General features: G+C 36.2%; 6 protein-coding genes across 8 annotated transcripts; 3 read left to right on the forward strand and 3 right to left on the reverse strand.

The window, feature by feature from the left end:
* Positions 1-5,291: 5,291 nt before the first annotated feature.
* On the forward strand, positions 5,292-11,856 carry LOC104245020 (probable nucleoredoxin 2). The gene is made up of 4 exons (XM_009800565.2): positions 5,292-5,630; positions 9,956-10,453; positions 10,947-11,277; positions 11,369-11,856. Exons 1-4 carry the CDS (start codon positions 5,421-5,423, stop codon positions 11,656-11,658), a joined length of 1,329 nt encoding a protein of 442 aa, XP_009798867.1. The 5' UTR covers positions 5,292-5,420; the 3' UTR covers positions 11,659-11,856.
* A 1,187-nt stretch (positions 11,857-13,043) lies between these two features.
* LOC104245021 (calcium-dependent protein kinase 29) lies at positions 13,044-21,214 on the reverse strand. Its single transcript, XM_009800567.2, has 8 exons — positions 20,312-21,214; positions 17,730-17,873; positions 16,866-17,018; positions 16,657-16,772; positions 16,409-16,576; positions 15,636-15,763; positions 13,399-13,498; positions 13,044-13,300 (listed from the first exon to the last, which is right to left on the reverse strand). Exons 1-8 carry the CDS (start codon positions 21,063-21,065, stop codon positions 13,214-13,216), a joined length of 1,650 nt encoding a protein of 549 aa, XP_009798869.1. The 5' UTR covers positions 21,066-21,214; the 3' UTR covers positions 13,044-13,213.
* An 811-nt stretch (positions 21,215-22,025) lies between these two features.
* On the forward strand, positions 22,026-28,021 carry LOC104245022 (RNA pseudouridine synthase 2, chloroplastic). The gene is made up of 8 exons (XM_009800568.2): positions 22,026-22,410; positions 22,504-22,647; positions 23,469-23,729; positions 23,855-24,057; positions 26,680-26,758; positions 27,260-27,435; positions 27,523-27,625; positions 27,711-28,021. Exons 1-8 carry the CDS (start codon positions 22,090-22,092, stop codon positions 27,717-27,719), a joined length of 1,296 nt encoding a protein of 431 aa, XP_009798870.1. The 5' UTR covers positions 22,026-22,089; the 3' UTR covers positions 27,720-28,021.
* Positions 28,022-28,161: 140 nt separating this feature from the next.
* Positions 28,162-39,015, reverse strand: LOC104245023 (probable prolyl 4-hydroxylase 3). 2 transcript variants are annotated; one of them, XM_009800569.2, is made up of 8 exons: positions 38,608-39,015; positions 37,947-38,037; positions 36,457-36,554; positions 36,071-36,168; positions 35,152-35,281; positions 34,837-35,024; positions 34,145-34,233; positions 28,162-28,505 (listed from the first exon to the last, which is right to left on the reverse strand). In XM_009800569.2, the coding sequence occupies exons 1-7, from the start codon at positions 38,802-38,804 to the stop codon at positions 34,160-34,162; spliced, it is 876 nt and encodes a 291-aa protein (XP_009798871.1). In that variant the 5' UTR covers positions 38,805-39,015; the 3' UTR covers positions 28,162-28,505; positions 34,145-34,159. The 2 variants fall into 2 exon arrangements, with proteins under 2 accessions (XP_009798871.1, XP_009798872.1); XM_009800570.2 differs by lacking the exon at positions 28,162-28,505 and adding an exon at positions 33,174-33,297 and having other exon boundaries at positions 38,608-38,949.
* Positions 39,016-39,673: 658 nt separating this feature from the next.
* On the reverse strand, positions 39,674-43,157 carry LOC104245024 (uncharacterized). 2 transcript variants are annotated; one of them, XM_009800571.2, is made up of 3 exons: positions 43,018-43,157; positions 41,247-41,747; positions 39,674-39,892 (listed from the first exon to the last, which is right to left on the reverse strand). In XM_009800571.2, the coding sequence occupies exon 2, from the start codon at positions 41,725-41,727 to the stop codon at positions 41,254-41,256; it is 474 nt and encodes a 157-aa protein (XP_009798873.1). In that variant the 5' UTR covers positions 41,728-41,747; positions 43,018-43,157; the 3' UTR covers positions 39,674-39,892; positions 41,247-41,253. The 2 variants fall into 2 exon arrangements, with proteins under 2 accessions (XP_009798873.1, XP_070028521.1); XM_070172420.1 differs by lacking the exon at positions 39,674-39,892 and adding an exon at positions 40,451-40,549.
* Positions 43,158-45,818: 2,661 nt separating this feature from the next.
* Positions 45,819-48,009, forward strand: LOC104245025 (pentatricopeptide repeat-containing protein At1g20300, mitochondrial). The gene has a single exon (XM_009800572.2). It carries the CDS (start codon positions 45,926-45,928, stop codon positions 47,576-47,578), a length of 1,653 nt encoding a protein of 550 aa, XP_009798874.1. The 5' UTR covers positions 45,819-45,925; the 3' UTR covers positions 47,579-48,009.
* The last annotated feature ends 23,818 nt before the right edge of the window (positions 48,010-71,827 follow it).

A 71,827-nucleotide genomic window follows, 5' to 3' on the forward strand; every position in this document is an offset into this window, starting at 1 on the left:
CCTATCTATATTTCTATATGATAGGATAGCTCAAAAAACATGATCATTCTTCAGCCGTAAAACATTTTATTTTTTATTTTTAAAAAGACAAATAAATCATCAAAATGTACGGATTTTGATTGTTTAATAACTGAAAAATAAAAAATAAAAAGTAGAGAATTGGAAAGGCACTGTTATAAATATATTATATTATGGATGTTCATTTAGTACTCCGTTGTAAATAATCTTCATGAAGAAGCTTATCCATATGAGACTTCACCGTAAATATGTTTATCTATTTAGTACTCTATTGGAAATAAGCTTCCTGAAGAAGCTTATCACTTCGGTACCCGGTTATGGATAAATATTACCCTAAGTAGAAGATTATCCATACCGGGTATAATGAGCTTATCCATTCAGTACACCGTTATGGATAAACATTGCTCTCAGTAGAAGATTATCCCTATCTGGTATAGTAGAAAAATGCTGAAGCAAATTTTATTTCTGAAGATAATTTAGACTTCATGCATTTGGATGTAGCTGATTACTTTGCACTCCCAGAAGGAGAAATAAGTCATGTAATCGGTAGTGAATCTGTAGAAATGTAAATATTTTAATTTTTGTTGTTTGTAATAAATAGTATGGTTATGTAATTGTTGTACATAAATAAAAGTTATGCTTTGATAATGATGTTTACTATAATATATTTTATTTATGTTATTTTGAAGAATATGGATAACCCTCAAATTATGTTTGGATCAAAGACAAATCATGAAGATATTTGTGTTATTGATAGTGGAACAACTCATGCCATATTCAACGATCAGAAATACTTTTCTTATTTGCATAAGGAAAAAACAAATGTTTCAACAATTTCTGGTAATATAAGTTTGATTGAAGGCTCCGGAAGAGCCATAATATTTCTGTCTAAGGGAACAAAACTTATTATAGACAATGCATTGTTCTCCTCCAAGTCCCGAAGAAACTTGTTGAGTTTTATAGATATCCGCCGAAATGGGTATCATGTTGAGACAATAGATGAAATGAACAGGGAATATCTTTGTATTACAAAGAATATTTCTGGCCAGAAATGCATTGTAGAAAAGTTACCAACTTTATCTTCTGGCTTATACTATTCAAAAATTAGTACAATTGAAGCACACTCTATCGTAAACCAGAAGTTTACGGATTCAAATACTTTTGTGCTTTGGCATGGCCGTTTGGGCCATCCCGGATCAATAATGATGAGACGAATTACTGAAAATTCGAGTGGGCATCCATTAAAGAACTTGAAGATTCTTACAAATGACGAATTTTCTTGTGATGCTTGTTATCAAGGAAAAATGATCACTAGACCATCACCAATGAAGGTTGGTATTGAATCCCCTGCCTTTTTAGAGCGTATACATGGGGATATATGTGGACCTATTCACCCACCAAGTGGGTTGTTTAGATATTTTATGGTCCTAATAGATGCATCTTCAAGATGGTCTCATGTGTGCCTACTATCATCTCGCAACCTGGCGTTTGCAAAGCTATTAGCCCAAATAATTCGATTAAGGGCACAATTCCCAGATTATCCTATAAAGGCTATTCGCCTTGATAATGCTGGAGAATTCTCATCTCAAGCTTTTGATGATTATTGTTTATCCGTTGGGATAAAAGTTGAACATCCTGTAGCTTATGTTCATACTCAAAATGGCCTTGCAGAGTCATTTATTAAACGCTTGCAATTGATAGCAAGACCACTACTTATGAAAACAAAATTGCCCACTACTGTTTGGGGCCATGCTATCTTGCATGCAACATCACTTATCCGCCTCAGAACGACACATTATAATAAATATTCTCCGTCACAATTAGTTTTTGCTCATGAACCAAATATTGCCCATCTACGAATTTTCGGATGTGCTGTATATGTGCCAGTAGCACCACCACAACGTAGTAAGATGGGACCACAAAGAAGGATAGGAATATATGTTGGGTTTGAATCACCCTCTATTATTCGCTATCTTGAACCATTAACAGGAGATTTATTTACTGCTCGATTTGCAGATTGTCGGTTTGATGAAACAAATTTTCCACAATTAGGGGGAGAGAAAAAGGAAATCAAAAGAGAAATTGTGTGGAAAATTTCATCATTATCTCACTTTGATCCCCGTACCCCTATATGTAATCAGGAGGTCCAGAAGATCATCCATTTACAGAATATAGCAAATCAAATGCCAGACGCATTTACTGATTTGAAAAGGATAACTAAGTCACATATCCCAGCAGAGAATGTGCCTATCCGAATTGATGTCCCAGTAGGACCATCTACTAGCATGAGAGATAGTGAACCTAAAGCACGCCTGAAGCGTGGTAGGCCTTTGGGTTCTAAGGATCGAAATCCTCGAAAAAGAAAATCGACAAATGATCAAAACGATACTATGAAGGGATCTCCTGAAGAGACCCAAAATCTGATTAGTTCTGAGATTCCTGAAGAAATCAATGAACCCAAAGCTCATGTGAGTGAGGAACTTTTAATAAGTTCGATCGGTGATGGGATTAATTTAAATCGATCTGAAATAGTGGTGGATAATATTTTTGCATATAATGTTGCACTTAATATTATGCAAGATAGTGAGGATCTTGAACCTCGATCTGTCGAAGAATGTCGACAAAGATCTGATTGGCCAAAATGGCAAGAGGCAATTCAATCGGAATTGAAGTCACTTGCTAAAAGAGAGGTCTTTGGACCAGTAGTCCAAACACCTGCTGGTATAAAACCAGTTGGTCATAAATGGGTTTTTGTGCGAAAAAGGAATGATAAAAATGAAGTTGAAAGATACAAAGCTCGCCTTGTTGCACAAGGATTCTCACAACGACCTGGAGTCGATTTTGATGAAACATATTCACCTGTTATGGATGCCATAACATTTCGATATCTCATCAGTTTAGCACTACATGAAAAGCTTGAAATACATCTAATGGATGTAGTTACAGCTTATCTGTACGGTTCACTTGATAATGAAATTTATATGAAAATCCCTGAAGGATTTAAAATGCCTGAAGCAAAATCTCAGGAAATGTATTCAATCAGATTACAAAGATCTTTGTACGGTTTAAAGCAATCTGGGCGCATGTGGTATAATCGCCTTAGTGAATATTTGCTGAAAGAAGGTTACATAAATGATGTTATTTGTCCATGTATTTTTATAAAGAAAATGGCATCAGAATTTGTTATACTTGCTGTTTATGTTGATGACATAAATCTTGTTGGAACTCCAGAAGAGCTCCAAAAGGCAATTGAATATCTTAAGAAAGAATTTGAGATGAAAGATCTTGGAAAGACAAAACTTTGTCTTGGTCTGCAAATTGAACATTTAGCAGACGAGATCTTTATCCATCAATCTGCCTATACAGAAAGGGTCTTAAAACGCTTTTACATGGACAAAGCGCACCCATTGAGTACACCAATGGTTGTTCGATCACTTGAAGTGAATAAGGATTTGTTCTGACCTCTAGAAGAGGACGAGGAACTCCTTGGTCCCGAAGTAACCTATCTCAGTGCAATTGGTGCACTAATGTATCTTGCTAATGCTACAAGGCCTGACATAGCATTTTCTGTTAATTTACTAGCAAGATATAGTTCTTCTCCTACACGGAGACATTGGAACGGGATTAAGCATATATTGCGATATTTAAAGGGAACTCTTGATATGGGTTTGTTTTATGCTAACAAAGATAGTGCAGACCTTGTTGGTTATGCAGATGCAGGTTATTTATCTGATCCCCATAAAGCTCGATCTCAAACCGGCTACGTATTTACATATGGAGGTACTATCATATCATGGCGCTCCACAAAGCAATCTATTGTTGCTACTTCTTCAAATCACGCTGAGATAATAGCTATTCATGAAGCAAGTAGGGAATGCGTATGGTTGAGATCAATAATTCATTTTATTCGAGAAAAATGTGGTTTGAAATGTGAGAAAAGACCCACAATTTTATACGAAGACAATGCTGCATGCATAGCCCAATTGAAGGGAGGATTTATAAAAGGAGATAGAACGAAGCACATTTTACCAAAATTATTCTACACACACGATCTTCAGAAAAGTGGTGACATTGATGTGCAACAAATCCGTTCAAGTGATAATCCAGCAAATTTATTCACTAAATCTTTGCCAACTTCAACTTTTGAGAAGATGAAATACAAGATTGGAATGCGGAGACTCAAATATTTGAAACAAGGTTTTCATCGGGGGGAGTAAAATACGCGATGCACTCTTTTTCCCTTACTAAGGTTTTTTCCCATGGGGTTTTCCTTATAAGGTTTTTAATGAGGCACCTAGCAATAAATATTACTAAATATGTGTACTCTTTTTCCTTCACTAGGATTTTTCCCACGTGATTTTTCCTAGTAAGGTTTTAATGAGACACATTATCTTTTAATGAACATCCAAGGGGGAGTGTTATAAATATATTATATTATGGATGTTCATTTAGTACTCCGTTGTAAATAATCTTCCTGAAGAAGCTTATCCATATGGGACTCCACCGTAAATATGTTTATCTATTTAGTACTCTATTGGAAATAAGCTTCCTGAAGAAGCTTATCACTTCGGTACCCGGTTATGGATAAATATTACCCTAAGTAGAAGATTATCCATACCGGGTATAATGAGCTTATCCATTCAGTACTCCGTTATGGATAAACATTGCTCTCAGTAGAAGATTATCCCTATCTGGTATAGTAGCAGCTTGCGTAGCAGCTTACACAGCAGCTTGCAGTAGCAGCTTGCGTAGCAGCTTACACAGCAGCTTGCAGTAGCAGCTTACACAACAGCTTGCGTAGCAGCTTACACAACAGCTTCCTTTCTTCTATAAATAGAAGAGATTTCAGTTCATTATGTATATCAGTTTAAATTCGAATAATATATCAGTTTCTCTCAATACTTGTCTTTACTTTACAGTCTTTATTTTATAACAGACACAACATTTTTTTTGGTTTTTCCGATGTCCGGTACTTATATTGGAGCCCGATTATATTCGGATTCGCATTGCATAGGATCCCATTCGGGAGGAAACGCTCCCTATTAAGAATTTTTTCATACATAAGGCTCGAATTCGAGACCTCTAATTAAGAGAAAAACAGTCACATCCACGACACCACATTCTTCGGAGACGAAGGCGAGAAAAGTATGACGGAAAGTTAAAGAGGAGAGAGAAGAAAACGCTACGTGTTACAAAATAAACATAGGTATGCATGAATCGTACGTAGAACGATATAGATAGTAAATAAAAACACATGGCTTTCACGCTAGGTACAATAATAACTTTCCCAAAGAATACAAATTAAAGCACTAGTTTGAATTGATGGTTTTCATATTGGTGAAATATCACACTCAACTATAGCTTAAAAGGGGCAAGAGAGAAAGAGAATGAAGTAGAAGAATATGGATCAGATAATTATAGAAGAAAATAAGGACAAGATAATTAAAAATACAGAGGAAGATGAAGAAGCAGAAATTGATAACAGCTTCATCCCTGTTTATCACTCTTTTCCTGTAAAAGATGAAGATTCTCAGGTTGTTTCTGCTCAGGATTATCGCTCCATTTTAGCTTCCAAAGATGGTGATTTTCTTCTCTCTTCAACCGGAGCTCAGGTACATATTATTATATATTCCCTCCGTTTCATTTTATATGGCAAGTTTCGAATTACAAGTTAATTTCGGATTTAATATGAACATAATTTTTTTTCAACTTTTGATTTTTACATAGTGTTGGTTGGGTGAGTGATTTTATTACATAGGAGATTTGAGATAGATTCTACTCACCAGCAACCTTCTCAGTCAGAACTCGTTGCACTGGGCTTGTATAGTAGTTTGCGAGGTATTGCACAGTGAGCAGGTTATTAGACGAAGAATGAATTAGGATATTATTATTTCATACTGTTATACACTCCTTTCCAGCTTAAGTAGCGGGGTTTGAAGTAAACTATTTAATTTTCGACCGAAATCTGAATATATATTCTTCAAGTTTTATGAAATAAATCTGCATATTTGAGAATTACATATATACTAGCTAGCACAATATTTAATAATTCAAAATGTTTGAAAAGTACTCCACATGAAAGAATTGTGGTAGAAGGAATATATAGTGACTTTCCGAATAGTTATGGTGTCACATAAAATGAACAGATGGAATCAGAGGCGGACCCAGGATTTTGTGCAAGCGGGTTCAATCTTAGAAGTATATAATTTTAGTCGTAAAATAGTAATTGTCAAGTGGGTTCAAATAAATATTTATACAAAATTTACACAGCTTTAATCCTAATTTATACATATACATAGTATTATTTTTTTGTGAAGCGGGTTCAGTTGAACCCGCTAGCCACCACTTGGGTCCGCCACCTGATGGAATGCTACTCAGCATATTCCCAAGTTATAAACGAACACCTTTAGAAGTAGCACTTGAGAAAGCACACACAAACATAAGTCTTGAATTACTACAATTTATGTGTTGTATTTGCCCATTTTGTATCGTTGTCAAAGGCCCATTTCTCTCCGGCCTCCGGGCAAGGGCGGCTCAATAGTCAATACTATTGGGGCCTAAAGTCAAACTTCCATAAGAGGCCTTTAATTATTTTTTTATAATAAAAAAAACTCTCATATATATTATATTTATTTGAAATCTAATTTGTTACTTTTTTCAGATGCAAAATTATGAATATTTATTTTATAATCAACTTCTTCTAATAGTTATTTTTTAATTGATAATATAGTTAATCCATTCAATCTCTTGCGCCATGGTTGATTTTAAGTAAAATATTATCAATTTTAATTTAAAAAACTTCTTTCAAAATTTCTAGTTTGTGATCAAGGATGGCCCGAGATAATTATTACGGAACTGTTACCATTATTCTATATACAATATAAGCATTTGAAAAGGAATCAAGTCTTTTTATTGGATTGAGTATATCAATTAGAGTACCATCATTTCTTCTTTTTAAAATACAAATTTTATAACACTGACATAAAAAAGTGAGGCTCTTGGCGCATGTTAACGTGGACAAGCTAACGTGCGCTTGGAAGCCATGGGAGGGAGAGGCAGACCTAAGAAAATCAGCAGAGGAATGCGGCTGATGAACAACGATCATCAGAGACGAGGAAAGCAGTACTAGAGCTATTTGTGTCACCTAAAGGAGTTCGAATTGAAGACCAAGCTGGAAATCTCACTCCGAGGAACATGCAGAGTGAGATAAGCAAAGAGGAAGCAGATCCATCGCGAAGTAAGGACAAATTGAAAACAATTGTAGCTACACCTACAGTTACTCAAGCTTCTGGAAGTGGATCTGGGAATGGAAAAACTCAAGAGCAAGTCAGGAATAACACCAGTAATGGAACAGTACCATGCAAGTATGGTACTGTTGAGAGCGGCAAAATTGAGGAACCAAAGACTGTCAAACTGGATCAATCATGGGCAAATGTGGTAACGGGGAATAAACTAGCTGGGAAGGGTATGAATTTGCAGTTTATGGCTCCAATCGTTTAAAATGGTGAGAAAATTGCAAAATTAGAGGTTGAAGATGTTGAGCAGGAAAATGAAAAATGGAGATATGCGATTATTCTGTATGTGGTAGGGGATTCACCTACCATTGGAGCTATGGAGAGATTTCTAAGCTCAGTAGGTAAATTCTCGAGGAAGCCACAGACCTACTATCATAATGAGGACTATTTTGTGATTAGGTTTAGTAATTTGGAGGAAAGGGACCAAGTGCTATTCTCTGGCCCTCATACAGTGAATAATAAACCTATAATTATGAAAGCATGTACTGAAGATTTCAATGTACATGATGAGGTATTGAAGACTATCTCATTATGGGTGAGGTTTCCCAATTTGCCACTTAATTGCTGGAGCATGAAAGCTTTAAGTAAGATAGGAAGCACTTTGGGGAACCCAGTGTATGCCGATGAATGTACTATCGAAACAATGAGGATCTCATATGCACGAATGTTAATTGAAATGGACATAACTAGGCCACTGCCTAGAAGTGTGAAAGTGCAAGATCCTAAAGGAAGGCTAATTCAACAGGAGGTTGTCTATGATTGGGAACCAACATACTGCTCTAAATGTTTGAAAATAGGGCATGATTGTGCTGTGATCAAAAGGGAACCACCACAGAAAATGGTCCAACAAAGGAAAGTAGCCACAGGTAAACAGGTTTGGTTGAGAACTGACAGAAATGAAGCTAAGGAAAAGAAGGAAGCAGAACAAAAGAAAATGATAGACACTGTCCAGCTGGGAGAGTCAGAACCAACAGAGAAAGAAGTGCAAAGGAGGGATGAAGGGTGGATAACAGTTCTTGGAAAATCAGCAGCAAGGGCAGCTAAGGCCAGACAAAATGAAGAGCAGGAAGATGTAGGAAAGAAAGAGGCCCAAAGCTTGGAAAACAGCACCAATTATGATGAACCAGGTACAAGCAAAAGACAAATGAGTAGTCAAGGGGAGCAGGAGCTGTATTATAAACCTCTTTTTATACCAATATGAGTGTGATAACCTGGAATATTAGGGGGTTGAATAAAACATATAAGCAAAAGGAGGTGAGGGAGTTTATAAGAAGTAATAATAAAGCTCTAATTGCTTTGGTTGAACATAGAGTGAAGGAGCACAAAACCAATGATATAATCAAAAAGATAGCACCCGGATGGCAGTTGATATCTAATGCTAGTCAAAGTAATAAAAGTAGAATATGGGTAATATGGGATCCTAGAATTTATAAATTTGATCCAGAAGATGTTGATGAACTGTTGGTACATGGGCAGAATAGAATCATATCAAAGGCAGTCTCATTTGGCTTTTCAGCAATATATGGATTGCATACTATCAAAGATAGACTAAGCTTGTGGAGGAAGTTAAGACAGATACATAGTATACAACAGGGGCCATGGCTAGCAATGGGGGATTATAATGCTATTCTACGGGCACAGGATAGACAACATGGTACTGAGGTACAAGATATAGAAACAAGAGACTTTAAGGAATTTATGATTGATACAGGAATGCATGAATTACAATATGTGGGAAGGAGTTATACATGGACTAATAATCACACTTATAGTAGAATAGACAAGGGTATAGTAAATGCAGATCGGATGATGATAATGCCTAATATGAAAGTGCAGATCTTAGAGCCATTAGTGTCTGATCATTCACCATTAAGGCTAATGATAACACAAGTGTAGGGGAAGAAGAATACACCATTCAGATTCTTCAATTGTATAGCTGATCACCACCAATTCATACAGAAAGTGGAACAAGCCTGGGAAGGAGGGAGTACTGGTGGCATGATGCAAGTAGTATGGAATAAGCTAAAGAAGGTAAAGGAGGCTATGAAAGAGATCAACACAAAACATTACAAAGGAGTAGATGAGAGAATAAAAGGGATCAGGGAAGAGCTTCAGGCAGTTCAGGAAGAAATGAGTTCCAACTGTAGATCAGGGAAGTTTTGAATAATCGTATTCATACTTTATATTTGGCATATTTAAATTTTAATAAATACTAAAAGGATAATATATGCGTACGTATAAAACAAACGTAGATGAAAACTAGTACTAAAAAGTTAGAATAGAAGAACTTGATTCATTAATTTGATGTGAAAATAAATATTTGTTGCTTTCAATATATTTCTGGTAGGCTTAGCTTGATTGACGAAAAATACTGAACAATATGATCTCTTGGAGGCACGAAGAAAAAATATAATAGTAGCAACGTTTGGTGAGAACCGAGAAAGATTGAAAAAAGAAAATTCAATATTGTGCGAACCAAGAAAGGAAGTGGAAAAGGTTTACATAATATTTAATGAGAAAAAGACTAAAGAAAATTAAATGATTTATGTTGCTGCATTGGAATTTTCTTCTGTGTACTTCACATGGTTTTGACCTCTGATTAAACGTGGGACTTCAAGTAGATAGTTGTTATCTTGACGCAGGTGAAAGTTTCCGACCTTGAAAGCAAAATTGTCGGCCTATACTTTTCAGCTAACTGGTATCCACCATGTACAAAGTTTACAGACCTGTTGATCAATGTATACCAGCAACTTAAAGATCACAGCGATCCTGGTTTCGAAGTCGTGTTTGTTTCTTCTGATGAAGACTTGGATGCATTTAACACATATAAGTCATCAATGCCTTGGCTTGCAATTCCATTCTCTGATTTGGACGCGAGAAGAGCCCTGACCCAAAAATTTGATGTCGAAGGTATCCCTACCTTGATAATTCTACAACCTAACAGCAACAAAGATGCTGCAGTCATTAGCGATGGTGTTGAACTTGTGTACCGATATGGAGTGCAAGCTTTTCCATTTACCAAAGAACGATTGGAGGAGTTAAAGGAGAAGGAGAAGGAGAAACATGACAATCAGACACTGAGCAATTTGCTAACATACGATGGCAGAGATTATCTTTTGGCGCATCCTGGACCTAAACAGGCAAGTCTGTGTTTTGCATATATAAATAGATAGTCGAATATAGTGCCCTTTTGATTATTTGTCACATGTTAATTAAATGCTTATCCAAGATATGTAAAAGCTGGAAATAATGAAAATATCTACCAGGAGTACTGATCAATAATTACAAGTGTGTTATAATTAGGGGGATCAAATTTGACCAAAGAACACATAACCCGCCCAATCCACTCAGAGTTTAGCAGGTTGGGCATGATATATATTAGTAATGGACTACTTTGAGCATAGCCCAATTTAACCCGTTCTAAAATAGTAGTCCGAATTAGCTCGATATCACTGCCCAAAAGAGCCCGTCAGTTTCGCCAATTTCTTAATTTGCACTATGGATTAACTGATTCTTATTGAACTTGGTGTGTGCAATTATATTTCATAAGTTCTCCTACTAGAATTACATATGTTAGCATTAAGCATTCACCGGGTTTTTTTTTGTGCATGTCTCTGCAATTTAATCTTGTAGGTGCCTGTTACTTCTTTAATGGGGAAAACTATTGGACTTTACTTCTCAGCACAATGGTGCATTCCGGCATTCAAATTTACTCCGAGGTTAATGTCAGTCTACCAAAAGATTAAGCAGCAACTAGAAGGAAAGGAGGATGAAGATTTCGAAATAGTGTTTGTATCAAGTGACCGTGACCAGGTACAGTTCGTGACATATTTTGAGACTATGCCATGGCTAGCAGTCCCATATGATGATCCAACAATCAAGAACTTAGCTAAGTATTTTGATATCCGAGGGATTCCAAGCCTAGTGGTTTTGGGCCCTGACGGAAAAACAGTGACCAAACAAGGTAATGTTGTTGTCGTGTGTAACCATCTCATTTACAAAGCTTAAGCTTTTAGCCTGAGCACACGTTTCGTTGCTTAATTATGTTTCGACAGGTAGGAGTCTTATCAACTTGTATAAAGGGAATGCTTACCCATTCACAAAGACAAGAGTAGGAATACTAGAGAAGCAAATGGATGAAGTAGCAAAAGGCCTTCCTAAGACAGAACACCATTCGGGGCATCGACATGAACTTACGTTAGTACCCGAAGGCCATGGGGGTGGAGCTTTTATCTGTTGTGATTGTGATGAGCAGGGCTATGGATGGGCTTACCAATGCCTTGAGTGTGGCTATGAGGTACACCCCAAGTGTATCAAGCCCGTGGCGCGTAGCCCGGGCAGCTAATTAGTTATTGGGCTGATCTTAGCATTCTTACATGTTATGTAGGTACCAGATAAATAGGCAAAGAATACAATATGTTATAATTGGTATAAAGTTTGTCTTACTGATAGGTTATGGTGAATCTTTAATGGTTTCTATTTATGCTCTTTTCAACTTGTAATTCTTGGTTTTAGCAGAAATCAAATATGAGCCTTTGAAGAATGAGAAATGTACATTTTGTTAGACAAGCTCTTAAATACTTACAGATGAATCCTTGCGAGTAAATGGTATATTTATCTGAGGCTGTCATTTATTACTAGTTTAAAATGTTGAAAAGAATTTTAAACTCTTTTATTAATTAAAAGGAGGAAAAGAAAATTGAATCTGTAATAAATATATTATATTATGAATGTTCATTTAGTATTCCGTTGTAAATAATCTTTCTGAAGAAGCTTATCCATATGGGACTCCACCGTAAATATGTTTATCTATTTAGTACTCTATTGGAAATAAGCTTCCTGAAGAAGCTTATCACTTCGGTACCCGGTTATGGATAAACATTACCCTAGGTAGAAGATTATCCACAGCAGCTTGCGTAGCAGCTTACACAGCAGCTTGCGTAGCAGCTTACACAGCAGCTTCCTTTCTTTTATAAATAGAAGATATTTCAGTTCATTATGTACATCAATTTGAATTCGAATAATATATCAGTCTTTCTCTATATTTGTCTTTACTTTATAGTCTTTATGAAGTTTATTTCATAACAGAATCTTGTTTTAATGAGTTGTTGAGTAATTGGTTCTTGGACAGAAAGAAAAATGACTCATATCTCATCATTTTCCGGCGTAGGACTTTCAAATGCTAGGAAATAATATTCAGATTTAAGTTATATACACAGACGGAGGAGTGAAGAAATGCTAGGAAATAGTATTCAGATTTAAGTTATATACACCGAGGCTAAGGCTAGTCTGATAGTGTTTTGTCTTTCGTTTTTTCATAGTACCGGGCCATATTTACTAGTGATTGTTATTGTTTTTTCATCTATTTTCTAGCTTTTATGATACTGTTATTATTTTTCTGGTTTCTGTTGCTGATACTGATCTATTGTTTCTTTTCGTCTTTTTGAGTCGAGGGTCTTTCGGAAACAACCTCTCTACTCCTCGGGGTAGGAGTAAGGTATGCGTACACACTACCTCCCAGATCCCACTTGTGATATTTTACTGGGCTGTTGTTGTACACTGACGGTGTGAAGATTTTACTTTGTCAGCGTAGCTTAACAATTGCAGATGAGTAACCATTTTTATTAGGTTAACAAATTTACTTGTAACTACTTTGTGTATATATTTTTTAAGCCGTCAATACATAGAACTTAAACTCGTGAGGTAATTGGTATCTTAACAAGCATTCCATTGAAATGCAACAAGAACTGGAGATTCCCCTCCTTTGAAACTGCTGTTATTCCACTTACAAACTTTACATGGTGGGAAAATCTTATTCATAGAAAATGATTGCAGTTCTAGCAGAAAGTTGGAGAGAATTCACATTTCACACTAAAGAAAATCCACATTTGCAAAAATGGTCAATTTTCTCTTAGTTTCCCTCCATGATCATCAACAATTCCTCTTCTCATCATCGCTACAAATTCCTCGTAGTTAATTAGGCCATCCTACATTTATGAAAACATAACATAAATGAAAAACCTTGTATTTAAAAAGAGATATCAGAGAATGAAATATAGCTTATTATAAGAGAAAAATGGCTAACTTTATTTGTATCAACATCATCTAGGATTTCATCTATTGTAGCTTCATCCCCCATTCCATATTCTGACATAGCATGTCTTAGTTCATCTCTTGTAATAAATCTGCCAAAATAAAACAAGCAGTATTGGACCAGTTAAGTTAGCAAAGGTTAACACCTTATTTATTTTAAATAGATATTATTTAAAAAAATTATATTCTATAGATACCTTTTAAGGTTTATAGCAAAATATTTAATTTTGGTTACCTCCTAGCCCTAAGCCACTAAATAAGCTAATCAGTTACATTATTTTCTTTCTTTCTCTACTTTGATACATCACATTCTCTTCCCCCATCCCATTAAAATTTCTCGGTGTAAATAAAATCTCATACTTCCTCTCTCACGCTTTGTTCCCTAACTTGACCCACCTCCGCCGTCTACCACCACGGATTCCCTCTTGGACCTGCCACTTTTTCCCACTTCCACCACCAAGGTCCGCCTTTTATGCAGCTACGGTGGGCATATAGTTTCAGATCTTTCACATTCCAATTTGACTGATCTAACTATTGAGCACGAAGAAGAACACGGCCTTGAAAACAAGCAATTCTCAGTTGCATCAATTCCTTATGAACTCGTTAGTTCAGTGGACGATACCATACAATTCAAGCGATTGAATATCCCTTTGCTTGACGTGAGATCAAGAAAACAATAAGCACGGATTTCTCAATAGTAATCGATGACAAGGCCTCAATCGAAGTGGAAGGCGATATAGTAGACCGGATACTAGGTGGATTATTTCGTTGCTCGACGACAGATTCACCGGAAATTAGGGATTGTTCTTGAACAAAGACGACGGAGTTTGGGGCTGAGCAACTTGATTTTCTGTTAATATATTTAAATGTATTTTCATGTATTTCATTGTATTCATTGTCTTTTTTTTCATTGTAATTCAATGTATCTCGTTGTATTCCATGTATTTCATTGTATTCACTGTCTGTTTTTTCATTGTATTTCAATGTATCCCGATGTATTATATGTATTTCATTATATTCACTGTCTCGCTATATGTCATGAATGTATTCATATGTTTTTTAATTAATATAATTTACGTATTCAGTATTATATAATTTCTCTGAAGATTGTTATGTTTTTGGGGTATTTTTTGGTTGAGAATCTTCTTTATAACTGAAAATACAAAATTGTGTGTTATAATTGAGTTTGTTGAGTTATATTAGGAGCCTATTATGTTAATTGATTACTTTCCGTTTTAAAAACAGTGTAATCCCCTATTTCACGCCGTGAATACAGTCGAATACAGTTGAATACAATAATCTGTCCAGCTGTAATCCCATGTTTCACTCCATGAATATAGTCGAATACACTCGAATACAACAACTGATTAGCTGGACTTTCCAGATTCACGCCTATTTTTGCTATTGTATTCATGAATACAATAGCTTAAATACATCAAATACATCTTATAACCACATAAAAGGTATCTATAATCCGTAATATAGCAAATGGTATCTATAGATGGCTAATTACTACCAAAAGATAGTGCTTTATGAAACTCTTAAGGAAAAAAAGGACAGCCCAGTGCACTAAGCTCCCGCTATGCACAGGGTTTAGAAAAGGGCTGGACTATAAAGGTCTATTGTACGCAGTCTTACCCTATATTTCTGCAAGAGGCTGTTTCCACGGCTCAAAAGAAAGTTATTTGCAATAAGATTTAACTTATTCACGTCGACAAATCATTTGATTTTCACACTATTAGTGTAATCTAACCTGTTGTAGTAAGTTGTTAGCATTATTTTTTAGGTAACTAGTATTCGATATCAGTGGCGGAGCCACGAATAAGGGGTGCCAAAATATAAAAAAGTAAACACATGAAGAAAATAACGGGAGTCAAAACAGTGTAATTTTCCGGCGAAAGGTTGTCAACCAGGGGCGAAGCTATGTTGGCTCAAGGGTGGTCAACTAAACACCCTTCGGGGAAAAATTATACTACGTATAAGATAAAATATTAGTACTTGTTATTGATTCAAAAATAGACTTTGAACCCCCTTGCATAGCTCACTGGCAAAGGGTGTTTAAAATTTGAACACCCTTATTGAATTTCCTGGCTTCGCCACTGGTGTCAACTGACACATCTTAGCATAAGGAGGCTCCGCCACTGCCCGGAATGCATCTTTGATGTTGTTATATGTACATTGGGAACATGTTAAGTTCCAAATTAATTAGGAAAATGGAGAAATACATACCCACTATTATCCTTGTCAAAAAACTGGAAAGCCTTATACAAGTTTTCTTCTCTTTCAAGTTTGTGTCGATGCATAGTAGCAGTAATGAACTCAATGTAGTCTATAGTCCCACTATTATCAACATCTGCCTGTAATAAGAAAACACCAATACCAAAAAGTTAACATTTTAGTGCAGTTCAAGCCAAGTTAGTCAATATAGGGTTCTTGATTTTGATTGTAATAAACTAAAAAAGGCAGCCCGATACATAAGGCATCCGGCATTGACACAGGGTCCGGGAAAGGAGGGGTATGATATAGACAACCTACCCTATTGCAAGCATTAGTAGCTATTTTCACGGCTCGAACCCAGGGGCGGATTTAGGGGGGCGCAAGGGGGTTCACCCGAACCCCCTTCGCCGAAAAATTACAGTGTATATATAAGGCAAAATCTGTTTTTTCCCTCTATATATTAAGTTTTGACCCCCCTTAACACAATCCAAAAGTGTAGTTTAGTGGTCAAGGGGTTCAAATTCTACATAAGGTCATGAGTTCAATTCTCACTAGCTACAAAAAAGATTTTTTGAACCCCCTCGGGGAGATTCTGCCTCCGCCACTACTCGAACCCGTGACCTATAAGTCACACGGAGAAATAAACTAAAAGGGCAGTCCAGTACACCAACCTTAACCTGCATTTCTATAAGAGGCTGTTTCCACGGCTCGAACCCATAATCTCCCGGTCACATACACAGAGAAATAAACTAAAACAAATAAATCAAACATTGTAACATTCTTACTGCATCCATTAGCTGTTTTATTTCAGTTTCAGTGAGCTTGGAACCTAGCCTAGACAATCCTGTTTTAAGTTCTTCATATGTGATTGTACCACTTCCATCAGTATCCATGTTATTGAACATCTGCTTCAATCCCTTGATTTCTTCTTCTGATAAATTTTCTGCAATAACCTTCAAACAATATGCATATATATTTCAGCATCAGAAAATGTTACTACACTTTACTACTGAGAAAATGTTAATTTTGGTACCTTAAGAGCAAGCTTCTTCATCTTGTTACTTGCTCTGAATTGCTTTAGCCTAATCAAAACAGCACTATCAATAGGCTTGTCCGATGCTTCGCCGTCTTTCTTGAGCCATGGATGTTCTGTATCATATATTATCATCCAAATTTATTGTTGACACAAAATAGTTTTGCGACTTTACTGTTATAATGTGTAACATAAATATATGTACTTACCGAGGGCTGCATCTGCAGTGATCCTTTTTGTAGGATTTATTGTCAACATTTTTCTAACAAGATCCTTTGCAGAGGAAGAGATAGAAGGCCAAGGAGAGGATTCAAAATCAAGTTGGCCTTTAAGAATCTCTTCAAATATGCCTTTTTCAGTCTCTGATGTACAAACACAAACACATAAAATAGTAAAATCAACTGAGTTGTTAAAAAATACCAGAAGGGAATTCCAGTACAGGCAACAAAAATAAGTTCGTCGAACGCTTATGTCATAGGAGAACTCATGGCTGAAAACTATCCTTATGGTTTGTTTTGATATCCGGCATTTGCCTCTCTCGACCTTGAGGCCGTAGAAAATATGATGTTAGAGATCCGGAACCATATTTGTGGATAAGGGCTCACCTGTTGATTGTGTCGTTGCATGCTTTTTGGTAGAGCCCCCACCTCCCACGGCTTCGTCCGAATGTGTCCGAGATAGGACGCCTTATTTTCCAGGTTACTAATCTCACTCAGGGGTGAGGCTAGCCTTACGGTTGTGGTTCAGCCAAATCCAATAGCTTTAGTCCAAACATTATACGTCTTAAGACATCCATTGAATATGTACAAATTATTAATTTAGAACACAACAACTTTTAAAGACAAGAATTTCCACAAGCTTTTAATTCTAGCGTCGCCTCTGATCACACTTATAATAGGCAGTTACCTATAAGTATTTTTTAGACAATCTGATAATGGAATTATTTTTTACACTATCAGTGCATAGAAATTAAACTCGGTACGTAGATTTTCTTAAAAGAATACTGATAAGCTAAAAGCTGTACCATACACTACTATAAGAACACATTATGCCTGGAAAAAAAGTGTACTTACCAGCCCAGAAAGGAGGAAATCCACTTAATAGAATGTATAAAATAACTCCAGCACTCCACACATCTATTTCTTTCCCATATTTGCGCTTCAATACCTCAGGTGCCACATAATATGCACTTCCAACTATATCCTTGTAAATTTTTCCTGTACAATATATAATTCACTTAAATTTGTTAGCTTATTGCAAGTAGATAGTGTTGGCAGGGGCGGATCCACGCTTACCGAAATGGTGTCACGCGACACCGCATCGTCAGAAAATTTTACAAATATATGTATTAATACTGTCTAGAAATAAATAAGTAGAAAAAAATGACGCCACTTGACAAAAATTGTGTTGTGGTATATAAGTTATGTGCTTGATTTTGCTCTAAGAGGTCAAAGGTTCAAACCCCAACTAACACATTTTAATTCTAATATATGAACGTAATGAAATCCACCGACCATCATAAGTTGTCACCAGGGGCGGATGTAGAGCAAAGGGTACGGGTTCCCGTGAACCCAGTAATTTTTACATAAATTCTGTATTTATACTAAAAAATTCACTAAAAGTATAAGAATATTTAGTTTGGAACCCAGTACGTTGGTCCAGTCTTCATGTAAATTAACTTGAGATTGTTATAGAAACCCATAAACTTAAAATTCTGGATCCGCCTCTGATTATCACACATCATAGCTTTTACATCTCGTATTTGCCTTTAATGAACTCCAACATTGATGTGTCTAAATATTTCGAGAAGAAGGTCCAAATTTCATGATCTAATCGAAATATTTCTGAGTAGAAGGTCCAAATTTATCCATTTACTTTTGATTACGGTTTAAAATAAGTTATATTTCAAGTTGTAACTTTATTGAGATCCAAAGCATGCACGATAATTTAATACGAGACAAGATAGTCAATTTGTTTTTTTGACTCTTTACAAACTTATTTTTAGTTTTATGACTCTACATCTTTTTTCACACATGAAAAATTTACTTACACATAAGAAATCTGTCTTTTACACGTAAGAGATCTAAAAATGTCATTTTATAAATAACACGGAATTATTGACCCTTTCCTCTTTATTTATTTACCTCTATCATTGGATACCCTTATGTTCCTGGTTTTACACTGATACAAAGGAAAATATACATTGACCTGTCACTTTCTCACTTGACTGAGTCAACCTGGTTGACTGAAAGTGACATCCACATAGGTAAGTCTTTCATTGTTCACAAACTTAAGGACCAAAGTGTACTAAGTTTCTTTTCAACTGTCCCATCAGTTGAAAAGTTTGTTCCTTTCAGTCCCAAATCCCAACTATAACAACAATTCTCTACCTAAGCCTCTAAACCGCGTAAGGAGCAGTAAGTCATGAGTCAAAAATGAAGCAGTACTAATTCAAAGTGCCATGTACAAAGTATCCCGTGGGATCCGTAGAAAGGTCACACTTCGAAGATGTGATGTAGAGAATCTACTCTAATATTAGCGACTGTTTTTGTGACTCGAACTCGTGACCTATAGGTCACACGAAAACAACTTTATCGTTGCTCCGAGGAGAATTCAGAATTTTAAATATAAATGTATAAAGTACAATGAGACTCACTATTATTGTTATTAACTATGAGTGTGAACTTCATACAAATATATATATCTTTAAGAACTTCCAACCATACATTTAAAAGTTGAAAACAATTAAAGAGTATGATGAGTTAGAAATCACCTTATCTACTTTAACTTATTTTGTCACTACTAGTCTAGTTCACATTACCATCAATTGATAGAAAAAATAATACTCCAATAATAAATTTTATCCAACTCATTAATCAAAGCTTGTTCCAAGTAGTTATCACATGACATCAACACAGAATAATATGATTGTAGATGTGAGCAAATAAACTGTAGCAGAAGAGAATAACTTCAGCAAAAGATAAAGGCCCAACCCCAATGGAGAAGCAACATTGATAAGGATAGTTAATAAGGAAATAAAAGTTCAATCTTTCTAACAGTTTAAGCTTTTAAACAAAATTGTTACACAATCGCCGAACATATTATTAGAGAAGACAAAAGTTTTAGGTTTCAGTTTCACCGCTACCATTATAAATTTTTTTTTTTATGTAAATGAAAGTGTAGAGGAGGTAATCTTACTATTCAAATGTACAACAACAATAATAGCACACCCACTATTATCCTACACAGTGCAGTTTAAGGAGGATAGTGTGTACACAGACATTACCTCTACTTTGTGGAGGTAGAGAGGTTGTTTTCAATATATTCTCGGTTCATGAAAAGAATGAGCACAATAGTAATGGAAAAGAAAAACGGTAGTATAGAAACCATGAAAAAGAAGCCATAACAATGAAAAAGGGCAGTTCGGTGCACTAAACTCCCGTTATGCACGAGGTTCGGAGAAGAGCCCGACCACAAGGGTCTATTGTACGTGGTCCGGAGAAGGGCTCGACCATAAGGGTCTATTGTACGCAAAAACAACAACAAGATAGTAAGATGACGAAAACGAAAGAACCAATAGCTAGTAATAAGAACCTAAGAATAAGAAAATACGAGAATATATACATACTAATACTACGGAGAATTTGCAACTAACCTTCCTCAATGAAGACAGATAGACCAAAATCAGTGGCCTTTAATGGAGAATCATCATCTTTACTAACCATCAAAAAGTTTTCAGGTTTAAGGTCTCTATGCATAACTCCCATAAAATGACAAACATGAACCACATTCACAATTTGCCTTCCAATTCTAGCAGCTTCTTTCTCTGAATAATTTCCTTTAGCAGTAATACGATCAAAAAGTTCACCACCTGAGCATAATTCCATAACCAAATGCAGATTATGTCTATCCTCATATGCACCTTTAAACTCTACAATATTTGGTTGTCCACTTAAATATTGAAGTATAGTAATTTCCCTCCTAACATCTTCTATATCCTTTGAACTTACCAACTTCCTTCTTGAAATGGACTTACATGCATATTTCAATCCAGTTATTTTATCAGTACAGAGATATGTAATTCCAAATTGACCCCTGCCCAATTCTTTGTCAAGATCATATATTGTAGTAATGTCAATATATGGCTTGCCTAAAATTGGACCTATTTGAGAAGATGATGGTAGGGAAATACTAGTTCTTGGCTTAGGATTGAAAGCTGTAATCGGCTTTGGTGCTGGTGCTGGTGCTGGTGTTGGTGCTGGAGTTGGAGGTGATGGTGATTCGTCGCGATGTTTTTGAGATAATACAGGTATTGGATGATATTCAGGAGATTGATAAGGAGGAGATGATGATATTGGAACATCTCTAGACTTTGTAAAGCAAGAGTCTTTAGTGAAACAAAGTCCCATATTATGATATATTGAGAGAGAAAACTGGAGTTTTTTCTGAGAGTTTTATGTGTTTTGTTGGATGTTTTAAGGAGTGTTTGATTCAGAGAGAATGTTTAGTTGGTTTTTTGGATTTTGCAGCATACTAAGGTCTTTACTTTTAGTGATGCTTTGCTTTGCCTTTGAAGTTGTCTCTTCGGATATATTGTTGATCTGGCTTTGGAATATGCTCACTTTTTGCTGGCTTACGATTTCCACTTCTAAAATGTGAACATGACGTGGACCAACCCATATGATGGTTTATTTTGGGATGGGTCGAGCTTAAAGACTCGTGTACAAAGTATCCGTATTCACGCTTGATTTGAAGAAGAAATATACCTTTAGGTGTGTGACGTAGATAGCCTACCCTAATGCAAACATCAATGGTTAGTTGCACGGTTCGAATCCACAATACAGAAATAATTTTATCGTTGCTCCAGATGGGTCGAGCTTGAAATTTGTAATTATTCTAGTAAATGAGGAAGTGATTACAAGATGAAAAATCAAACCCTCACCGACAAGGTGAAAAGTGATGTAATTAACTAAAAAAGGTAATTCGGTGCAGAAAGTATCTCGGTTCATGCAGGATCCAACGAATGATCGCACCATAAGTGAGTATGATAAAAACAATCTATGTTGATGCAAGCATCGATGACTGATTCCATAACTCGAACCCGTAACTTATAGGTCGCGCAACTCGCATGTAACCAACCAATTAAACTACTAAAATTTACGAACAACTTATAATAATACTCCAATGTTTTGCAATATTGAAAGTCTTATATATAAGACATGTTCATCCCTATTGCTTAGCTAATATAGCACATACTAGTATAGCAATATACTTCAAGAATTCAAACTTATTTAACTTTTTGATTTAAAATTTAAATGTAACAATAATTACTACTTTAATATATTTCATTATCATTAAGACTTTAAATAAATCAATATCTTCGTCGTCATATCCCATTAATCTACCAAGAAGCAAAAATCGTGAACATCGGCGATGCTAGCACTGAACTCAACATCAATCTTTGTGCCCCCACAAAACCCAAAACCCTTTTCTTTTAGTAGGGTTTCAAGCTTCATTTTCAGAGCATTTTCCAAGTTCCCCGGAGACTCAGATTCCGACGACTCACCGAGTGAAATTACCGGCCGGAGGTCCAATTACTCCGGCGTTAAGCTCGAAGAAACAGTAGATGTTAAAACTGGAAAGCTGAGACTAGATTCTTGGGTCAGCTCCCGTATCAACGGTATTAGCAGAGCTCGTGTTCAGTCCAGCATTCGCTCTGGCCTTGTTTCTGTCAATGGTCGCGTCACTGATAAGGTACCAGTATATTTTTGTTTACAAGAATAGGGGGTTCAGTTTTTGTGCTCTATTTCTTGTTTTTTTTTTGGGTAAAGATTGGATCTTTTGTAGGTTTCACATACGGTAAAAGGTGGGGATAAGGTTAATTGTACAATAGCTGATTTGAAGCCTTTAAGAGCTGAACCAGAGGATATACCATTGGATATAGTGTATGAAGATGACCATGTGCTTGTTGTTAACAAGCCTGCTCACATGGTGAGTTCTAGTATCATCTAGTTGTTTTTGGCTATGCATTTTTCTTTGATAGAACACTCACTTGCCCATTTAGTATGCACAGACAAAAACAACTCCTCAATCTCCAAGCAAGTTGGAATCGGCAATACGAATGCTCATTGACCCTATTGCTCCATTGAGCTAAGGATCATTTTCATATTGCTCCAGTTTAGCTCATCTGGGATTAATGTTGCCCCCTCCGTTTCAATTTATGTGAACCTATTTCCTTTTTAGTCCGTGCCAAAAAGAATGATCTCTTTCCATATTTGGAAACAATTTACCGTTATGCAATATTTTATTGTCACACAAAATATATGTGCCTCATTTTACACCACAAGTTCAAAAGTCTTCTTATTTTTCTTAAACTCTGTCCAGTCAAATAGGTTCACATAAATTGAAACGGAGGGAGTATATAATTAAGCATGCACATTCAAAGACTGGACAAGAGCGGAATCACTTGTTTTATGGTGTCTAGTTTGATAATGCCGATTCTGCTCTACTGGTGTGCTGTTCGATTTGGGTGATTTGTCATTTGAGGCTATTTTATTTTTCTATCCATTTCTACAGCTGCAGTTCATTGATTGTTTAGATACTATATTGTTAGCCTGGAAAAGAAAGAAACTTGATACTTATAATTTGATGTAATAACTGTTAAGAATGTTAGTACACATAAACTTACTCGTTCTTTCCTTTTTTCCCTTAGCTCCAGTGGTGATTCAGATAGATTGCTAGAAGTATTATGCATGTTGGAACTGTTTGGTGACAGCTTAAGAAAGCTTAAGAGAAATTTTGTTTCAATATAGGTAGTCCATCCGGCGCCAGGAAATGCTACTGGAACGCTTGTAAGCGGAATCCTTCATCACTGCAGTCTTCCCACTGTTTCATTCCCGGGTGAGGAAGTTCTTTCTGATGTGGAGGATGATTCTGATGATGAGTTGAACTTGTTTTCCACCGATCAAAGTCCTTATGGTGTCGATTCTTCTGTTGTATGTGAGCCATCTGTTCGACCTGGAATTGTGCATAGGTTAGACAAAGGAACAAGTGGATTGCTTGTTGTAGCGAAGGTGATTCCTACTTCCAGGTTCTGAAGATGGGTAATTCGTGTAGATATCTCGCTTATATTTTGAGAAGTTTGTGCTTATGTTACTAGTCTAATTTGCTTATTTTAAATGTCGTTCCTGTTCTGCAGACTGAGCAGTCTCTTGCCAATCTAGCCGAGCAGTTTAAGAAACATACCATAAAAAGAGTCTATGTCAGCATTACTTGTGGAGTACCTACATCAGTTTCAGGACGCATTGATATCCCAATTGGCCGTGATTCAAATAACCGCATCCGTATGATTGCTATTCCTGGATCACATAAAGGTGGAAGAGCCCGTAATGCTGCCAGTAGGTGCTGAAAACTCTTTCATACTTTGTTTTCTTCGTCAAGTATCAATTAGTATTTGAAGCTAAATATATTTACTTTTTTTTTTTGGTAACTAACTATTTTCATTAATCACCAATTGGGAAACTTTACAAAGTACAGCAAGCTACAACTCTGCTTGCTGAATCTAAAACTATAAACAAAGATCCTATTGTTATGTAACTACTCTTATCATACTCCTTGGCTATTACACCCAAGTCTAGACTTGCTCCTATCTATCACAGTTTGCTAGAAAGGCAGATGGGTAAGTATGCAACCAATCTTTACAGAAGCTCTCACATTACATACACAAGCAATTTCTCTAGCTAAACTATCCACCTTTTTTTCCACTTTTTCAAATATCCTAGAGTTCCTTTCAGTCCATATTACATATATAGTTTCTATGTGCACCTGCTTCACTAGGTGAGCTTTGGTAGATTTCCCTTTGACATTGTTGTGAAGCCACAGTTGCTGTTGATTGACATTAGCTCTCAGAGGTATTTGTCCTTGTAGCCATAAGATCAATCTTCCCCATAACTGTTGAGAGAAAGTGCACTCATGGAAGTGATGCTCACTTGTTTCTGTTGTGGTATGACATAGAACACTAGTCTGATCAATATTAAGTCCCCATTTTGCAAGTTTATCTATTGTATTAAGGTTCCCATGTAGTGATACCCATAGGGTAAATACAGCCTTGGGTCTAGCTGCATTATTGTACATGAAGTGCTTCCTTTGTACCTTAGAATGAGTTCCCAAGAGTTGCTTGTAACAGTGTCTGATCATGGAATGTTGTTTTTGTGGGGTGCCCTGTATATGACTAAAGTCTCCTCTTGCTTCCAGCAATTTCCTCACCATCCAACTAGCTTGTTGTGGGATTGGAATAGTGCTTACTTGTCTCTGCTTTATATAATAACTATGAATCCATCTAATCCACAATTTGTCTTGTTTCTGAGAGAGTTCCCAAAAGGTCTTTATCAGTGCACATTTGTTCCACAATCTCAGATTTGTTATATTCAACCCACCTGCTGCTTTTGGTAGGCACATTTTGTCCCATGATACCAAAGCCCTCTTGGTGATACTATTTGTTCCAGACCACACGTAACTTCTGCAATGTGCCTCAATTACTTTAGTGACCTTAACAAGTAATAGAAATGATTGAGACCAATAGGCTTGTATGTCAAAAAGAACTGATTTCACCAATTGGATCCGCCCTACATATGAAAGTTTCTTAGCAGTCCAAGAAGAGATCCTTGCAACAATTTTATCTATCAGTGGTTGCCATTGAATTAGGGTGAGTTTCTTGGATGACAGTGGAACCCCTAAATATTTAAAAGGAAGTTCTCCCTGTACATATCCCAGCTCTTGCAATATTTGTGATCTTATTGAGTTGTTGACTCCTCCAAAATAGACATTACTTTTGGCTAGATTTGCTTGCAAGCCAGAAGCTTTAGAGAATATTAAGAATCTTTCATGTAGCTTATGAATAGATCTTTTGTCACCTCTGACAAATAACAGTTAGTCATCTGCAAAACTTAGATGTGTGATCTTCAGTCTTGCACATTTTGGATGATATGCATGAAGCTTATCTTCTCCCAACTCATTCAGATTTCTACTTAGATATTCCATTACCACAGCAAACAAAAAAAGAAGAGATGGGATCCCTTTGTTTCAGACCTCTGGCAACATTGAAAGGTTCTGTTGGTTCTCCATTTATGACTATTGAGTAATGCACTGTCTGTACACACTCCATGATCCATTTTATGAATTTTCTTGGGAACTGTAAACCCTCCAGTACATGTTCAATGTAGATCCATTCGACTGAGTCATATGCCTTCTGAAGATCGACTTTGATCATGCACCTTGGTGATATATTCTTCCTAGTGTAAGCTTTAATAAACTCGTGTGTAAGGATGATATTATCTGCAATTCTCCTACCTGGGATAAAACCTGCTTGTGCCTCACTAATAACAGTTGCAATAACTTTCTGTAGTCTTGCAGTTAAGACTTTAGATATAATCTTGTAAAGAACAGTGCAACATGCTATAGGCCTAAAATCTTTTATAGTAGCAGGATTAGGAGTCTTGGGGATTAAGGTAACTGAAGTACAGTTGATAGGCCTGAAAAGTTTACCATATTTGAAGAAGTGTAGGACAGCTTCAGTTACATCTTGTTTAATCACTGGCCATGCTTGCTTATAAAAATAAGCATTATATCCATCCACTCCTGTGCCTTATCATCAGCAATAGAACAAAGTCCTTCATAGATTTCCCGTGGGGTGACCTGTGCACATAATTCAATTTGTTGCTGATGATTTAAGACAGGCCCCTTCTTCATAATTTCCCTATTAACAGCTGATAGAGAGTATGCTACTGTGCCCATCAGTGATATATTTACTTTTTCTCAATAAGTAATTGAAGCCAAGTTGCACAGCTATGTCCCTGCTCTTTTACCCCCCCCCCCCCCCAACCCCAGGAAAAAAAAAACCAACCACACACTCACAATTACCCCCAAACACATTTGAACTCTTTGTGCAAAAGGTCTAGCTGCTTCTCTTTGAAATACATGCTGATTTGAGGTCTTTCAGCTATAAGTAAATCAAGTTATTTTCAGGTATAAAGTAATTGAAAAACTTGCTGGAGGTGGCTCCGCATTGGTTGAATGGAGGTTAGAAACTGGGCGCACTCATCAGGTACAATATTATATGGACTCTTAGTTACTCATGACAAGTGTCTTTCTTTGACCAAAACATCGATACTTCTTGTTATATTGGTATCTATTCAAGTCCTTTCTACCTGCACACTTTAAGATACATATAATTGGCAGGTAAGAGGTGTTATTGCCTTGTATTTTTTTTGAAGGGGCATATCTGTAGGTATAGTTTATTAAAGCGGCCAACTTTTGAATCTACAATGTCACTATGTCTAGTGATGATATTAGTCTCACCTGATTCTAGTCCAAAGTAGCTCTATGTTGTATCCTCGAAAAGATGGGAGCTTTGTGGTTTGAGCTTTGTGCTTGATATGCATATTCTTTGCATTGTTAATAAAATAATTTAGTTATGAGAATAGAACTTGTAGATGCTGCTCCTTGTAAAAAGTCAGAAAACAATGTGTAGATGTTCTGCTTTCTAGTAGTATTTCTCTATTTCGAGATTCCCTCAGTAAATCTCAAGCTTGATTTTATGAAACAGATACGTGCTCATGCGAAGTACCTAGGTATACCTCTTTTGGGTGATGAGGTGTATGGAGGTACTAAGAACATGGCCCTTTCGCTTCTTCAGCCTAAAACACCTCCAAGGTCTCATGGGAAACTTTCGCAGTTGATTTCTGGAATTGAAAGACCTTGCCTCCATGCTTTAACCCTTGGGTAAGCTGAATTATTATGTTGTCTCTATTCAGCATCGCTAACTATAGTAATATGTTACCGTTACTTACACGTGAGTCTGATTTGCAGATTTAGGCATCCATACACAGGCGAGAACATACACTTCACTCGGTTGCCTCCTGCTGATTTTGCTGAGGTTTTAAGCGAGCTTCGTGCCATTAGCACTGAAAAGGTAACTCATCTAAATTACTTAAATCCTCACTCTTATTCTGATCTTCATAACTAATATGTGGTGATATGACTACACTACTTTTCAGGTCTTATGACTCTAACTTTGTCCGGTTTATAAATTTGATTGCATGACCATATGAAGGAGCAAGTTGTCTTTGGTGTTAATCAACCAAATGTCCTGATCGCTCAACCACAGTTTTGATAATGTAATATATACTCAGCTATCAAGAGTTATTCTTTTTTCTGGCTATAGCTGGATTCCTCTCCTATGATGTGAAGAGAGGATTTTGAAACCATCACCAGAGGATCCCTTGCTTAAGGTCATTTCACGTGCTGTTCTGTAATTAAATTATGTTCATTTCTCGTCACACTAATGTTGATTACACTTTTCCCGAAATTACTGTCTTGCTTTATTATTTCCAAATTGCTTAGGTTATTCCAAGAGCAAATTGTTTTCTCTGCACGTCTTTATACTTTTTGATTGCAGTACTTCGTTTAACAAAGTTGGACTCTTAAACCCCAGTGATTAAAGAACTATGAAAAGACAAAGAGGTTATGTGTATATTTAAAAAAATATTGACACTAATAAATCAAACAATCTAGAAAAGCTAGCACCATACAATATATCACATAATTCCAACTCTGAATCTCCCTTTCTAACACAGTTAGCCGCCAACTATTCTCACCCAACTACCCGTTTACATGAAACCATAAATAGGGATAATTCTTCAAAACTGTCAAGCCAATGACTCGCGTATATGCAGTATAAGCCTGGCATTATAAACATCTTATCAGAGGCGAACGACCAAGCCAGCCACCATTCTTCAACTTTTATAGGGTTGTAATCCATTACTGCTTGTACCTCACCTAGAAGAAGCAATCTGAAATGCAAGAAAACATGTCATAACCACAGAGACAACGGATATTCCACGAAGAAAAGTTCCTTTCTATTATAACACTCTTTGCGAGGTCTAGCAGACGTGACTAAATTTAAGTTGGAAGAACATTGATTACTTCATCAACCATGAATACAATGTCCATTCTGAGTATTAGCAATCAGATCCGTTCAAAGTGACGGATCACCACAGCTTAAAATTATTAAATGTATAATAATCAGCATGCATAAAGAGACATCACTAAGAATTATCCCAATAGATGTGTCCACCAGGTTCCACAAAAAGTAGTGTGACGGGCAACGAGTTTATGCTTTTGGAAAAGGAGTAATAAGCTAAAACCTAAAGAGGGTATACATAGGATTAACTAATTATGATAAGAGGCTTTTGCTAAACAACCATCTGAGCAATAGAAGGGGCAACATTTTCATCTGGCCATATAATTGAAGAAGCCACTTATTGCACATCGGAATTCCACCTCCAGGTTTCATTAACCAAATCTTTCTAGAAGTAGCCGTTGATGGGATTTGTCAAACAAAGAATGAGATGATTATTCTTTGAAAATGGTAACCAGCTCAAAATCTTTTGATTCTTACCAAACGGTGAGTTCGATAACAAGTACAGATTCTTTCACTTCATTCGCTACTCGAATGTTAACTAGCTGCTCAATCTGAAAGGATTGATAACTTTGGCAGCTACATTTTGCTTCCATTTGGACATAGAATAAATTATATTCATCCTAGGTGTAAAGTACAGAGACGAGAGAAATCTCTCTTATGTTGTATTCAAGAAATAACAAGTATATATACAAGTACATAGAGCCTTAACTATGGAAAGAATCAAAAAGAAAATCCTATAAATCTGCTGTGAATCCCTATAATTATGCTAACTATGTATATTACATAAGATTATGTCTACATTCAGATTATGTGTATATTCATTATCTAACACTCCCCCTCAAGCTGGAGCATAGATATTGATCATGCCCAGCTTGTTACAAAGGTAATCAACTCGAATTCCATTCAACGCCTTTGTGAACAAATCAGCCGGTTGCTCTCCTGTCTTCACGTAGCCAGTGGAGATCAAGTTCTCCTGAATCTTCTCACGAATAAAATGGCAGTCAACCTCAATATGCTTAGTTCTTTCATGATACACCGGATTTGACGCAATATGGAGGGCAACTTGATTGTCACACCAAAGTTTTGCTGGTATTGGATGCTCTAACCCAATTTCAGTCAACAGATGATGTATCCACATAATCTCACATGTAGACTGTGACATAGCTCTATACTCGGATTCTGCACTAGATCAAGATACAACACTTTGCTTCTTACTCCTCCATGATACCAAGTTTCCTCCAACAAAGACACAATAACCTGTAGTAGATCTTCTATCAATTTTCGATCCAGCCCAGTCAGCATCTGCAAAACACTCAATACGAGTATGATTGTGATTGCTATATAATATGCCAAGTCCAGGAGCTCCTTTCAAGTAACACAAAATCTGTTCCAAAGCTGCCCAATGTTTGACCGTTGGTGCAGACATGAACTGGCTAACAACACTTACCGCAAAAGTAATATCTGGACGAGTCACAATAAGGTAGTTTAATTTCCCAACTAACCTCCTGTATCTCTCTGGATCGTCAAAAGGATCACCACCATCTTTCATAAGATGCACATTAGGAACCATTGGAGTACTGCAAGGTTTAGCTGTCAACTTTCCAGTTTCTGCAAGCAAGTCAAGAATGTACTTTCTCTGAGACAAAAGAATTCCCTTCTTGCTTCTATTTACTTCTACTCCCAAAAAGTATTTCAACTGGCCCAAGTCCTTTGTATGAAACCTAGTATGCAGAAAAGACTTGAGGAAGAAATCCCAGCATAGTCACTTCCTATGATAACAATATCATCAACATATACAACGAGGAGAATAGTGTCAGCTACTGATTTCCGATAGAAGACTGAGTGATCGCACTTACTCATTTTCAACCCAAACTCCTGAACTTGCCAAACCGAGCTCGTGGACTCTGCTTCAAGCCATACAAAGACTTCTTCAAATGACAGACTTTCCCATACTCCCCCTGAGCAACAAAACCGGGTGGTTTCTTCATATACACTTCCTCCTGAAGATCACCATGAAGGAACGCATTCTTGATATATCCAACTGATGTAAAGGCCAATTCTCGGACGCAGCTAGAGAAATAAATAAGCGGACAGAAGTGAGTTTGGCAACCGGGGAGAAGGTGTCAGAATAATCCACCCCATAAGTCTGAGCATACCCTTTCGCCACAAGTCTGGCCTTAAGTCTTGCCACAGAACCATCTGGATTAACTTTAACGGTAAAGACCCACTTGCATCCCACTGGTTCTTTCCCTTTGGTAAATCTACCAAATCCCATGTGTGGTTGTCCTCTAAAGCATGTATTTCCTCAAGCATTGCATCAGACCATCCGGGATGATTCAAAGCCTCCTTCACTGTTTTGGGTACGGAGATGGAGTCTAGAGAAGCAATCATAGATCTAGACGTATAGGATAAGTGGTCATAGGAAACAAAGTTAGCAACAGAATATGTCGATTTGCAACTACGTGTACCTTTGCGAAAAGCAATAGGAAGATCAAGGTTATCTGGAGGATCAAGCAAAGAAGAATCAGATGATGCAAGAACTAGTGCGGGACGTGTATCATTTGTCTATCGCCTCCACGAATAAACTTGAGCAATTGGAGGTCTTGCTGGAGCAGGTACTGAAGGCATAACAGTCGATTGGTGCTCAATAGAAGAACTAGGAGATCGAAGAGTATCATCTAATTGTTCTGTCAAAGTACAGGTAACCTGATATACTAGCCACTCATCTTCCTCCCCCCGGCTTGTATAAATGGGAGGTGCATAGAAGAATGGTGTAGTCTCTGAAAATACCACATCAGTTGACACTAAATATTTGCCAAGCTCAGTAGAATAACATCGATACCCCTTCTGAAGGCGAGAATAGCCCAGGAAAACACACTTCACAGCCTTGGGATCCAACTTGGTAAGAGATGATCAAACATCTCGAACATAACATGTGCTTCCAAACACCTTAGGTTCCACCGGAAATAATGACTTACTCGGAAAAAGAACACTATAAGGCACATTACCATCGAGTACACTAGATGGCATGCGATTAATCAAAAAACAAGCCGTAGAAACCGCATCAGCCCAGAACTGTTTAGGAACCTTCATTTGGAACAAAAGTGCTCGAGCTGTCTCAAGTAGATGCCGATTCTTCCTCTCAGCAACTCCATTTTGAGAGGGTGTATCAACACATGAAGACTGATGTAATATACCATATTGTCTCATGTAGGACTGAAATAACTCTGACATGTATTCTTTAGCGTTATCACTCCTCAAAGTACGTACTGAAGCATTGAATTGAGTTTTGACTTCAGCACAAAAGGCAGAAAAATGAGTAAACACTTCAGAGCGGCTCTTCATAAAGTAAATCCAAGTCATTCGAGAAAAATCATCTATAAAAGTGACAAAATACTTATGCCCAGTTTTAGAAACAACCGGACATGGTCCCCAAACATTAGAATGGACCGACTCAAAAGCTGACTCAGCTCGCGTATTAACTCTTGGACTTAACGAGATGCGATGGTGTTTTGCAAATCGACCTGACTCACAATCCAATGATGAAATATTCTGAAATTGAGGACAGAACTTCTTTAACAAAGGCAAAGAGGGATGTCCAAGTCGACAATGTGCTTCAAAAGGAGATACGATACTAGAGCATGCAACAGACCGTGGCTCCCATTCATCAAGAATGTACAGATCACCAAATATATATCCTTTACCAATAACCTGCATCGTCTTAAGATCTAAAAACAAACAATGATTGGGAAAGAATGCAACACAACAATTAAGGTCTTTGGTAATTTTACTAACAGAAATCAAGTTAAAGGCCAAGTTTGGTAGACTTAATACGGATGGCAGGGTAATAGAGGAAGTTGGTTTAACAGTCCCAGATCCAACACTGCTACAAGTTGATCCATCCGCTATAGTAACCGGAAAGGGTGCTTTATGTGAGCGAAAGCTAGAAAAAATATTTGGATTACCTGTCATGTGATTTGTAGCACCAGAATCGATCACCCATTTATTGGAAGAGGTGATAAGACATGTTTTATCTGACCCAACAAAGGCAGTAACTGAAGAAGATTCCTTAACTGATTTATGATATTGAAGGAATTTTAGAAACTCATCCGAAACCAAGATTGTTGGATTAGGAGTTGTTGCATTATTATTCTTTACCATCATTTTTTTTTTCTTTCAATAACAAACTGATTAAACTAACAGAGGTCTCTGAAGCTAAAAGATACTCAAACAGATCCTGGTAGATACGAAATCAACAATCTATTGAACAAGATTCAACTTTAATAATCCACTCAACCAAATCAAAGAACCAAACGAATTTGTCCCCAACTCAAACAAAATTAGAGACCAACAAAGTTTCTGATAAGGAAAGACCCAACAGACAATATCAAGTCACTAATCAATCACCACACTGAGTCAAAATTAAAGATGCAAGCTTCTCACATAGGCAACCTCCAAGAAAAATACCACAGAATTAAAGAAATCAAATAACCAATAAACCAAACTCAAATCTGACCAAACAAAGTGAGAATAAGATCTGGTCTGAGGTTGTTCTTTGCCAAAATGTGGTTCTATGATCAGAGAACCACCACAAGTCAACTGGAAATGTCAAAAAGACCTCAGATTAGCTTCCGGCTCCGGCAGCGGATTCGACTCAACTCCTATACCATGTAAAATATAGAGACAATAGAGAAATCTCTCTTATGTTGTATTCAAGAAATAACAAGTATATACAAGTACATAGAGCCTTAACTATGGAAAGAATCAAAAAAGAAATCCTATAAATCTGCTGAGAATCCCTATAATTATGCTAGCTATGTATATTACATAAGATTATGTCTACACTCAGATTATGTCTACATTCATTATCTAACACTAGGAAAGTCATATATTTGGGTAATAGTCGAGATGAGGAGCTGACTCTTTCTAGAAAAAAACTTCGAATAAACCAACCTCTGAGACTCGAACCTCTTGCCTTCATTTGTTGAAAGTGATGTAACGAGGCTTCCAAGTTAAGGAGAATTAGGTTAGGATGTTACAATCCAAATCCGGAAGGCCTAACACAGCCATGATTCATACAAAATCCAAATATTTCTTCGCTGAATGCCTAGACAAAGATGGTAGTCATCTAACTACACCGAAACTAGTTAAAGGTCTTTAGCCATGGTTTTTCTCCAGATATTCCTTATGCATAGAACTTGAGATTTGAAACACTGTGACACTAGCATGAGGGCTGAACTGTCTCACAAGCCGATTTCTTTGCTTTGCTACCTTGGAGGAATTGGCAGAAATCTTAGAGTGTGTGCTAGGAGTCACTTGTAACAAGTGCTACAGGTCGACGATTAGGACTCTCTTGAACATTAACAACTTGCTCATATGGATAACAATTTTTTCAACATATTCGAGATCATGTTCTAATCAACACTTACCATATATCAAGAGAAAGATTTGGTGGCCAGGAATCTTAAGCTTGATATATGAGAATAATTTCCAAAAACATGAAGATACCTTTTTGAAAGAGAATTATAGCTTGTATTCACCGACATGCATCCACTTGGTAGACGACCATTTGTTCCCTTTAATCACAGGGCAACCACCTGGAATAAAGTTGTTAAGTTGCGCAGATAAAAGCTGTTAGAAAACCAAAATAAATTACCCCTCAAGGAATACTTAACTTCCATAATACATTCCATAACCAGTAGACTCCTTTGAGAAATTAAAGGAACAAATAAAAAACGCAAAACACTGACACAAGTTTCTATAGAAATCACAAAATATGATAAATCATGAACAAGGAAAATAATAACTCTATATGATAACTTATTCTTCAAGGCCAAAACCTTAGCAACATGACAAATTGATGTTGGATCTTGATATTCTACAAGAAGCACGACCACTTCAGTATGCAATTTCCAATATGTTCAGCTCTGTTACACAAACTACTACACTGCTGGATAAAATAGTCTTGACAATTATTTTGTTCTCATGATTAGTACTAACATATTCTAGCAAATAACTAGAGAAATGTCCCACACCACTGCCCAAGACAAGCAGAAACTGACCCAATTAACCTGTTTGCTACACGTAAACTTGCATCTTTTTCTTATAAGAGTTCTCATGGGGAAGGAAGGAAAGGGAAACAATTACATTAAAGAGTTTAAAGGTGTTAGTAATGGAATATTAAGGAGAAAACAATGTACCATGCAAACTTGACGGATCTAAAGAAGCATCAGGTCGCATGCTCCAGAAAAGCAAAGCATCACCCCTCTTTGGTTTGACGGAGAGGCCCCTTTTGGCACATTCTGACAGCTCGTTCCACCCAGGACTGGAGCTGAAGTTTCCTTTTGCTGCTGGGAAAACAGTCTCACCCCCTTCTTCTACATCTGATCTGCATATGCCCCAAAGAAATAAATAAAACAATCAATCACTGCATATTCAATATGCATATAACTTAGCAAAAATTCAGAACTTCCACCATATCTATTACATAATTATTGAGGAATTATAAATCTTACAGATACATGAGAAGAGTAGCTATACGTTGACCCCCATTTTTGGTGTTGAATTCATCAAGAAAGTAGTCAAAATGAGGCTCATACTTCTGTCCAACTTCATAGTGTAAAACTTGTAGCCCTTCTCCATGTTCTGTAAACAAGATTATCTAAATCAGGGAATTCACAAGGGAAGCAAACTATTATCACGACCATAACCAAGGACGGATGCACGTTTGCGTAGAAGCAATTTTCTTTTTCCATAAATAAACATTAGTGACTCTTAACAAATAAGAATAAAATCACAGATCTCGTGTTATTTTGTGCTTTGAAGAGGAAAACCAAACTAGTAAGATCATATTTCGAAGAGCAAGCAAAAGAACAACCTAAAACTTCTCTAGCAGGACACTGTACTTTCTAAGTTCTGCAATTAATATGAATAAAATGGAACCTTAATATCCTAAATCTCCCTTGAGGTAAGCTTAACTATTTAAACCTTCAAATTACAACAACAACAACAACAACGACCCAGTATTATCCCACAAGTGGGGTCTGGGGAGGGTAATATGTATGCAGACCTTACCCCTACCCCGAAGGGTAGAGAGACTGTTTCCAGGAGACCCTCAGCTCAAAAAGGTAATAGGAGCCGATATATTAGTACCATAAAAATGCATAAAAATGCATAATAAACCTTCAAATTAAAGTAATTGAAAATCTTGAAAAACTAAACCGCAAGGATAACTACTTAAGATAATTTTAGGTTTAGAAATTACTTTTTAAAAGTTTTAGGAATACAACCATTGCGTCTTATAAAAGAAAAAAAAAAGTACTTTATCAGAGTATGTTCCCATATATAATTTTCTAACAAGAACTTATGGATGAGAATGACAACAAAGAGTTGATACACTATGATTTTTGCATGGATTTAGTCCAGTCCTCTTACCTACAGGAATGAAAGTATAATCTGCTATCCTCTTCTCAATATTTCTGATAACTTTATCTCGTCCCCTCCTCAAAAACATTCCTGAACTTGTACGAACCCTGTTACATAATACTGTTACAACATCGATTCAATAGAAAAGGATATTCCCTCATCCATCCTATTTCAAATGACACTATTTAACACAAATTCAAAAATTTTGACTTGTGTATTTTTTAGTAGTGGAAAAAAGTAAGTAGCTGTTGAAATTTTAATTTGTTAAGAACTGAAGAATATAGTCCTTAGACCAAGCTACAAAAGAAAAATAAATAAAAGAAGAAAAAACTCATAATTTCTCGTTGTGGCTTAACTGGCCAGTTAATAAAAGTACAGAAGTTAGCAGTACAAACCTGCTATCTTTACTCTGACCGGTCTTGCTATCAACAACTGTTGACTTCACCATGTGAGGTTTAGCTTGATTTATCAAGTATTCACATTCTTCCTTGGACTGTTGAAATGCAAACCACATGGTCAAAATAAAACTTGTCCATTTAACAATGTCTTAGCGAATCGCAAAAGAATGATGCACGTTATAATCAAATAATCTACGAGCAACTTTGTGAAATATAAATTGAGAAAATAGGCAGAAACACTGCCGAACACCTTCACTCCCCTCCGTTTTTTTAGGAAAATAGGAAACATGTAGAGGAAAAGAGGCATATGTAGGGGTGTGCATTCGATTTATCAATTCGATTTTGACTCTTATCGATAATTACTTATCGATTATCGATTTGTACATATGCTAATCCTTATCGTTTCAATAAGGTTTCGATTTCGATTTATCGATTTTTGGGGCTTATCGATTCAGTTATAAGAAAATTTGCGGGATTCCACGGAAAGTATATCGCTATAAACACGCCTAACTAATATGGACAAAAAGAAGCTAAAATAAGACGAACACCGTTTATAACACAAAAATTGTGTCAACAAGCACATGCAACGAGACTAAAGTAAGGATCAAATGTATGCCAACTAAAACCTGCGGATGCTTGAAATTGTAACAAAGGCACGGAGAGAGAGAGGGAGAAACGTACTATTGAAGTCGCCGGAGTACGCCAGAGTACGCCGGAGTCCGCCGGAGTTCACTTTCTCTGCTGGGTTTGCAGTTCGCGGGAGAGAGGGAGAAAGGTAAAAGCGGCGCTGAAGAATGGGTAGAGGAAATAATAGGGTTAGGGACTTAGGGTAAAGGAAAGGGTATTGTAGAATAAGGGTATATTTGTCTTTTTAGCCTATCTTATCGGTTTATCGATAATCCGATAACCGGAGAGGACAAAATCGAAATCGAAATCGATAACTCGATAAGGAAAATTTCGAAATCGAAATCGATAAATTGATAATCCGATATCGATAAACCGATAACAAATAATCGATTCGATTTATCGATAAGCTGATTCGAATGCACACCCCTAGGCATATGTAGAAGTGCATACAAAGCACAAATTACTGATAAAAATCAATCAATCAAGTAATCAACTTCCTCACAGCCTCCAATTAGTTGGGTCGATTATATGAATACTCTGGAACCATTGTGCTTTATTTAAGTCCATTATATTCTAAAACAAAATAACTTACCTTTAATGCAAATTAGTGGTTCTAGAAAACTAAATGCTTTTTACTCTCACCTTAAATGAGCATACAAGTCTCCAGTCAAACACCAGAACTAATGTAATGTAACAACAAAACTAAGCCTTACCCTCACCTATATTGATCTTTGCATCCACTGTGTTCTGCTCGTAGCTAATGATTCAGTAGACAAGAATCAATTAAATGAAAAAAATCTAGCCAAAACTAGCTAAGATTATGGTCAATTAAAAAAAAATGCTAAAACTGAGAGCCTCACCAAGAAATTGTGGTAAACAAAAGCACGGGGCTCCCAAGATAGAATCTCCGTCCATTGATCCCCTCTTTTCCCCAGTCCATCGCCTTCCCCTCTGCAAAATAAATCTCTTTTCAGAAATACACTCCAACAGTTAAAACATACTCCATTTTGTTCATCATATATTTCATGAATTTAAGTTCTATGCACTGACGGTATTAAAAACATTTATACAATCAGGTAACTTACTAGGTGTTATTAGTTATTACAAGTAAATCTCTTGATAGCATTAATTGGTAACGTGGAAAAAAATTGTAACTAACCCACTATCACATGTTAAATTTCCTTCACATTATAAAAAATGAATTCTTTGCACAGTCTGTGTATACAACTTAAATCCTTATTTGAGTTTAATTTCTATGCAATTACAGTGTTAAAAAAATCACATAATCAGGTAACTTATTAGGTAATTACAAGTAAATCTCTAGATAAAGATTAATTAGTAATATGATAAAAATGGTAACTCATCCTCTGTCACAAGTTAAAATTCATTGACATGCAAAAAAAAAAAAAAAAAAAAACTTTACAGTGCTTATGATTTAAATCCTTATGCTGTCTTTATACTTCCTGTTTTTTTCATGGCTAAATCTCAATTGATCGGCAGCAACAGTTAAAAGATACGTACATATCTAAAGAGAGGCGCTTGAACTTGATGTGATCATGAGCAGAGGACGGCTCATCATCGGAACCGACCGGCAGATTAAAAATGCCGAGAGCGAGAAGCATTAGAAGTACAACTGTTAGCATTAAGAGCATCGAAAGTACTAAAACTACCGTTGATGATCTCTTTCCTTGATTCCGATTTAGCCTCCCCTTTGCCATTGCTTCACCGATATCGTTTCAAAAACCCTAGATTGATCAGTTAATTTAGCACTCGTTTACAAAATTGAAAAATAATTTCCGGCAATGGAAGCTGATTTTCCAGTAATACTTCGTCGCCCGGAAACTTGAGGTAGAGTGCCTGAGAACTGAGAAGATTGTGTAAAAGTCTTATTAAACGGTGAATTGAAATTTGAAAGAGGAATTTATATTTATAGTAATTTCAGATTATGCTGGAGGAAGGTGGGTGGGAAGTGGAGAAAAACTAAAAATAACGGTATACATAAAATGACAAATTAGTCCTTATTGTTGTTTTTCTAAGATAACCTGATTTGGGGCCAGTATTGGCATTTTGATTCAAAAGGGAGAAATAGCCCCAGGTTTTCGAAATGGAGCACACTGAATCTAGTTCTCTTTCTTTTTGTTTGCTTTATTCTTTCTTTCATTATATTTTGTCTGTTTTATTTTCCTTCTTACAAAACGAGACTGGTTCTTATAATATTTGTCAATGAAATAGATGACTTTAGACATAAAGTACTAGAAATTCCATTTACCAAAGTAGATGTTGGATTAAGGGGTAGAATTTATTATTAGGATTGTAAAAATTGTGAGATCCAATTCTAAAGCAAGACGTTGGACGCTTGGTGAAGACGGAAAAATGGTACACGGGCCTACACGAAACTTCTCTAGTAGTTTAAGGGCCTCAGCTATATGGCCTTTAAGGTAGCCCAGTGCACTAAGGTCCTGCTATGCACAGGGTTCGGGGAAGGACCGGACCACAAAGGTCTATTGTACGCAGCCTTACCCTGCATTTCTGCGAAAGCTAATTTCCACGACTCAAACCCGTGACCTCCTAGCCACATGGCAGCAACTTTAACATTAAGCTTATGAATATTAAACACACTAGGTCAAATCCATCTATCCAACCAAGTTCCAGAATTCTTCAAGAGTTTCTCATTCAAGGAATGCACAAGTACATTGAAGGCGAAAAGATTAATCAAACTTGATAAAATTACAAAGATTACATTGTATATCTCCATCCAGCTACACTTGCTAATGTTCTTGAACTCTCACTGTACATTGCATAACATCTGCAATCAGCATAGCCAGGTGTCATTCAACAGGGGAGAAAGAAGGCGAATGGGAGAAAGCATTAAATTTGACAGCAAACTTGAATAAAATCAAGATGGTGAAGTAACCTAGCCCACCAGTATATTGATTGTTAAACTCACGTAAATAAACTACAAAATAGTAACAGTTTTGCAGTGCCCACCCGACTTTTACCGAGGGGGGCTAAATTTTCATTTGTCAGCAATAAATTTTTTCTTGTTTGGACCAATTCATATGGCAGGGAATCTTGATTCTTAACAATGAAAAATTCAATTATTAAACAAGCCATATAACAAGGATAAGTATCCTCCTTCAAGAGAATGATAAAGCAGCAAGACGATTTTTAGTTATCGCAGGAAGAGAAAGATTTGAAACTACAATTAGCAACAAAGTTCAGAAGTGCAATCATACTACTCACATTATTAAAACCAAAAGAGAAAAAAGAGACGCAAATGGATCAAATAAATTTGAAACTTGGATGAGAGCATCAGTTAGCACCTCAATATTATCCTTACATCCAAGCTTGACTTCCATTCTAGTTCTCCATCTCATGAGGAAAGCCATATACTCCATACACAAAAAACTAAAGCTTTCTCCGTGTCAAATATCACCCTACATTCTCAATTTAGCTCTGCTAACTATGCAACAAAAAGTACAAATGCATAACAGCTATTAAGTTTGATTGCAAGTAAGACATACATTCAACAGAAAACATGTATTACAATAATGACAACAGTTCCAACTTCCAAATTTACGATTTAAAGTATGATAATGATACAGCCAATGCCAACCATCATGGACAGCTGCAAATTGCTAGAACTCAGACAAATCCATCATACTGGTGCACAAATAAGCAAGAACGTCACCATCTCTCTACTTCAAATTTATTAGTGCTTTTGGTTATGCATTTATATTCCAATGTAATGATATTCTACTAACTGTAACTTCCTGCAATATCAGCTTTATTTTAGTGATTGCCCTCCCCCTCAGATCCCACAAGCACCCAATCAGTTTTAATAACAAACTTACCTAAAAAATCAATGTAATAATACTCAACACTAAAAGGAAAGAGAAGCTAATGTCGTCCACTATGTGGTAATGTAGATAATATGTTGAAAAAATTGCTATATGATGAGGGTGTTAAAGAACAAAATCTTACTAACAACAATATCAAGGAGTATATGAATTGCCACGCTGCTTTAAATTCAATGTAACAATACTCACACATAAAGGAAGTGAAGCTAATGTCATTCACTACGTGGTAATGTAGATAATGTGTTAAAATATGTGCTATTTTATGAGAGTGTTATAGAAAGAAAAAAAAATCTTACTAACCAGAATATCAAGGAGTATTTGAATTACGACGTTGCTTTTCAATTTCTTGCTTTTGTTTCTCGACAACCTTATCCAAAGCAGCTTGCACAGCATCATGACCTCCAATAAGCAATCTGGTGATGACTTCTGGATCTCTTTCGAATCGTGCCTCCTCAAACTCCTTTCGGGCATTTTCTCTGAGAACATCCCGCCAAAGGATGCCTTGAGAGTTGGGCCACATGAAGAACCGGGTGCCCCGAAGGATGTCTCGGTAGAGACTTAGAGCCTCGCGACGAGAACTAGTGAGTCGCTGTCTAGTTAGGCGCTCATTCTCGTCATCATCTAGGCTCTTCTCCTTTTTTACCACGTGTCTATCCAATAGTTCCTCCACAGTGTCTGGACCATGGTGCAAGAGGCGATAATGATGCAAGAGCAATCTTGACTCGAGACAGTGATTCATAGAGATTGCTAGTGTTCGGAATTTTTGGACATTAGCAGCCATCTTTCACCTTGGTGACTTAGCTGGTAGGGTCAGAGAAACAAGAGTTTTAGAGCAAGCATATTTTATCAAAATGTCATACATTTCGCAAGATAAAAGCCAGTAGAATAAAGTGAAGTGAAAGAAATCAAACAAGTGAATCTCACTTTTCTTAAGAACGTTACAGACGTCCATACAGTTGGAACAATATTGTTTTTCTTAAGGAAAGCGATGAAACACAACAACCACAAGACCATTAAGACAGAACCACATAGGTCAGATGTATTGCTGAGAAAAGCTGCATAATTAGCATTTTTTCTTTTTTGCTACGTTGCTAAACAACAAAAGCCAAAAGGACAGAAATAAAGTAAAACAAGTAGTGCATCTCTCGTGCTATGAGAGGTAATACATGACGGAAAAGCTCCAATGGACTCTCAAGACCTATGACCTTAAGTAGCTGCAACCACAATGATATGCTGGCATGAATGTTACAAAATCAACTCCAATCATAGAACCATAGAATAAAAAAGAACTTAGCATTTTCCAGTGAAACGTGAGAAATAGGGTTAAAGATAGAGCGAAACCAAGAGAAATCATTTCTCTTTTTTCATTTGGCCATGTAGGGAAAGAGCTCCAGCTGGGAGAATGGGAAAATTACAGAAGAATCTGTGAAATAAGATCCATTTTGCCTGTTCCATTCAGTTTGTTCAAAGTTCAAGATTCAAAAGAGCTAACAATAGGTTTCCAAGCAAATATATAACCAAACACCACAGAACAAAGAAAATTGGTGGCAAAAAAGAAAATTAGTCACACTGTAAAAGAAAAAGAAAATTACAATAGAGTAACACATAATAAAGCAATTTATTATACCGTCATCTTTTCAAACAGTTGAATTGGTATAAGCCAGTTTGGCGTATAGCTGAGCACAAATAAGTGAATAAGGAAAAAATGTAATCAACATCTGTGTTGAACTGAACAATGTATTAGCATAACAAAGTATACAATTATACATATAAAACTCGACATTTCATAGTGTGCCAATACTAGTTTCGTGTTATATCCTAAAGAGAAAAATGAGCAACAAAAACAACAGCTTACTGGCTACTTAATCATATTATGAACAATTTAGGTTCCAAGGCAAAATCAACTCAAAGTTAGCACTTTTAATATTTGCCCTTGCCCTTATTGACTAAGGGTGTAATTCATTAGAGATTAATTCTAATTAGTTCAGATCAAATGAATGCCTCGTGTTGGACACGTGGATTAAAATTTAACCCAACATCGAAATAAGAACAAGTAAGAATTGAGACCGACCTTTAATAGGAACCTGCTACAGTATTGAATAAGGGGGTTTCTAATTGACACCGGAGCTCTGAACGGCGACGGAAAAATTGAACGGAAATCTCAAGCTCTTCAATCCTCAATCACCTCCGTTTGAGGTATATAGATATGGGTGTGTTTGTGAATCTAGTGGTTGAAATGGAGGAGTCATTTTGTCAAACAGGTGGTAGCTCGGGATTTTGAGAATGAGCTTATTGGGTTTTTTTTTTCGTAAGACAGAGATCCGAGATCAGAAGGGGAAGCCATTGATGGGTCGGGTAAAAGAGTGGGTTTTTATTGGAGCCACGTGTCCATCAAATTTGAAAGGGGTGTTTGTGTTCAATATAGCTTTTAATTATTTACTTAATATAGTTGATAATAGGCGAAATACATAAACAGCCCCTCCAAGTTGTCCACAACGGTCAGTTGAACACCTCAACTAAGACCTTTTTCACTTAAACATATCACGTGATTAAAAACTCAACTCAATAAACACTCGACCTCACCAGGCCCCGTCGATTGTGTTACACTTGCCCTATTTTTTCACCCTCCCCCACATACTTTCCATCAATAAAGTGACCTTCATGATGAAAAACAACACCAATATATTCGTCCATGTGACTCGGTACTGAAAATGACAAAACAAAACCAGTCAATATTTCCTGACATTTTCAATTTTCCAGAACAAAAAAAACCCTAATCTAATAGCACATAACAGACATATAGCGATAAAATAGAAAAAAGCATGATATAAACATACCTTTATGCAATAATCGAAGCCACTTTACAACTGACTCCCCTTTTCACAAAAAATCCCTTGTCAAAACCCTAGGATGACCTTCTTTCATGTGATAAATCTTGAACCAAGCTACAATTCGAATAAAGAACAACTAATCATACTTAGTAAGTGAAAGAAATGTTTAATTTTGCAACAAAAATGTCGATTGAACCAAGCTTAATCGAAGAGATGAAGATGGGTTATTCAATGATAGAGAGAGAGATTAGATGGAAGAAACGATGAAAATTTACCTTTATGTTTTATGTTTTTAATTCTTTATTTCTTATTGTTTGTCCACGTGTCAGCTTCTAATTCGTTCTTATAAAAGACACCGGAGGTGTAATACACGCGACGGGGGCTGGTGAGGTCAGATGTTTATTGAGTTGATATATTTAAGTGAAAAAGGTCTCAGTTGAGGTGTTCAACTGACCGTTATGAACAACTTGAAGGTGATGTTTATGTATTTCGCCTTGATAATACTACACTAATTTGTGATTATATAGTTAAATTGTTTAATTTAGTTTAACATAAGGTGTAAATAAGTATTTTCTGAAAGATGACAACACCTTAATTTTTAAGGCACAACCGCATAAGTACATTCAGGTATGGTTGGAATAGTAAGATGTTAGTTTAATTTCCATTGACTTACCATTCTCCCAATTTCTTGAATTCGCTACGTACATAAAAGATTTTATAAGAAAATTCTTAACCTAGCTCGATAATTAAATTGTGACACACTTAATAATAAAATTTAGTTCGATATTATAGTATATGATGCATATATCAAGCTAAAGACATTGGATGTAAGGCCGATTCGGACCAATCAATCTATTCACTAAGTATTTACATGAGAAATTTCATTAGAGCTTTAAAATGTTTACATGTAATTCAATACGATCAATCAATAAATTCGTAACAATAAGAATCATCATGTTTGGACAAACCAAGGAGGGGACCAAAAACACCATCAACCCAACGTTTTAGACATTGAACGATGTTTTCATTAACAAACTCGAAGAACCCTTCACATGGAACGTTTTCCCTCGAATCGTCGTCTTCTTCTTCATGTTTAGGGTTTTGCAACTCCCAATATACTCTAACGCCATTACTAAACCTTGGTTCTTTGATTTTCACATAACGTTGTTTTAACAATTTAGACCTTGACAAAGGTGGCTGCAAATCCTTCAATGATGTTAGCTTCACTGGTTCATTGCTAGACATCTTCTTCGTAAAAGATAATCAAAATTCTTTTATCAAACAATTGATGCAATGTAAATTTAAGTGGATTACAACTTAAATGCATATTTTATAACACTATTTTATAACCTAAGTGATCTCATTATTGGATATGCCCCCAAAGCCTACTTAATCATCTACATGGATTGGGACGATCTTGAAGTATTCTAACTTTATTTTAGTAGGGATAAGATAAAGTTTGAAAGGCATTGTACGTACAGTCAAAATATTTCCTAGTTTGACAATTATTGGGAAGTTTTTTAAATAAAATTTTCACAAAACTTAAAAGGGCTTTGTGAAAATTTTCGTTTATTTTTTTTTTGGAAAAGCACCTCAATCCACTTTTCAAGAAACTTTTTTTTTTTTGGTTAAAAGAGATTAAATAAATTAATTAAAAAAAAACAAGCACTTAGTTGCAATGCAAATAAACCTAGACACAAAAATAAACACTAATAAATTACTTCAATGTATGAAATCCAAATATCTACTTTCTTAATATTGAGTTTGAACACAAATACTCCAAGTTTTTTTTTACATAAACTTTATATATTTTGAAAATTATAAAATACGAATACCAAATATAAGCTATAATAATTAATAATCAAAATATTAGAAAATTATTTGAACAGATTGGGATGGAAGAAATATCTCTTTGACTTTCTTACCAGTGATAATGTCACATAAAATGAGGCTATTTAAGAAAAGTATATATAGTATAATAAATCGTACACATATTGCATTTGGTAAATTTAAAATAAAATTAGGGCTACAAAAGCAACAAAATCCCAAAAAGAAAAAGAAAAAAAGAAAAAACGACACATAAAAGAAGGTTAATAACAGTAAGCAGCAAATTATTGAGAATCTGAATCCATCAGCAAAGTGTAAGCTATGGCCGTCACGAAATCCCTGTTACGTTTGAATATCTCTCGCAATTTTCTCAGTCCATTCTCTTCTCAGAGCAAATTCAAAACCTACACCTCTGCTTCCACCTCAGAGCTCGCCGCCGCCGACATTGACGTCGACGACGGCGCCGTCGACATCGACGTCGACGACGGCGCCGTCGAAAACGGCGAACCCACCTGCCCAACTGAGCTATTATCAACAGAAGAAGCTGAAATAGCTGAAAAGATTCATTCTTTAATCAAAGACCATCACCGCAAAAACCCTGCACCCACCCCCACCTTAAACCCTAACGTCACTTTCCCTACTCTCTCCTTCGACTTCTCTACAACCTTCGATAACCGCCCCATTTCTCCGCGGGTCGTAAACCGGGTCATTGAAAAATGCGGGTCAGTTCGCCACGGCATCCCATTTTCACAGGCTTTAGCTTTCTTCAACTGGGCTGCTGCGCGTGACGCGCGTGGATATTTCCTAAACCCTGAGCCTTACAACGAAATGATCGATCTTTCTGGTAAAGTGCGCCAATTTGATGTTGCTTGGCATTTGATAGATTTAATGAAACTGAAAAATGTGAAAATTCCCATTGAAACTTTTTCGATTTTGATTCGTCGTTATGTTCGGGCCGGGCTTGCTTCTGAAGCTGTTCATACGTTTAATAGAATGGAGGATTATGATTGTAAGCCCGATAGGAATGCATTTTCTATAGTTATAGGGATACTGTGTAAGAAAAGAAGGGCACTAGAAGCACAATCTTTTTTTGATAGCTTGAAGGATAAATTTGAGGCTGATGTGGTATTGTACACTAGCTTGGTTCATGGTTGGTGTCGGGCGGGTAATATATCCGAGGCAGAGAGGGTTTTTCGCGAAATGAAGGAGGCAGGGGTGCAGCCTAATGTGTATACTTATAGTATTGTGATTGATGCATTGTGTAGGGGTGGGCAAATTACTCGAGCGTATGATGTTTTCTCGGAGATGATTGATTCGGGTTGTCAACCTAATGCGATTACATTTAATAACCTTATGCGCGTCCATGTGAAGGCAGGGAGGACGGAGAAGGTGCTCCAGGTTTATAATCAGATGAAGAGGCTATCATGTTCCCCTGATGTTATCACGTATAATTTCTTGATTGATGCTCATTGTAGGGATGAGAATCGCGATGAAGCTCTTAAGGTGGTTAACATTATGGTTAAGAAAGGATGTGAAGCAAATGCTTCTACCTTTAACCCTATTTTTAGGTGCATTGCTAAGGCTCGTGATGTGAATGCTGCTCATCGATTGTATGCAAAGATGAAGGAGTTGAAGTGTAAGCCTAATACAGTAACGTACAATATATTGATGAAAATGTTTGCGGATTCGAAATCTACTGACATGGTAATCAAACTTTGGAAAGAAATGGATGAGAATGAAGTGGAGCCTAATGTGAACACTTTCAAGATTTTGATTTCCATGTACTGTGGGATGGGACATTGGAATAATGCTTACAAATATTTTAAAGAGATGATCGAGGACAAGTGCTTGAGACCAAGTGAGTCGGTTTATGACATGGTTCTAAAACAACTAAGGAAGTCGGGGCAACTAAGGAAGCACGAAGAATTGGTGGAAAAGATGATCGATAGGGGATTTGCTACTCGTTCTGTGTAAAGGGTCGCCAAGTTTGTTTGGATAGCTTATGGAGTTATGTCTTCAGCTGGACTGTGGAATCTCAGGAGCTCCGAGCACTGATGTTAAAAACTCGGTCTTGTTGGCCATACAAAGGCTGGAGTTGCAGCCATATTGATCTTGCATTTGAAACTTACTAGTGATGGAACATTTCGAGCTTACTGGCAAATTCATTTCCTTAAGAAAGTGAAAGGTAAGGATCCTTTTCTTTTGCTGAATGATAATTTAACGAGAAATGTTATGCCGCTGTTGCTCTCGGATAATCAGACTAAAGGCATTAAAGAGTATTTGATCTTGTAGTATAGGCATTAACACATATCGAAAAGTTTTCCTTTCAATCTGGAGTACATTGTACAAGAATTTTGATTTGTTTTCTATATAAACATGTCCAAGTGTGACAAGATGTTTTGCTACCATGTCTCGATAGAAAGTCTTGTCATATTGTCATGCTTGAATAAGGAGCTTTGTCCAAAGAAAAGGTAAGAAGATCCATAATCAATTTATTGCAAATACAGTTGTATCGTGAAGGAGCCTTGGCGTAACTGGTAAGGTTGCTACCATGTGACCAGGGGGTCACGCAGGGGTGAAGCTAGGAATTTCATTTAGGGTGTTCAAACTTGAAATAAGTAAAAAAAATCCTCGATAAAGGGTGTTCAATATATGTTATATACCATCAATATATGTTATATATGTTATATACCATTAAAATCCAATATTTTACCTATATATACCATGTATATAACATGTATACCATGTTATATACCATCAGGGCTATGTACCTTAACCCTGAGGTCACGAGTTCGAGCTGTGGAAACAGCCTTTTGCAGAAATGCAGGGTAAGGTTGCGTACAATAGACCCTTGTGGTCCGGCACTTCCCGCGCATGGGGAGCTTAGTACACCAGGCTACCCTTTTTTATAGTTGCATCTGGAATGACGAATAAGGTTATGTCTTAACTAGGATTTTGCAAATAAATTAAGATAATGGTAAAAGAAAAGCCAATATATTAATCAAGAATCAATATCTCATGTTTATTTCATATTCAACTGCTGCCATATCATTACACCTAGATAAAATGATGTGTTACTCATGTTTATTTCATATACAATTGCTATTGATTCTTGGCTCATTCAGAAACCATACTTCCTTCCCTTGGCTGATTAAAATAAATGGTAAGTAATATGTTATAACATATTTAATTATACTGATAGTGTAAATAATCTTTACACTTTCAGTGTATATAACTTAAATCCGACCTTCTTAAGGGCTTTTGCCTTGGTCATCGATCTCGACTGCCACGGCAACGAGTTAAAGGACTACAGCCTCTGTGATAAGGGTTAGCTGGAGTTCTTGTTTTTTCAGTCCCAAGTTCCATAGATGGTGGAAACTTTATAAATTTCTTGTTGTTTGAAACCTCTGCTGTGGTTGAAAATGCAACAAGTGCAATGAAGAATAGAACAAGAATAACATTGTTTTTGTTTCCTCTTGTCTTAGCCATATTTTCTTTGTGATTTTTAATTTGTGTTACTAGGACAATATATAGACAGCTCTAATGAATATTAACCTTTCAATTCCATTAAATATAAAGTATGTAAATAGCCTAAGGTAGCACGAAGTTTGAGGAAATCCGTAGAAATCTTGGTTAGAGATTATTTGTTTCCTGGTCTCAAAATTACTAATGGATCCAAAATTTTAAGGTCATGAGTGCTCGAAAATTCACCAAATAAAAATTTTGGGTGGAGGAAATGATCTTGTACGACCAATATATATATATATATATATGTATATATATATTAAAGCAAGAAAGTTGCCATATATAATTGACATTATGGTTATGCCAAGTGGCAAGCTAATAAATGCCAATAATATATGGTATGTTATGAAATAATAAAAGGAGAAGAATAATATTGCAGAGAAAAGTAGGGAGAGAGAATTCTTATTTCTTTTGAGATGAATTATAATGGAATATAACCCTTTATTTATATGGAAAGAATGACTTAGCCACCAAGTAATAATCCCTAGAATCTCTCTAAATATAGACATTTACCTTAAATACAATTCTTTTTATAACACTCCCCCTTGAATGTCTATTCAACAGATAATGTGTCTCGTTAAAACCTTAACTAAAATAAAACTCAATGGGAAAAAATTCTAGAAAAGGAAAAAGAGTACACATATCTAACAATACGCCTTTTGGTTGTCTCATTAAAAACCTTGCAAGGAAAAACCCAGTGGGACAAAACCTTGTAAGGAAAAAAGAGTGCAACGCGTATTAAACTCCCCCTGATGAGAGCATCATTTCACATCTTTAAGTATTTGCATTCCAATCTTGTGCACCATCTTCAAAAGATCTTTGGTAGAGATTTGATAAACAAATCAACCATATTAACTTGAACGAATTTGTTTCACCTTGAAATCATCATCCCTAATAGATGTATTGTCTTCATATGATCTTGTTGGAATCGTCAGTTCAATATCTTCACATAGAGGGGAAAACTCTTACTATCATATTATCATGCTTATAGTTATAGCAAGATACATTTGTGCACAAATTGCACTAAGGAAGTGGTACTTCAAGATCATGAATTGTATATGCTTCAAGCAACTTAAATCCTTCATGGATTGTCATATAAGTTAAGTCATATAAGCCATATAACAGACTTTAGATGCATATCAAGTTTTCATGTCATGCTAGACATATAAGATATCGAAAACTGATTGCACATACCATTGACTTTATAATTTCAAGTGTTTGAACTACATGTCCAAAACTATATGTCTTTCGTATGAAACCAATTATATTCGAATTGTGTCTCTTTCATTTAGCCAATATTTTTGTCTCTGTATTCGACAGACTTAAGATCCTCATCTATACTTAGCGCTATGATAGATGTCGTCGACGAGCATTTTATATCGGTTCCAACCTCCTTATTTTTATATAGGTATAACATAGAGATATATCCATTCATACATTCAGGTACCTGAATCTCTCATGAGATTTCATGAAGTGTTATGTCATGTGATCTTCTAGGTCACTTGCCTCCTTTATTATGATCATTTTAATCATTTTCTAATCTTCTTTATCAAGAAGTTTATTTGAAACCGATTTGTCTATATGGTTTAAGTGTACCATAGACTTTATCCTTCTAGGACTTAATATGAGCATTTTCAATGAGAATATAGTTACTTTCTTTGAGTCAGCAAATGCGTCTGGCATGCTTTGTAATATATTGCAAATGAATTATCTTTTTATGAACTTCAAGTTCATATTATCTTATTCGAAGATCTAAAGGTACAAATAATAATTCATTCCACATCACTTTTTCTCAACTGTTTATCGTCTCTCCCCCTCATGTTGGAAAAACTAACTTGTTTTCCTCAACTTTGAAAATCTATCTTTGTGTGTTATGGTGCTAATAAAAATACACAATACACATTAATAATAATACGATGAAATTATTTGGTTTCTGACCCTGAAGCACATGTGATGGGAGAATGTAATATACTTTCGTATATAACCTATATCAGACTGATATAGATAACTTTGTTGTCATAAGCAATAGTTTAGCTATTAAGTGGAGGCATTCTATAAATTATTTTGCTAAACCAACTATGATGTAAACCAACTTATCAAGATGAACTTCTTGAATAGAAAATCTGGAAATTATGCTCGAAATTAAATTATTGAGCAAGTTACCTCGCAAAACACCATGTTGAGGGTTAATAATAATTACGCATGTAACCTTCTCATAGATGCATCTTATGTGGTATACATGGCAGGTGAATGAGCCTATATTCACCTTTGATATTTCCAGCATTCATGGGATTCAATCCCAATTTTAGTTGGTCTATTAATTAATAAGAACAGACAATGTAAGAGAATTTGTAAAGAACTTTCTAGTTCTTTAATATTTACCTATGTGAATTCTCTATTATTTTTGCACATCATACTTAAATTGATATGGCTAACCCAAATGCCAACTGAATAAATTATCAATATTGATAAACGTCAGATTTACACCATGACGTGTGCAATTATCAATAAACTCAAGTTTATTATGATATGTGTTTTTATATCAATAAACATCCACTTTATTGTGGTATTCGTTTATTTGTGTAGTACAAACTGGAGAATAAAGCGGGAAACTTTTCACATACAAATTACCCCGCTACAAGTTGAGGTAATAGAAGATATTAAATCTTTCCTTTATTTATAGTCTCAATATAATCAACCGCTTTCGCGTATACTTTGGAAAGTGAATAAGTTTCTTTGAGAATTACTACAACATAATACCTTATTGGTAATCAATTGTGTTTCTCCAAAATAGTATAATTGGCTCTTGCAGAGTTCTCAATTAATTTTGTAGTACCACATATTCATCAACATCCATATGGTGAATATCTCTTTTAAAGATATAATTATACCATTATGGTAATTGTCAAAATTATATGCAAGATTTGTTTCTTGCATCACTGTTGTCCTTTAATAATCACATTGCAAAAATCTTTTGGCGTACAACAGGTATGTGACCAGTGATCATTCATGCCATAATAATGATATTATTTTCTTATTTCCTCTCAAACCTCATTCTAGAGGTGAGTGTGGTATATACCACTAGCACACTCATATTCTTCCAAGAATGAATATGTATTCATAAATCACATGTTGTCACATTCACATCATGAATGGACCATAATCATCTATATGTGATTTACAAAATCTCATATCAAATCGATGACAAATATTACTTTCACATAGTGAAAGATTATTTTGAGAATCCTTATTGTTCTCATTGTCACAATAATGACGATTATAATTTCGTCTATTGCCACGTCCACATTCATTGATATATTCATAGTAATAATTTTATTTTCTTTCAGACTTATTACATACTGCTATCACATTCTCTTAAGGGAATGAGAATGGAGCAAATTCGATGGGACGGGGTTTTAATTCTTTGCCCACAATCATACATGAATTTGATCATGACAAGGCATAGAAATTTTACTACTTTGGGTGGTTATAATTTCTTTCAAACTCCAATAGAGTTACAATCACAATTTATCGTCTTTGCTTGTATTTAAAATCAAATTATAGAATGTCAAGAATTCGAAAGAGAAAAGTAAAATACTTACCTTAAATCCAGAATTTAATTATGAAGGAAGTTCATGGAACAATTGACAATCATTATGCTCAATCCCAAAACTTCTACTCAATTGATTAAAGTCTCGTGTTGATAACGTGTTATGAAATAATAAAAGGAGAAGAATAATATTGCAGAGAAAAGTAGGGAGAATGAATTCTTATTGCTTTTGAGATGAATTACAATGGAATATAACCCTCTATTTATAGGGAAAGAGTGACTTAACCACCAAGTAATAATCCCTAGAATCTCTCTAAATATTGACATTCACCTTAAATACAATTCTATTTTTAACATGGTAACTTTATTCTTTGACTATTTTAGTTTATATATATATATATATATATATATATATAGATAGATAGAGAGAGAGAGAGAGAGAGAGAGAGAGAGAGAGAATTTGAATAAAAAATAATTTTGAATTTATAGATAAAGTTTTAAAATTCGAATTTAAATTAAAAACAAAATTTATCTTTTTTTATCATGTTATCATACTTAATTCGGTTAATGATATATGCAATCATGTTAGGAACTTTTGTTATTTTTCTAATTATTTAAATACTACTTCGCCTCTAGCAAAAAAAAACTACTCCATATAACTATAACTCTTTGATATTTAAAACCCTATAAGTATAGTTCTTTGAAACACTATAACTAGATTTGAATAAAATGAATTTCTTTTAAAATAAATGTAATATATAGCGTACACGACTATATTTATCCAATAACAAAAAAGAGTTTACAAAACCAAATAAAAGTTTACTTACATATATAATAAAATAAAGATACATGTTGGAGAAAGAAACATCACAAAATCAGTCAATATTAAAAAAAAAGTTTTTTTTCTTCTTCTTGAAGAATATTTGTTTGAGGAGTCAATTTTCATAAATGGACATCAAACAAATAACAAAACTTTGGCTATACAATTGCTATCATTAATTTCAATTTAGCACATTCAAGGAATTGAAGGGTATAAGTTGAAACCCCTTCATTTAGCTGTAGTCAAGCCAATTCGTTGAAGAATATTAGTTTTGAATCATTAGATTATGTGAAAGGTTTTTTTTGTTTAACACGAAAGAAATTGGTTTCTAATTGATAGTTTCTATAACGACTTTTTAAGTGTAACAAAGAGTATATAAAAAAAATTTGGTATGACGTGAAATGTATTTCTTTAAAATGTAAATAAATTATTTCGAAAAAACTCTTTACTTTTTTTACTTCAAAGATAATAAAAAGATACGATATTTTTGAATATTAGTAGAGAGTTTTAAAATTATTATAGTAGAAATTATATCATGGATAAACTCAAAAAACCGAAATCTTATGGAATATTTACATAATATCCGGCCATATTTATTATTTACTTTTTATAGCTAATATAAATAGATGATATACCAACAACGCACGATTATACACATATTATATATGGATTATATATAAATTACACGTCATTCAATTTTTTAATTTAAGTGGTTGGGTGAGAACCTATTTAGGTTGATTAGATAAAGCCAAAAGAAAAATATGAAATAATTTTAATCTAAGACTAAAAATATAATTAAAGTTCATATGTAGACAATTTTTATTAAAACTCATCTTTTTATAGTGAAATAAATTAATTTTTTGTAACAAAAGAAATAATGACATAAAAATAAGATAAAAAAATAATATTGAAAAAAATGTTAGAAAGGTCTAAAAACTAGAAATAAAAGATTACAACAAATTTCTTCTTATGTTTCATCTTTGTTGAGTATAAAAAATTTGAAAGTTAATCTCATTGATTTCATATATATATATTTTTTCAACTCAAATACATAGATTATAAGATAAGGATATCTTAGAATATTTTTTTAATTTACATTATGCGTCGTTTTTAAAAAATCACTATTACCAACAAACTCATATGATATTCGAATTTGAATTGGAATGCAATTTGAGTAGTTTGCATTGAGGTTAAACCAAGTATGGTGTTGAAAAATAAACTACTTGACAATTTTAAGACAATATATGCAATGTTATATAATAATAATCAACTAATTTAATATTTAATGATTTAGAACAAAATTTTTGTATATATAGGATATTAAAAATTCAAATTCTGGGGCTAGAGATATCAATAAACTTAAAATGGAGTCATACTGAAATAAATCCGGCCAAAGAATCATTTAAATTATTAGATAGCCGATTAAAGTGAATTTTAAATTAAGAATAATATCTTCACTTGCATCATTATAAAGATAATCATTATTATAATATACGTAAAGTTTTAGAAATTGAAATTTCAAAATAGAAATATTTTTTGAAAGATAATATTATATCAAATAAGAGTTCAAGTCGTAGTATAAGAGTCACGTCATAATCAAAGAATCATTTATATCGTGTCAACTTTTGTGCTTTGCCATAAATATGAGTTATTATTTCACTTTGTGGCTATTTTTATGTTCCAATGACACCTATGAGAATAGTGCAAAAATATAATTATCACTACGAGAATTGAGAAAATGTTTGTCTTTTTTCATGTAGTATTTCTTAATTAATATCTGACAATTATGTATAATTGTTTATAAGGTTTAAATGTTAAGATTATTTACATATAATTCAAATGACTCAGATATTTAACATGGTTAATGTCAAATATCAAAATGGAGTAAAAAAAAAATTCACTAGCTAAAGAATTTTTTTATATTTTTAGATAGCCAACTAAACTGAGTTTTGAATTAAGAATAATATTTTCAATTACATTATTATAAAAATAATTATTATTGAAAAATAAAGTTTTAGAAACTGAAATTTTAAGAAAGAAATATTTTTTAAGAGATATCAACACACCAAATAAAAGTTCAATGTAGTAAAAGAGTTAAGTCTTATCCAAAGAGTCATTCATTGTCTTAATAGTTGATTGTTTTGCCATAAATATAAGTTATTATTTTGCTTCATGACTATATTTAGGATTCAATGACACCGGCAAGAATGATATTAAAAAAATAAATAGAAGAAATGGTTAATTTTTTTCATGTAGTTAATATTCAATGATTATCTATATTTATTGAGAAAGTGTAAACTTTAAGATTATATACATACAATTCAAATAACTTAAATATTTGCATTGATTAGTGTCCGCGCATCCACGCAGGTACTAATACTAGTTACAAATTAAATAAGAAATGATCTACAAAAATATGTGTTTTTTTTACTGATCTCATTACAATTAATTTTTAAAGAATTCATATCCGTGTGAATTTTCACATTAAAAAAAAAAAGGGAAAAATAATTTTGAAAGGAAGATAGCTTGTAACGAAAGACGCTAAATCAAGAATCAACATCTCGTCTTAATCTTATCTATAAATCGATACTTGATAGTTGATACATCACTGTTACATTTCAATAAAGTGATTTATCACAGATAAACGAAAATAATAAACTCAAAAAATAAAAAAACATTAAGAATCCATTCTTGTAACGCTTCATTCTCATGGCTAGAACCTGAGACCATAGAATTAAGGGCCACTGCCCGGGGTGCCGCCCGAATCACCACCACGGCAACGAGTTAAAGGACTGCAACCTCTGGTATAAGGGTTAGCCGGAATGGCTGGTCCGGTCCCAACATTAAAAGGTGGCGGAAATTTTATATATTTGGCATTAGCAACATTAGCAAAGCATGAAAATACAACAAGTGAAATGAAGCAAATTAGAATAACAACGTTATTTTTTGTGTTTCCTCTTGTCATTGTCATTTTTTGGTGTGATTGTATGTTAAGGTTTCATGTCATATAAATAGCCAAATTAAATGTATATGTAACTGACAACCAATAAGGTAGTAAGAAGATTGAGAAAATCGTAATAAATCTTGGATACACCCAAAGGAAATAAATTCTGGACTAAAATCATGGAACGTAAAAGTAATTAATTACAGCCTTACAAAGAACTTTTGAGGTAAATTTAATACGGATCCCATGAACTAATTTTTTTTTCCATCATTCTATTACACCATGATAAAAGGGAAAAAGTCAAAACTAACCAAATTTACAACAGATAATTGAAAAATAACTACAATTTCAAAAGTAATCGAATTTAGCTACCTTTTCACGTAAAGATAAAATCTGAACAAAAACACCCTTAAAAATCCGGAAGTATTCCAGCGTAATATGCTAGAGTTTGAATTTTTTACATATGAGATTCCAACATAATGTGCTGGAATTTAATAATATCCTGGAGTTCCAACATAATATGCTGAAAGTTTAAACGCAGTAACTCCATAATCCAGTATACTATGTTGAAACTTTCTGTGCGCTGGTGTTCCAACATAATATGCTGCAAGTTTATACGCATGAACTCCATAATCCAGCATATTATGCTTGAATTTTTCGTGTTTCAGCATAAAAGAATGGATATTTTTCAATGACTTTGCAAATGCTGGCTATTTTTTGATTACTAGTTCGAAAAATGGCTACCCCGTGCTATTTTCACCACATAAAATGGAACTGTTATTTGGGCTCTAAATTAAATAATCAGTTTCTAGTGTAATAGTGATGACGACAACTACAAACATTGAATGCCTCGTACAAATATGATATGTCATATGAGACACAGTACTAGTAATTTCAACTGAAATTGAAAAATTATTTGAAATTAAAGTTTAAAATAACTTGAAATATTTCGAATTGAAGTTCAAATATTTTTTGATACTCGTAGGACAAATTTCAACTTCCAAAATAAGGTAAGATTATTTAAAATTGAAGTTGTTAAACTAACGGCCATTTTATACGTTCTCTGATTATTTCCTTCCGACTACTTGCCAAATATATTATCTGCTCATTTTTTCTAACAACTACTTTACAATAAGTAAATCAATTGGACAATTACGTCGATGCAACTAGAGCTATGTTGTGAATACAAATCCAATAAATGCTGACAGAGATGACAACAAGGATGCCACGAGAGAAGAACCCATGGGTCTGCCACGTAGGAGTTCTAGAAAAATAACTGCACCAACTAGACTTGAGGATTACGTTTGGAAAGGTGGGGGATCACGTGAATACAAGGGCAGAGTTTGTTACGGGAAGTGAATTATGTAAGCACTAGCAGTATGGCATTAAGGGCAGGCAATTCTGTTATGAGTGAATTCTAATTCCCATCTCCTTTCTTCTGGTTTCTCACCTCTTTCTTCTAGCACCTCACCTCCTTCTTCTATCTATCTTTAGCTCTTATTTTTCTGCAATTCCTAATGTCGTATGTTAACTAGTTATGATCTTTTCCTATTTGAGTTGTAATCACATATCCATCTTATTAATATAGTTGAATCATTTGGTTACTGTTTCATTAACTTTGAGTTGAGAATTGATAATATTACATTGGTGCTTTCATTGAGAGGTCTCTCATGGAGGACCAAAAAGTATTCAAGGCTTTCATCGAAAAGTCTATTCGTGACTCAATTCAAGAAGTGAAGGAATCCTTTTCTAAAGAAATGGCTGAGATGCATGGCATACTGATGGAGTATTGTCAATCAAAGCACCGACGGGTAATAACCGGCAAGATCCCCCAATGGAAATCGATCGACAGGAAAATGCACCGGCAACCATTCTCCGGCACAAGCCAGCCTCGGTAGAGTTTGGGCAATTTCGTGTTGAAAACCCAGAGGCGTGGATATTTCAGGCAGAGCGGTATTTTGATTTTTATCGAATTGAGGACGATCAAAGGTTGACCATGGCGTCGTTCTATCTCGATAGTGAAGCACTTGAGTGGTATCGATGGCTGTTTAGAAATAAACAATTAGTCGACTGGCCGCATTTTGTAGATAAGATGCGAATTCGCTTTAAACAGAAGGGACTCGAGTTGGCAGAGAGAAGGTTAGCGAAACTCCGATAGGTTACTACTGTATCGGGAAGGTTTGAGGCCATCACTAATGAAACAGAGGATGTTTCTGAAAGGCTTATGGTGAAGAATTTTATCTCCGGGCTTAGAGAAGATATTAAAAATTCAGCGTCGGATCCAAGTTGAGAAAGGACCAGTCCGGCCTACTTTGGCTAACAAAGGTATGCCCCTGTTACCCAGCCCTACCACAACTCCAAATCATTAACCATCTACCTCTCACCGCCCCATCGCCACTATACCATTAGATCGTCCACCTCTCAAACGCTTGACCCATGCTGAGATTCAGAACAGGCGAGAGCGTGGCCTATGTTATTATTGTGACGAGAAGTACACCGTCCGACATAAATGTAAGACTCCCTCTCAGCTTTTACTTCTCACTAACGAGCCTGAGAATGACCCGCTCTTACCAGAATCTTTTGTTTCTGATGATATTTTAGTCGAGGAGATGCAATGCTTGGAGGTACAAGAGCACTCTGCCATCTCCTATCATGCCTTAACGGGAGGACACTCACCTTCCACTCTCCGCTTTACTGGTCAGTTGAATGGTTCCCAAGTACAGATTCTAGTCGATTGAGGAAGTACTCACAACTTCATCCAGCTGCGGGCAGCAAAGTTTTTACAACTTCCAATTGAGACCATTCCAACAATATCTGTCATGGTAGGTAGTGGACAGCTTTTGCAGTGTAATGGAGTTACTCGGCAAATGACTCTTATGATCCAAGGAAGTACATTGGTGGAAGACCTTTATGTATTGCCGTTTCATGGTTCAGATGTTGTATTTGGAGTAGCATGGCTTGCTAAATTGGGACCTGTGCTGACTGATTATGCTATAAGAATATTTGAGTTTTCTTTGAATGGGTCTAAGGTATCTTGGCAAGGAAATTCACCAACAGATGTGCAACCGATACAATTATATAGTTTGAGAAGGATGACGGCCACTGATGCTATTGCTTCCTTCTTCTGCCTGGAAGTGGTATATTAGGAGAAAGCGTTGCTGGAGGAACCTATGGCTGATTTGTCATCCCTTTTAGATTCCTTTAAGGATGTGTTTTAGAAGCCAGCATGGCTACCCCTTCGTGTGTACAGGATCATGCCATACATCTTAATCCAATAGCACAACCGGTGAATGTCAAACCATATCGGTATCCCTATTTTCAGAAGCAAGTTATGGAACAGCTTGTAGCTGACATGCTCAGAGAGGGAGTCATCAGAACCAACACTAGTCCTTTTTCTTCTCATGTGCTTTTGGTACGCAAGAAGGATGGTACATGGAGATTTTGTGTCAATTATTGGGCTCTAAATGCATTAACTATACGTGACCGCTTCCCAATCCCTACCATAGATGAACTTTTTGATGAGCTGAACGGGGCACAATTCTTTTCAAAATTGGACTTGCTCTCTAGTTACCATCAGATACGAGTCCGACCTGAAGATGTCACGAAGATGGCATTTATCACTCATGATGGACATTACGAATTCGTCATAATGCCGTTCGGGCTTACCAACACCCCTTCAACTTTCCAAGCAACTATGAATGACATTTTCAGGACATATTTGCGACGCTTCGTCTTGTTTTTTTCGATGATATGTTGGTTTATAGCTCATCTTGGAAAGCTCATTTGGATCACCTGGAGCTTGTATTTGTTCGGCTTAGGCAACATCAGTTAGTTGCCAAATGATCAAAATGTCTATTTGGTCAGTCATCGGTGGATTATTTAGGACACATAATTTCTGCTAAGGGATTGTCTGTAGATCCTATGAAGATTGTTGCTATCCAGCAATGGCCTTCCCCTCGTACAGTAAAGGAGGTACGTAGCTTTTAGGACTAGCCGACTATTATCGGCGTTTCATCCACCACTATGTTGCAATAGCCGGACCATTATCAGACCTATTGAAAAGGGACTCTTTTAAATGGAGTGAGGTTGCACAACAGGCTTTTGAAATATTGAAGCTCAAATTAGGATCCATGCCTGTCTTGTCCTTACCAGATTTTAGTCAAAAATTTCAAGTTGAAACAGATGCGTCTGGCCAAGTGATTGGGTCCATTTTATCGCAAAAGGGGCACCTCATAGCTTATTTTAGCCAGAAGTTGAGCTCTCGCATACAGAAGGTGTCGACCTATTATAGAGAAATGTTCTCCATTACCCAAGCAGTGAGCAAGTGGAGGCAATATCTTTTGGGACACAGATTCACTATTTATACTGATCAACAATCCTTGAAAAATCTGATCAACCAAACTAAACAAACACCCGAGCAATTGAAATGGCTCACCAAGCTAGTTGGCTATGACTTTCGCATAGTGTATAGGCCTGGAAAACAAAACACAGTAACTGATGCTCTTTCCCGCACACCAGATGCGTCATTCATGGTTTTGTCTGTTAAGACCCTTGCAATTGAACAAGAGCTGAGGGAATTGAATCAGAACCATCCAAAGTTAGTCGACATACAATAACGGTTGCAGCTTAACGAGGAGGGCTTCATGCACTATCAGTTCAAGGATGGGCTACTTTTTTTTAAAGGAAGGCTGGTTATTCCTTCAGATTCACACCTGCTTCATAAACTTATGTTATAGTTCCATTCCACAACAATTGGGGGACATGCAGAGGTAGCTCGCACCTATTATCGACTAGCTTCCAATTTCTTTTGGAGACAAGTGCATAGAGATATCCAGTCCTTTGTAACTACTTGTCAAACTTGCCAGAAAATGAAAGATACTCATCTGTACCCAGCAGGTCTATTACAGCCTCTCCCGATCCCCGATCAGGTGTTTGAATACGTAGCTATGGAATTTGTCACTTCCCTTCTAGGATCTCGCCATTATGACAATAATAGACCGCTTGACTAAGTACGGGCATTTTATTCCCCTGCCCTCCACTTTTTCTACTCATTCAATGGCTAAAGCTTTTGTACTTGGAGTAATTAGGCTTCACGGACCACCAAGGACTATTGTGACAAACCGAGACCCTAGGTTTCTACACTCTTTTTGGTAAGAGATTAATCGTTTACAAAGGTCAACCTTGGCAATGAGCACTGCCTACCACCCACAATCTGATGGACAATCTGAGGCACTTAACAAATGTGTTGAGCAGTATCTTCGCTGCTAAGTGGCTGATGTGCCTTCTCACTGGGTGGTTATGCTACCTTGGGCTGAATATTGGTACAACACTCCATTTCTCGCTCCATTTCAGGCTTTTTATGGGCGCGAACCTCCAACGATTGCTCGTTACATATTGGGCGGCACGGCTAGTGAACTGGTTGAATCCTATATGCTGCAAAGAGATGAAGTACTACAGTTTCTAAAAACCAACTTGGCAAATGCATAAGCTCGCATGAAAGCCTTTGCGGACAAGTCCAGAACTGAAGTGATCTTTGAAATTGGAGATGGGTTTATGTCAAATTAAACCCTTATAGGCAGGTGTCGCTTCGTTTACAAAAGGATCACAAGCTGGGACAATGATACTTTGGTCCATTTCAAGTGTTAAAACGAATTGGTGCAATAGCTTACAAGCTTGAGTTTCCCGAGGCTGCTAAAATTCACCCTGTTTTCCATGTCTCTATACTAAAGCGTTGTGTGGGGTAACCAGAACAATAGGTTACACCTTTGCAACTAGATGATGGTGCAGAGCTTAGCCCGACACTTGATCCAAACCTTGAGGACAAGGTTGATTTTAAGGAAGGGATTATTGTTATGAATACAAATCCAGTAAATGCTGACATAGATGACAACAAGGATGCCACGAGAGAAGAACCCATGGGTCTGCCATGTATGAGTTCTAGAAAAATAATTGCACCAGCTAGACTTGAGGATTACGTTTGGAAAGGTGGGGGATCACGTGAATAAAAGGATAGAGTTTGTTACGGGAAGTTAATTATATAAGCACCAACAGTATGGCATTAAGGGCAGACAATTCTGTTATGAGTGAATTCTAATTCCCATCTCCTTTCTTCTGGTTTCTCACCTCTTTCTTCTAGCACTTCACCTCCTTCTTCTATCTATCTTTAGCTCTTATTTTTCTGCAATTCCTAATGTCTTATGTTAACTAGTTATGATCTTTTCCTATTTGAGTTGCAATCACATATCCATCTTATTAATATAGTTGAATCATTTGGTTATTGTTTCATTAACTTTGAGTTGAGAATTGATAATTTTGCATTGGTTCTTTCATTGAGAGGTCTCTCATGGAGGACCAAAAAGTACTAAAGGCTTTCATCGAAAATTCTATTCATGATTCAATTCAAGAAGTGAAGGAATCTTTTTCTAAAGAAATGGCTAAGATGCGTGGCATACTGATGGAGGTATCGTCAATCAAAGCACCGACAGTTAATAACTGACAAGATCCCCCAATGGAGATTGCTCGACAGGAAAATGCACCGGTAACCATTCTCCGGCACAAGCCAGCCTCGGTAGAGTTTGGGCAGTTTCGTGGTGAAAACCCAGAGGCGTGAATATTTCAGGCGGAGCGGTATTTTGATTTTTATCGAATTGAGGATGATCAAAGGTTGACCATTGCGTCGTTCTATCTCGATAGTGAAGCACTTGAGTGGTATCGATGGCTGTTTAAAAATAAATAATTAGTCGACTGGCCGTATTTTGCAAATAAGGTGTGAATTTGCTTTAAACAGAAGGGACTCGAGTCGACAGAGAGAAGGTTAGCGAAACTCTGGCAGGTTACTACTGTATCGGGCAGGTTTGAGACCATCGCTAACGAAACAGAGGATATTTCTGAAAGGCTTATGGTGAAGAATTTTATCTCCGGGCTTAGAGAAGATATTAAAAATTCAGCGTCGGATCCAAGCTGAGAAAGGACCAGTCTGGCCTGCTTTGGTTAAAAAAGGTATGCCCATGTTACCCAGCCCTACCACAACTCCAAATCATTAACCATCTACCTCTCATAGCCCCATCGCCACTATACCATCAGATCGTCCACCTCTCAAACGCTTGACCCATGCTGAGATTCAGAACAGGCGAGAGCGTGGCCTATGTTATTATTGTGAAGAGAAGTACACCATCCGACATAAATGTAAGACTCTCTCTCAGCTTTTACTTCTCACTAACGGGCCTGAGAATGACCTGCTCTTACCAGAATCTATTGTTTCTGATGATATTTTAGCCGAGGAGATGCAATGCTTAGAGGTACAAGAGCATTCTGCCATCTTTTATCATGCCTTAATGGGAGGACACTCACCTTCCACTCTCCGCTTTACTGGTCAGTTGAATGGTTCCCAAGTACAGATTCTAGTCGATGGAGAAAGTACTCACAACTTCATCCAGTTGCGGGCAGCAAAGTTTTTACAACTTCCAATTGAGACCATTCCAACAATATCTGTCATGGTAGGCAGTGGACTGCTTTTGCAGTGTAATGGAGTTACTCGGCAAATGACTCTTATGATCCAAGGAAGTACATTGGTGGAATACCTTTATGTATTGCCGTTTCATGGTTCAGATGTTGTATTTGGAGTAGCACAGATTGCTTAATTGGGACCTGTGCTAACTCATTATGCTATAAGAATATTTGAGTTCTCTTTGAATGGGTCTAAGGTATCTTGGCAAGGAAATTCACCAACATATGTGCAACCGTAAAATTACATAGTTTGAGAAGGATGGCGGCCACCGATGCTATTGCTTCCTTCTTCTGCCTGGAAGTGGTAAATGAGGAGAAGGTGCTGCTGGAGGAACCTATGGCTAATTTGTCATCCCTTTTAGATTCCTTTAAGGATGTGTTTTAGAAGCCAGCAGGGCTACCCCTTCGCGTGTACAGGATCATGCCATACATATTAATCCAAGAGCACAACCGGTGAATGTCAAACCATATCGGTATCCCTATTTTCAGAAGCAAGTTATGGAACAGCTTGTAGCTGACATGCTCAGAGAGGGAGTCATCAGAACCAGCACTAGTCCTTTTTCTTCTCATGTGCTTTTGGTACGCAAGAAGGATGGTACATGGCGATTTTGTGTCGATTATCGGGCTCTGAATGCATTAACTATACGCGACCTCTTCCCAATCCCTACCATAGATGAACTTTTTGATGAGCTGAACGGGGCACAATTCTTTTCAAAATATGACTTGCTCTCTGGTTACCATCAGATACGAGTCCGACCTGAAGATGTCGCGAAGAAGACATTTCTCACTAATGATGGACATTACGAATTCGTCATAATGCCGTTCGGGCTTACCAACGCCCCTTCAACTTTCCAAGCAACTAAATGACATTTTCAGGCCATATTTGCGGCGCTTCATCTTGTTTTTTTCCGATGATATATTGGTCTATAGCTCATCTTGGAAAGCTCATTTGGAGCACCTGGAGCTTGTATTTGTTCGGCTTAGGCAACATCAGTTAGTTGCCAAACGATCAAAATGTCTATTTGGTTAGTCATCGGTGGATTATTTAGGACACAAAATTTCTGCTAAGGGATTGTCTGTAGATTCTATGAGATTGTTTCTATCCAGTAGTGGCCTTCCCCTCATACAGTAAAGGAGGTAAGTAGCTTGTTAGGACTAGCCGGCTATTATTGGCGTTTCATCCACCACTATGCTGTAATAGCCGTACCGTTATCAGACCTATTGAAAAGGGACACTTTTAAATAGAGTGAGGCTTCACACCATGCTTTTGAAACATTGAAGCTCAAATTAGGATCCACGCCTGTCTTGTCCTTATAATATTTTAGTCAAGAATTTCAAGTTGAAACAGATGCATCTGGCCAAGGGATTGGGGCCATTTTATCGCAAAATGGGCACCCCATAGCTTATTTTAGCCGGAAGTTGAGCTCTCCCATGCAGAAGGCGTTGACCTATTATAGAGAAATGTTCTCCATTACCCAAGCGGTGAGCAAGTGGATACAGTATCTTTTGAGATGGAGATTCACAATTTATACTGATCAACTATCCTTGAAATATATAACCAACCAAACTATACTAATGCTCGAGCAGCAAAAATGGCTCACCAAGCTAGTTGGTTATGACTTTCGCATAGTGTATAGGCTTGGAAAACAAAACACAGTAGCTAATGCTCTTTCCCGCACACCAAATGCGTCATTCATGGTTTTGTCTGTTAAGACCCTTGCAATTGAACAAGAGCTGAGGGATTTGAATCAGAACCATCCAGAGTTAGTCGACATATGACAACAGTTGCAGCTTAACGAGGATGGCTTCATGCACTATTAGTTTAAGGATGGGATACTTTTATTTAAAGGAAGGCTGGTTATTCCTTTAGATTCACACTTGCGCCATAAACTTATGTTTGAGTTCCATTCCACAACAATTGAGGGACATGAAGGGGTAGCTCGCACCTATCACCGACTAGCTTCCAATTTCTTTTGGAGACAAATGCGTAAAGATGTCCAGTCCTTTGTAGCTACTTGTCAAACTTTCCAGCAAATGAAAGATACTCATCTGCACCCAGCAGGTCTATTACAGTCTCTCCCGATCCCTGATCAGGTGTTTGAAGACATAACCATGGATTTTGTCACTTTCCTTCCAGGCTCTCGCAGAAAACTGACCATTATGATAGTAATTGATCACTTGACTAAGTACGAGCATTTTATTCCTCTGCTCTCCACTTTTTCTACTCATTCAGTGGCTGAAGCTTTTGTACTTGGAGTAATTAGGCTTCACGGACCACCAAGTACTATTATGACAGGCCGAGACCCTAGGTTTCTACACTCTTTTTTGCAAGAGATTAATCGTTTACAAGGGTCAACCTTGGCAATGAGCACTGCCTACCACCCACAATCCGATGGATAGTCTAAGGCCCTTAACAAATGTGTTGAGCAGTATCTTCGCTGCTATGTGGCTAATGTGCCTTCTCACTAGGTGGCTATGCTACCTGGGGCCGAATATTGGTACAACACATCCTTTCAAACTTTAGTAGGGATGACTCTGTTTCAAGCTTTGTATGGGCGCGAACCTCCAACGATTGCTCGTTACATGTTGGGCGGCACGACTAGTGAACTGGTTGAATCCTATATGCTGCAAAGAGATAAAGTATTGCAATTGCTAAAAACCAACTCGGCAAAGGCACAAGCTCGCATGAAAGCCTTTGCGGACAAGTCCAGAACTGAAGTGGTCTTTGAAATTGGAGTCTGGGTTTATATAAAATTAGACCCTTTTAGGCAGGTGTCGCTTCGTTTACAAAAGGATCAGAAGCTAGGATGATGATATTTTGGTCCATTTCAAGTGTTAAAATCAATTGGTGTAGTAGCTTACAAGCTTGAGCTACCCAAGGTTGTTAAAATTCACCCCGTTTTCCATGTCTCTATACTAAATCATTGTGTGGGGGAACCAGAACAACAGGTTACGCCTTTGCAACTAGCTGATGGTGCAGAGTTTAGCCCGACACCTGATCCAAACCTTGAGGACAAGGTCATTTTTAGGGAGGGAGTATTGTTGAGAATACAAATCCAGTAAATGCTGACAGAGATGACAACAAGGATGTCATGAGAGAAGAACTCATGGGTCTGCCACGTAGGCGTTGTAGAAAAATAATTGCACCAGCTAGACTTGAGGATTACCTTTGGAAAGGTGGGGGATCACGTGAATAAAACGATAGAGTTTGTTAGGGGAAGTGAACTATATAAGCACCAACAGTATAGCATTAAGGGCAGGCAATTCTGTTATGAGTGAATTCTAATTCCCATCTCCTTTCGTCTGGTTTCTCACCTCTTTCTTCTAGCACCTCACCTCCTTCTTCTATCTATCTTTAGCTCTTATTTTTCTGCAATTCCTAATGTCTTATGTTAACTAGTTATGATCTTTTCCTATTTGAGTTGTAATCACATACCCATCTTATTAATATAACTGAATCTTTTGGTTACTGTTTCATTATATTTGAGTTAAGAATTGATAATATTACAAGCTATCATGGCTCTAGGGTCCGAAAGTAGCTCATATGGTGTCATAAATTTGGGGGGGGGGGGGGACATCATAAACAGCCTAAGTTACAACTGCTAATTGAAATTAGCCACAATTTTGAAAGTAATCGAAATTTAGTTACTCTTTCATGTAAAAATAAAATATGAACAAAAACACTCTTAAAAATTACAGCATAATATGTTGGAGTTCGAATTTTTTACGTAAAAGATTCCAGTATAATGCGTTGGAATTTTATAATGTGTTGGAGTTCCATCATAATATGCTGGAAGTTTATACACGGGAGCTCCATAATCCAGCATATTATGTTTGAACTTTTCGTGTTTTAGCTGGGATATTTTTGTCCAGATTATAGCTCAATATTTTTTAATGACTTTGCAAATACTGACTATTTTTTAATGAAAAAATAACCCAAATAGCTGCTCACTCTACCACTTAAACTAAAAATAGTCGGTGAAGGTATAATATATGGATAATTTCTGTGTTATATGTGTATAATTTAGTATAATTTACGTATATGACTACAAAAAAATAAACAATTAATATGGCTGGCTATTTGTGTAAAGATCCCTTTTTTAATTACCGGTCCGAAAAGTGGCTATCCCATGTTATTTTTACTGATAAATTAGACAATTCTCTTTCTGTTTTCCCTTCCCCTCCATTTAATAGTAATAAAAAATTATTAAAATAAAATAAAATTATCAGACACATGTGAGCATTTGAACGGGAAAAAATCAATATTTTATGTGGAATAATTAGTCGGATCTATATGAAAGGCAGTATTTTAACTAATGATGATAAATTGATTATATTCTTCGTGCGGGTTTGAATTTTGATCATCGACATTGCAATACCAATGAGAACCAAAAAAGATTCTGGAAATTAATTTTGGAGATTTTAAGCTAAACTTAACCTAAAGGGTGCCAAACTTAATTCCTAAAAGTTATGGGCTATGAAATTTAAACACTAGAGTAATTATAAAAAATTAAGGGCTATAAAGTCAAAATTAGAATTTTAACGGACCTTTTTGCTGGTCTTACCTGTAACTTTACCTGTTACATGGTACTAGGGGTGTACATAGGCCGGGTTAGTTTGGATTTTTCAATTACCAAACCAAATCATTTGTGACGGGTTATTAAATCTAAAGACCAAATCAAACAAAAAAAATCGCATTTTAATCAAGATTTTTCTCAAAATTTTTGAGTTTTTGTTTTTTTATATAAAGTCTCCATAACATAAAATATATAATTTGTGTTGCAACTATTTCTTTAATACAAGTAAGACTGATCTATATAAGGTGTTTTGCAAGAAAAAATAACATAAAATATGAGATAAAGTCATGACATTGTACTAAAATATTCAATACGTACGTAATAAAAAAAAGAAAATCAAAATTTTAAATTTTAAAGCGTTGGATTATATATTAATATACTTGGGAAAATGTTGGCCCAAGTAAAGGTTAGTTTTGAAGATTGACAAAAGAAGTTTAGGCATGAATCAAGTCCATCCCTTGTGGTGCATAGAAACGTGCAGATTCGAGCATGTGGGATGCACGTGAAAGAGATAAGCTTAAGTTGGTATATTTGATATCTCCTGATCGAAAATGTTGCATAATTGTTAAGGAGAAGGACTCCTTACTCAAAGAGAACACTGTCCAAAATAGGGAAGGAGTTAGAAGTTGAGATCAACTAGAACTCTTCCACCAAGGAAGAGTAACATTAGAAATCTAGTTATTTGTTCATCTACTAACTCTATAAATTACAGGATGTTCTCACATTACAGTTAATGCACAAAAACGCAGAAGTTAAACTTGAATTGAGAGAAAAATAGCAAGGCTTTTTGCAAGCAGTTCGTGTGAGATTCAAGTGTGCAAACTTGAAGCTACGTGAACCAGATAGAAAAACCAGTTTCAAGTGTCTATCTTTTATTCTAGGTCAATTGTAGTAGGCGTTTTCATATTGTACCTTTCAGCTTTATCTAGAGGTAATTGTAATAGGCACTCAGAGTATTCAAGTTAGAGTTAACTTGAAGTTGTCGCAACAGTTAGAGGTTGTTTTCCACAACGGGATTAGAGTTAATCCTAGGTTTACAAAAGTATTTTGTAAATGCAGTTTTTGGCTCAGTGATTTAGTGAAGCATTTGGGAAAATCCTTTTGGGAAGTAGGCCGTGGTTTTTTCACCTTTTGAGCTAGGTATTTTCCACGTAAAATACTTGTGTTCTTTACTTTCCGCATGTACTATTTCTGCAATAGTATGTTAAGGAACACTTAGAAGAACCAGGTCCTTCTAGAATCAGTTTAAGCGAAAATTTAGACACCATACAAATCACCCCCTCCCCCCGTGTGGTATTGAAGTTAAAACATTAATTGGTATCAGAGCAGGTTATCCTTGAAGAGGCTAACACCTTAGGAACATATCAAGATGAGCACACCACCTGAAAATTGGGAAGGGCAATCCACTGCTAGGCCTCCACTCTTCAATTGCCAGTACTACTCTTGGTGGAAAAATAGGATGAGAGATCACATCATCGGAGAAGACTATGAGCTATGGGACATTGTCACTGATGGTCCCTTGGCTACCATGAAGAATAATGCTGAAGGAGTGGATGTGCCAAAAACGAGAGCTGACTGCACTACTGAGGATTTAAGGAAATGAGAGAAGAATGCTAAGGCCAAGAAATGGCTTGTATGTGGACTTGGTCCAGACAAGTACAGTAGAATTCAAAGTTGTACCACCTATAAGAAAATCTGGGACACTTTGCAAGTGGCTCATGAAGGAACACCTCAGGCGAAGAGGTCTAGAGGAACGCTGCTGTATTCTCAATATGAGAATTTCACCATGAAGGAAGGTGAAACCATCCAAGAGATGTATACAAGGTTCACCACACTAACAAATAAACTTAAGTCTTTTGGAAGGGTTATTCTTGAAGAAGACAAAGTTGAGAAGATTTTAACAAGGGTTCTGCTAGTCTCTTGGGAGAGAAAAATCACTACTATTCAGGAATCAAAGAACATTGTCACTCTTAAGTTGGATGAGCTAATTGGAAATCTCACTGCCTATGAACTTAGAAAGCAAACCATGAAGATGGATGTACCCAAGAAGGAATGGAGTCTGGCACTCAGAATCACTGAAGGTGCTGATCTAAAGGAGGATGAAATGACCATGATCACAAAGGACTTCAAGAAATACCTAATGAAAGGAAAGGGTCCTTCCAGAAGTGGAAACTACAGCAAACCAAGGGTTCCTGAAAAGAAAACCAATGAGTGATCTTACAAGTGTGGGAAGACTGATTACCACATCAAAAACTGCCCTCAATGGGAAATTGAATAGAAGAAGGAAAAAGCTGAATGCAGAAACAGGAAAAAGGAACAGGTTCATCCTAAGAAGAACAGAGGATCAACAAAGGCTATGGTTTCTTCCTGGAGAGAAAGCTCAGATGAGGACTCAGAGGATGAAAATGGAGATGAACAAGCACTTATGGCCATTAGAGAATCTGATGAGGAATCTGAGGTAAGTGTAATTCATTTAAAATACAAGATTAAATTTTTGTCTAAAGAAAGGCTATCTGAGTTACTCCTAGACTTCCTTGATGAATCTGAGGATCTAAACAATTAAAAGGAACATATGTCTAAGGAGTGTGTGATTTTGAAAGCTAAGTGCAAAAATTTGGAACTTACGACTAGTGAAAGTGATAGTAAAAATGCTGAGTTAAAGAACTAGGTTCTTGAACTTGACACCATTGTCCTAGAGCTTAGATTTGAAAATCTAAAACTGAAATTAGGAACAAGTAAAAAGAAAGCCGATCACACACAACTCACTTTAGAAGAAAACCTAGAAAAAATGAAAGATGAGTTGTACAAAAAAGATGAGCAGATAAGAGTCATAAAGGAGGATCTAAGCAAGGTCAAGCACGAGCTAGACAGAACCTGTAAATGGAATAGTCCTCTGATGCACTTTCATGTCTACAAGAACATCATAGTAGCAATAAGAGAGGACTTGTCTACGGTACCCCTGCACCTAAGTGGGATCCCAAAAGCAAGTACCTCACATATTTTGAGAACAAAATCTGCACACACTATGGTAAAACTGGTCACTACAAAAGTGAATGTACTTGTAACGACCTGACCTCTTTTTGAGCTCTAGCGCGTCGTTCAATAGTTTGAGGCCATAAGCAATTTTATTTCAAGTATTATGACTTGTGCGCACGGTCGGAATTGAATTCCGGGAATTTGGAGCTAATTTGGAAAGAGAATTCTCATTTCGGAAGCTTTAAGTTGAAAGAATTAACTAAGGTTAGATTTTTGAGTAAACGACCTCGGAATTGGGATTTTAAGGTTCCAGTAGGTTCGTATG

This window comes from Nicotiana sylvestris, chromosome 4 (genome assembly GCF_000393655.2).
Source record: "Nicotiana sylvestris chromosome 4, ASM39365v2, whole genome shotgun sequence".
Classification (NCBI taxonomy): Eukaryota; Viridiplantae; Streptophyta; class Magnoliopsida; order Solanales; family Solanaceae; genus Nicotiana; species Nicotiana sylvestris.

What these genes read in the sequence shown, in the direction of transcription:
- LOC104245020 (XM_009800565.2), top strand. Translation starts at nt 5,421, where the DNA reads ATGGATCAGATAATTATAGAAGAAAATAAGGACAAGATAATTAAAAAT. An exon ending in CGCATCCTGGACCTAAACAG is followed by an intron (nt 10,454 to 10,946) that starts GCAAGTCTGTGT and finishes TTAATCTTGTAG; the next exon opens with GTGCCTGTTACTTCTTTAAT. An exon ending in AAAAACAGTGACCAAACAAG is followed by an intron (nt 11,278 to 11,368) that starts GTAATGTTGTTG and finishes ATGTTTCGACAG; the next exon opens with GTAGGAGTCTTATCAACTTG.
- LOC104245021 (XM_009800567.2), bottom strand. Translation starts at nt 21,065, where the DNA reads ATGGGACTTTGTTTCACTAAAGACTCTTGCTTTACAAAGTCTAGAGAT. An exon ending in ATTTCCTCCTTTCTGGGCTG is followed by an intron (nt 17,019 to 17,729) that starts GTAAGTACACTT and finishes TTTGTACATCAG; the next exon opens with AGACTGAAAAAGGCATATTT. An exon ending in ATGATGTTGATACAAATAAA is followed by an intron (nt 13,301 to 13,398) that starts GTTAGCCATTTT and finishes TCATAAATGTAG; the next exon opens with GATGGCCTAATTAACTACGA.
- LOC104245022 (XM_009800568.2), top strand. Translation starts at nt 22,090, where the DNA reads ATGCTAGCACTGAACTCAACATCAATCTTTGTGCCCCCACAAAACCCA. An exon ending in AAACTGGGCGCACTCATCAG is followed by an intron (nt 26,759 to 27,259) that starts GTACAATATTAT and finishes TTTATGAAACAG; the next exon opens with ATACGTGCTCATGCGAAGTA. An exon ending in CTCCATGCTTTAACCCTTGG is followed by an intron (nt 27,436 to 27,522) that starts GTAAGCTGAATT and finishes TCTGATTTGCAG; the next exon opens with ATTTAGGCATCCATACACAG.
- LOC104245023 (XM_009800569.2), bottom strand. Translation starts at nt 38,804, where the DNA reads ATGGCAAAGGGGAGGCTAAATCGGAATCAAGGAAAGAGATCATCAACG. An exon ending in AAGCGCCTCTCTTTAGATAT is followed by an intron (nt 38,038 to 38,607) that starts GTACGTATCTTT and finishes TTTATTTTGCAG; the next exon opens with AGGGGAAGGCGATGGACTGG. An exon ending in GGTCAGAGTAAAGATAGCAG is followed by an intron (nt 36,169 to 36,456) that starts GTTTGTACTGCT and finishes ATTATGTAACAG; the next exon opens with GGTTCGTACAAGTTCAGGAA.
- LOC104245024 (XM_009800571.2), bottom strand. Translation starts at nt 41,727, where the DNA reads ATGGCTGCTAATGTCCAAAAATTCCGAACACTAGCAATCTCTATGAAT.
- LOC104245025 (XM_009800572.2), top strand. Translation starts at nt 45,926, where the DNA reads ATGGCCGTCACGAAATCCCTGTTACGTTTGAATATCTCTCGCAATTTT.